Here is a 72,089-nt window from a genome sequence, read left to right on the forward strand (position 1 = left end):
TCATACCCTCCTCTAGTTTTTCTTCTTGATACAAAGCATTTCCCCTACGAAAATAAAGTGTTATAAGCATCTTACTAAGTCCACAATCCAATCATGTTTTTCTTCTTTGTTTAAGAGAAATACATCAAAATTAAGGGATAGTAAAAGGTCTATAAGAGATAACCTACTAGCCTAATGATTAACGAAAATAAATCCAGTACTTTAACTTGCATTGCCAGAGGACTGAATAAGTCACCTAAATTACCTTAGAATTACTAGATAAAACATATAGAAGTTAGTACAAATGTCATGCCAATTCTAGAACTAGCATAAATTACAAAATAAAGTAGCAATATGAATATAAAAGAAATACATATGCACAAGGATTCCACCATTAAGCATCATTCATGTTAGCCATTACGATGGAAGCCAAAACATGTGAAAAGAAAGATATGAATTGAGTTAGAACTATGAAAAGGGAAATATGAAGTGGTCTTCTTCAATGAAAAGAACATGACCAGAACGAAAACGAATTTGAATTGAGTGTAGGAACGAAAACAAATTTGAATTGAATGTAGGAACCAAAACAAAAGCACCCAAAGTAGTAAAACATTGAATTCAAAATTCTCACGAAGAACAATTAACGAAATTAACTAAGATGAGCTTTCGCCATCACCGTCAGAGCCATAGCAGCCTCTGCCGAGCTCCAACGCCTCTTGCGCCACCACTTGTGCGTGGCCGGCAATGCCACTGGAATCTACTCCTCATCTCCTTCGTATCTCACTTCGTCTTCCTCCTCACCTTCTTCGTTTGACTCGAACGACATGTTTTGTTGACTAGTCATTGCAGTAGCTCCCAATGAACCCTAGGTCATTTCAATGAATTGCCTTGCAATGTCAAATTGGCAAACCCTTGCCATGGAATCGATGAGGAGGTGTATGAAATGTGGATTGGTAAGGGTTTTTGCGTAGTGGAAGGAGAGGACTATCTTTGAGTGGTGTGTTAGGTGGATAAGAGTTTGAAAGCGGAAGTCGTGACGGAAATGATAGACCGTTAAAAGATTCTATACCTGTTATGGGTCCAATAGGTGTAGAAATTCTTCTATCATAATAAAAAAATGCAATGGATCTCGTTCTATACCTATTTTTAGTCCCAACACATGTAAAAGAACTTTTATTTTTTACAAAAATGTGATTTTTTCCTCTTTTATACATGGTGGATTTAAACAGATATAATATATAGATATAAAAAGTTAATTTTGCACTAGTGACCCTATCATAGACAATGATAGTCCAGGATCATCTAAGACCATTATTCTACCAGAGACTTGGACCTCATACTACTCTCACCACATGAACCAATCTACTTTATGTGAGTTTGACTAATCCATTAGAGTGTTAGAATGTAACCTTACTTGAATCCTTAAGTCATTACATACAATAATTTATCACCAAAGGAATTTCTCCATGAAATCCTCACATAATCCACATATTATATATGAATAATTACCATTTCAAATTTGAAATATCAAAATAATCACATATTTTACAAAAATATACCAAGTCAAGTCTCATACATTATATCATTAATGTACAATACACATATCCATCGACAAGGTCATCATCATAGTTTAGTACATCATTATATTCCAACAATTCATATCATCCCCACACATTCACATAGTCACCAAATATATTACACAATAGCTTAACAACGCATATGCAAATCAGTTGGGAGTTTAAAAAAAAAAAACTACAACTTGTACAAAAATCCAAAAATAATGTTCTTAGAATCAAGTGAAAGATATATGAATCAAGAACTCGATGCAAAAAGAATCAATCTGATTGGGTACCTATAGAAAACGTTATGCACTAAACAAGTGACAAAGGTCAAAGTTGCCAACAACCTAATCTACGGGAACCTTTAAAAAAAACTGCTATCACTATACATTTGCAAACAAAGATCACAACAGTCAAAACAAATTATCATATGTCTAGGACCTTTTGTAAAAGTTTTAGCTCGATCTAACGGTTAACGAAGCGGGAACTCAAAATTTCGCGAGATAAGTTGTGGATTTCGTCCAGTTAGATATTAGGCTCGCCCAATGAGTCTGCATAACGCAGAAACGTGAATTCTGTAATATGACAACGTCAAAAGAACCTAAAACCCATTTTAAGCCCCATGTAAGTCAGAAACATTTCTAATTTCATGTTACAGTCTCAATTTCCATCAAATTTATCTTAAATCACATGCATTCAACAAAAATCCCAAAATTTTCTAACCTGTACATACCCAAACATAAAATTAGGGATTTTTCATCTCATACCCATGAAGAACAACATGAATCGATCTATTTGAACTACCAAAACTAACATCAACACACAATAAGACATTTAAACATAATTATCACGCAAAAGTAAGGTTTAACTTCTCTCACCTCTAACTGTTACTACTCTTGATGGGAAGAAAGCCCTAGGTGGAAATGAGCATCACACCCAAATCAGGCCAAAGAACAAGAGCATAGTGAGACAAAAATGAGGCTCTTATACAAAACTCCAAACTGGACACAAAGATACGAGACAAGGGTTTGGATTTTTTGACTTTCACAAAGAGGAAAGCGTTAGCTCAACTCTGTGGGGAACTCCGCAATTGCCCTAACTCAGCTTCTGTTTCAAGGAGAGAAGAGAGTAAGAAGGGGAGAAGAATAGTGGCTTGGAAGAGTGAAGAAAGTTGAAAGAAGAATTGATTTGGAAGCTGAAAAGGTTTCTGAAAAAAATAACATGTGGGCTGGCTTTGCCCCTTTTAATTTACTAAGCACCAATAAAATAATAGAAAAAGGAAAATGGGTTTTACAATTTCAGCGGGGATTCTCATGTTTCTCTTGAAGCAGATAGACTCCTCTAGTGCTTTTCGCCTACAAATCCACAACTTATCTTCACTTGTACACTGATACATAACCTTCTGCATATTCGTATCTTCGATAAAGAGACTACCTCAAATGCCCTACTCTGACCCTTGGAAGCCAAACAGGTCAAGTTTGACCTTGAATGTAACGTCCCTAATGAAAATTACTTAATTAAATAAATAAATATAGAAAAATAAATTTAAACGTCGCAATATTATTATTCCCAAACGCGAGAAAATTTAAAACATAGTTTAGCGTGCCATAATTTATATAAAGCTGAATAGTAATGTCAATACAAGTTCCAAAATCCGACAAAAACAATGGAAAACATAATAAAGTCCCTAGTTCTAGTCCCAAGCTAGCCCTCACTCCGTCGTCTGTGCATCCACAACATCACCTGTATCATCATCTGCTCCCGTGTAACGAATCACACGATCATTGCCAATCACAAACAGAAAGGGTGAGCTTATACACCAAATAAAATATATGTCAATAATATAAAAGTAATTCACCCATCTCATTCATTCTAGTTAGTTCTTGGCCAAGACCTTAAAACCCCAAGGCTTTTCAGCCTTAAAACACACAAATGGTTAGCCTCAGATTTAGGGTTTATGATGCTCACACGAACCTGCCCGTTCGTGGTCCTGCCTCCACGAACCTCCTCGTTGGTAGTCCTACTCTATGAACCTCCTCGTTCGTAGTCCTACTCTACGAACCTGCCCGCCCGTTGTCCAACACATGTGATCCACCAGCTACGTGCCTCCTCGCATGCAGCACCTCTCAAGTGTGAGCACAAAACATACAAACCTACCTCGTTCGTATCCCCACATGAGAGTAATTGGATATGAACCTCCCCGCTCATATCATCACATGTTCACCACCATCCATGAACCTACCTACTCATGGCACAGCATCCCCTGATCCAAGTATCACGTCACTGCATAAAAGCAACCCACACAGCCACTATCCGCAGCGTTATCGCCTGGCCCAGCCTAAGCGCCGCTAGGCGAAACCTGCACAGACCGCTTGGCGGTTCAGCCCTTGCCGTTGAGCACCAGCCACTTCTAGACCCCCTGTTACAGGGTCTATCGCCTGGCGGATTACACCTTGTCGCCAGGTGCCACGCGATGCTAGGGCTTCCTTGGAGGTCCAATCGCTTGACGCACACACCCAAGCCGCCAGGCACTATGACAGTAGCGCACCAATGACTCGTTTTTGGCACACAATAGGTCACGTTAACCTTATGCTACAAGAATACCCCCCTTGATTTCGTGTTCTCGCATTCTTCAACCCCTGATTTGTGCAATCTTGCCTTGCTCTACATGGTCCATTACCTATAAACCAATTTCATAGTTTACTTTAGTCCTGGATTAGAATTACCAATCATACTATTACTATCCAAGAATTTTCCCTAATCTGAATGACTTTAACACACACAACCCAGTATATTCAAGTCCACAACTATTTATTCTCCATTGCACAGTACCACAACCAATTCAATTACTTTCCACTTAGGTCCCTATACTATAACCCCTAACTTAGCAACTAATACCTAAACATCACACTTTCCCAACAATACCCCTGCATAACATATCTTTTCCAGTACTTACACTCTCCATCAGATTAATACCTTCTCTATTTCTTAGTGTCATTCCCCCTTTAATTCCAACTATATTCCAGTACCTACACTCATATACCTTTATTCTTCTTAAAAACTCCCTCTCATTTTAAACCTATACATTAATTCTTTTGGTTCCATCCACTAAATTTTCCATTCTCTCTCAATTCCCGAATATCTTGCGCTCTACCATGCACTTAACTACATAAAACTGGGTCTGCACTCTATTATCGCCTGGCAGAAAGCGGGGCGCCGCCAGGCGGTATATTAGTGCTAGGAATTCCTCGTTGAAAACCAACAATTGCAATGATCTATCCCCATCACGATGAAATTTCAAAGATTACCTGAGCTTGTCGGCCATGGCTATAAACTCGTTGAATACATCAGTGTAGCGCGCGTGCGGCCCATAACATCTAAGGACATCACAGACCTGTTATTGCCTCAAACTTCCGTGGTAAGTGGCCATAAAGTACTCTCAACCATTTGAACTAGTACTTTTTCACATCATAGCACTCCGCATTAAATGCCTTAAAGGCTCCTATTACCCGCATTTATTAAATAATTATTTAATTAATTATTTAAATCTCTCAGGTCTTACATTGAATGTGCATTCCTTTGCCACCACAAATAACAAACACATACCACATAAGTGCAAACATAATAGGAAAAGGTATAGGAGACAAACTCAACCTATAACTTCCCTCTCTTTTACCAAAACCTTTAGCATTAAGAAGGAGACTATCTCTACTATAGTCATGAGTGTGCACCCTCATCACTTTACCAAGATATTTTCTATTCTCAATGCTTCCAGTTTCACAACTCTGCGCAGTATGCAAGCAATAGTATGATTGATAGACTACACATTCATTCCTACAAGGTTTCGCAACCGAAACACAACAAGCTCACTCCCCAAGGTCCAAAAATCTTTTTGAAAACCATTGATCTGATACCAAATGTAACATCCTAACTGGATATTACGAATTTAAAATAATAAAATACAAAATAATAGATAAATCGCGTTTAATGAAATACAATTTCCTAAAAACGCAGGAAATTTAAAACTTTATTACGTATTTATGAAATACCTCAATTCATAATTGTAAATATAAACTCAAATACATAACCAAAGTTTGATAAAGTGAAAGTTTACAAATCACTTAAAACCAAAAGCTTAAAATAGCACATGGCCACTACCATGCCAACTATGTTCTTCAAGATGTCTTGCTACCACACCTATCGGCCACAACCAATAGAGCACGTGTGGGAAACCATGCTACGAATCACACACCGTAACGCTAGGTGGAGTTCCTAATACGAACATAGTTCGTAACGTCCCAAGACTACCAAACTCGTCAACTAATTACTAAGGAGGGCAATCTATCTGGACCCATCCGTACGGGCCACAACCAACACACTCACACTAACAACACTCGCCAACTCGAGCCACAACTCAAGAGTTCTTCATGTTCATCCACCATCTTGAGTCACAACTCGAGGGATGCCATTCTGAGCCACAACTCAAGGAACACCAACAAGTCGCCTTTAAGACATTATCAAAGTCTTGTAGACCACACACATACAAAGCAAGCCAAATATCTTTGCCTTAGCAACATCGCTTGGTGCTACTCACGAGCCGCTAGGCGCACCACGCTTCCAGACCGCTTGGTGGGGGACACGTGCCGCCAGGCGCCAAGCGCCTCTGATGCTACTATTTCAGCAAGTATCACCTGGCGGGACAACCCTTACCGCTAAGTGCCACACACTTCAATACTTTACTGGTTTTGTAGCTATCGCCTGGTGGTCAAACACCATCGCCAGGCGCTACACCAGTACTTACGCAGTACTGGTTATTAAGCACCCAGAACAAGGTAAAATTAATCCTATGCGCTAATGCAAATTTTTTATTAACACACATGCATTCATCAATAAACCAATTCTCAACATGTGACTAACCCCAAAGGAACATTCAAATTCATAGAGACTTACAACATAACCCAATCATGCTTGATTAGAAATTACTTGAAATTATCAAGAGGTTATTCATGCATTTTAAAGACTTCAAAACCAACAATCAGTACTGGTTTTTAAGCACCCAGAACAAGGTAAAATCAATCCTATGCGCCAATGCAAATTTTTTATTGACAGACATGCATTCACAAATAAACCAATTCTAAACATGTGACTAAACCAAAGGAACATTCAAATTCATAGAGACTTACAACATAACCCAATCATACTTGATTAGAAATTACTTGAAATTATCAAGAGGTTATTCATGCATTTTAAAGACTTCAAAACCAGCAATCGTGCACAACATATATCTCTAGCTAATGACCACCAAATAAAATCTCCACCGTTCAAAGTGAAAACCTACATGTTATGGACCACCTGTCAAAATTTCACCAAAATCGGATGGTTAACAAATCGGAAAATGCAGTTTTACGAAAACTGCGCAAACGAGAGGTAGTATAAGTATCCCGAAGTAGATGCAACATGAGAAGGCCCCTGTTAGCACTTCAAATTTCATTATTTTTCTTTTCTAAAAGTTTTCTTTTAGTTTAAATAAATATGTTTAAGTCTTTATAATTAATTAGTTTTTGTTGAGTGTTTAAGAAAAATCAATTTTCATAAAAATGTGTTACAAATGTTAATTTTAAGAGTATTTTGTTGCATTTAATTTTGTTCTTTTAGAATTTCCCTTTTTAGAATAAATGTCTTTGCTAGGATACCCTTTTATTGTGTTGTTTTTAGGTTTTGAACCCTTGACTTAACTTTCTCTTTATTGTAGAGCAACCCCTCCTTTGGTCAACTAAAAACAAAACCTTGACTTATTTTCTCCAAATCGTATAGCTCCCCTTACGATGCACGATTGGAAACCTGCTAATTAGGAAATCACGTGAATCTCTCTTCAAGAGAAACGAGCGATGTAGATCCTATGCGAAGAGAGAAAGTTGATGTGGAATCCAATCTAAGGGAGGCCAACGCAGGCTGTAAGACCTGAAAAATTTAAATAATTATTTAATAAATGAGGGTAATGAGAGCCTTTATGACATTTAAATATGGCTCTTTTGATGTGGAAAAGTACTAGCTTAAGTGGTTGTGAGTACTTGGTTATGTTGAAAGGACTTGGGTTCAAGTCTTATGTATGCCATTTATGTGTTACTTTAATTGTTTATTATTTTAATAATTATATGCTTGAACATGATGAATGATAATATAATCCTAGATGTATAGGAATTGTCATGAAAAATGATTTGGTTGAATGGTTATGCATTGGCTTGGAAATTGTGTGATCGTGTGTTCGAACCTTAGCTTACGTAACAGAGGGCAATTGGAAGATCTGTGGAAGAGCAAAGGAGATCGATGTTGATCAGGAAAATTGTTTGAGATGCATGAATGTATTTTGCATGTGTTTTCTTGATTGTGATAGGTTTCTAGAAATTTTCCAGAAACCTCCTAGTAGAGCTTCAAGGCCGCTAGGCGACTCATATGAATTTCCTTGTAATTATGGGTTCTTGCGAGGAATCGCCTGGTGGCCAATTCATGCCGCTAGGCTACACAACCATTATCACCAATTTTCTAAGTTTTTGCATGAAGCGCCTAGGGGCGATAAACACCCGCCAGACGATGCAAGAGGATTTAGGCTCGCTTTGGGTTTTGTTGTGATTTTTAGGTGTTTTGGTCGAGGGAAAAAGAAGACTTACCTGTTGGTTAAGTATTTGATTCCTGTAATTGTTGAAATATGTCTTGGTTGGATGTAATTGGATGAAATCATGATTAAATGTGAATTAGGGTTTGCATTGATTTAGAGAAAGTTAGGGTAGTATGATTTGGATTATAATTTGGTGGTGACTTTCTATGCATTGAACTGGTAATCATTGATATGTGTAATTGGATGTATGAATAAATGATGAAGTGGGAAAGCAGACAAATGGAGACGAAAACTGAGTTACATTGGATTCACACAAGTGCAAGCCAGTTATGGAAATCCCAGAATTCTATGCACCGTCTGGCAGCACTAGAACTATCGCCAGGCACCCTACTAGTACAGGGGACACTTTGTTATTTAACTGGGCTAGCAACAAGGAGTTGGGTCTAAAAGGTTCTTGGGAATTGAGTGGGGACTATATGAAAAATGGACTGCAGAATAGGACCTATGTTTGAATGATTACCTTGAAGTTACCTAAGTTGAAGATATGAGAGAATAGATAGTAAAGTGGGGAAGTAGAGAATGGGATTTCAGGAGGGTGGTTGGAATGGATAATGATAATATGGTGTGATTTGTTTCTGATAAGTATCATGAATTGCTAAAAGTGGGAATTTCTATGGATAAGGTAAGTGGGATTGAAATTGTGAAAGAGATACTACTCCAAATGGTAAAGGGACACTAATTATTGTTGGATGGGGAATAATAGAACTGGGTTGTGTGTACCAACTTGGGATTGTGGGTTAATTAACAAGAGCATGGTAGGTTGTGATTAAGTCTAAGTGATGGAATACTTGGGTTGGTGAAATCACATGGGAATTAGAAATATTGTAAGGAATCTAAAGTGTGGAGTTTAAGACTATGGAACCTGATGAAATTAAATTGGTAGAAAGCATTGTGGATTTTGATGTTGGATGGTGGATAAAGTCTGCACTATTGTGCATAAACTAGTACAACTTGTTGTACTAGTGTAGCGTTTGGCAGTGGGGTTCGAGCCGCCAAGCGATAGTTGCAATTCTAGAGGGCCACAGGGACGCATGGCGCCTGGAGGTGGGGGTCGTCCCGCCAAGCGATACCTACAAAGGCAGTGTGTTCAAGGGTGCTTGGCGCTAGGCGGTAGAGAAATCCTGTCAGGCGGTCTGCAACTAACTTTCGACTGGCGGTACTGAAGCAACACCAGGCGATAATGTAGGGGCAAAATGCTTGTATGCTTTGGATGTGGGTGGTCTACAAGGCTTTGGGTGATACCTTAAAGATCGACTGGCTGGAGTGTTCCTTGAGTTGTGGCTCAGAACGATATCCCTTGAGTTGTGGCTCGGGATAAAGGGTAAACACGTGGCATTCCTTAAGTTATGACTTCAGATGGCAGATGAACACGAGCATTCTTTGAGTTGTGGCTCAGATTGACGAGTGTTGCTGGTGTGAGTGTGAGTATTGTGGCTCGTACGGAGGGTCTCCACTTGATTGAGCAATCACAGGTTGTGGCCAATGATGTGTTAATCTTGTGTTGAGAGTACGAACTTTGGTTCATATTGGGAACTCCACCTAGCATTACAGAGCGTGGTTTTTAGCAATTTTCCCGCATGTGTTCTAGAAGTTGTGGCTTGTAGGTGTGGTAGCAAGAGCATCTTGAGGTATTCATCTAAAGATGTAGAACATTGATAACATGGGGTGGCCATGTGGTATGGAATCAAAGGATAAAGGTTCTTTGATGTGTGTGCATATATTTGAATTATTGATGAAGGATTATCTTGTTCCTTTTTAAGATTATTGAATATGGTGTGAGTTGATTAAGAAAGCTAAGCGAAATCCCCACTGGACATTAAGATAGCAAGCTATCTAGATGTGAAGGTTCCTTTCACAAAGCTCAAGAGAAGAAGATGATGGATTGATTCAAAACAAAAAGGAAATGGAAAGCAAATAAACCATAAAAAATAAAGAACAATTAAAGGAAGAAGAAAACATAAAATGGAAAGGAAAGAAATGGTAAAAATGTGAGAAGCACGCCACTACAAGGCTAGGCTAGAAGCCATGGCAACCTTAAAGATGAGTGGATGTGTGCCGCCACTTGCTATGCAAGATAAGGCTTAAAAGTATTCACTCCCAAGGGAGGAAACTCTCACAAATGGTTGAGACACAAGAGTGTTTTTACTTCAAAATATTCAACCCTTTTACATGTCTAGGAGCACCCCTTATATAGAAGAGTTTAGGGGCCTCTAAGCAAATAAAAGATACCTAAGGATGTCTCTACAAAAACCTAACCTTAGCTTCTAGAAACTAGGTCAAATAAGGTTACACAAAATGAGAGACAAAAGAGCTAACTATGGTGTGTTCAAGGCTAATTTCGTTCTAGCACAAAAGGAGACAAAAAATGTGTCTCATATGTCTCTAAAAAGTGGCCAAAGTGTGCTAAAAACAAAAGAAATCAAAGGTACATAGGTATACTTGCTTCATGCCTTTTACTTTATGCTTTATGCCTTTGTTTTACTCTCTCGTCCACATCATTTATGTTGTTGCAAGTGGTTTTGATGAGACATAAATAGGAGCAGGGCAGCATGTGATTTTATGATTTCCACTTATTTTCACTACTTTTTAATTTTGTTTAAGAACAATTTTGAAATTGTAAGACTTGGAGTTTAAATCACGATTATTATAATGGACGATTAATGCATGATTTTAATTTTTCCCTTGAAAACAGACAATATAATAAATGAGGTTTTATTTCTTTATTCTATTTTATTTATTTAAAATTAGTGTTACACAGGCACTCTAATCGTGATCAAAGAAGGTGATTTGAAGATCAAAATGGAGAGTGAGATGGTTGAGTCATGATGAACGAAGAAGGATAAATCAAACCAATCAAGGGCAAGGAAATTGGGTGCGAGATTTGTGATTATGGTTTGGAGCAAAAGTAGAAAAGGGTTAGGTTGATTTTAGAGTATTCTATCAATTTTCTGATTTTGCTTTTCTTTTGGGGTTTAAAAAGGGCAGATTCTAGGTTTTGCAAAAGGCCTTGGTTATGCGCGAGAGAGAAATTTTTGGGGCTAGGGTTGATGTTCTTGTGTTCCTGTGAGCGAGGGAGAGGAATTGTAATGTAAGGAGTTTTCTCCATATATGATGAAGCGAACAATAGTCTTCGTGAGATCGGATTTTCCGTAGTGTGTTAAGGTGGTTCTACTTAGTTCACCCACTTAGAAATAGACACCGGGATTGGACTAAGAGACCTTCCTTTCACCATTTAAACTTTTAGCACTCTCTTTGTCTCTGCAATGAAATTCACTTACACTTTGCTGTTCAGTTTACATTCAAAGTTCCAGTTCTTATTTTCAGCTTATGCCTTTGTTTGTTTATTGTTCACTCTCAATGTTATGATTTTTGCCTTCAAATTTTGCAGCGTTTTTAATTTTCTTTACTGCTTTCCAGTTTGAAATTCAGTTTAAGTTGTTGAGTCACTGATTGAACATGGGTGGAATTTGTACAGTTGAATGTTTCTTTTTGGAAACCAAGTGACTCCAAAGTGGACACAAAGTTACAAGATATCTTCTCGAGAGGGCAAAAAAAATCCCAATTTGATCATTGAATTAGTTTGCACGTTTATGATTATTCAGCTTTGTGAATTTCTGTTTAGGCACATTTACAATTGACCATTTTACTTTGCTGTCTGCGTTTTATATTCTGGTTTTAGTTGGAGTTTTCTATATCTCAATCTTAATTTCATGCAGTAGTTAGTTTAAGATCATGCTTTCTGTTACTAATTTTGGTAGAAATTTCCTCTTCATGCATGTTTAACTTCTGCACTTGTATCTGCATCTTTTATTTATTGTGATTAATCATTCAACATTCTATATTCCACTACTATAGCTTCTGCATTTAAGTGAGTTAAATAAGTAATTCTGCTGCTGTCATGTGCTTAGTTAATTCTGCAATACACACTCTGCATGTCTTTCATTCATAATCTGTTTTTGAGCATTAAGCACACCAGTTAGTGAATATAGGGATACATTAGACATCTGCATTACATTAGGACACAACTGACTTCATATTTAGTGTCATCTGCATTTGCATATCACATTTTGATCATTGCTGTCATGGTCCAATTTTTACTGCTGTCACGGACCAATTTTTACGGCCATGGTCTAAAATACTAGAGCTCAATTTGTATTTCATGCAGTGCATATTCCATTCCAGCTTGACATTCTACTTGCATCTGAATTTCTTCATCACCATCTCACATCCATTCATTCATCTTTGACTTAACCCAATTTAGAGCATCTTTGCATTCATACTCCACTGCAATGTGTTCTGTTTTTAGAGTTCTGCACTGAATCCATTTAATGTGAATATGATTGAGCATTCTATTGTTGTCACGTGTTGGCTCTCTACTGTTCTTCTGGTTTAGTGCATTGTGACAAGTGTGCTTGCAACTGAGTCCTTATTCATCTCTGAATTTTAGCTTCAAATGGCATGCTGGTTTTGCTATCAATTGTTGTAGGCATATTCTATTCTCTGCTGTAATTTTCTTTGACGTTTATCAGCTTCAAACAGCAGCAACATTTGTGATTAAGTGTAGGGTCTGCATTTTGGGTGTTATCTATCTGTTGCATCAATTAAATGCTCAATCAAGTGCTGCACATGCTCATAAATTAGCAGTCATTCAAGATTCTGCATAACATATCTGGATTTAATTATTTTGTAATGGCAATGTATGATTTTTCTGCTGCCATATGAAATCTATTTTTTGATGCAAATTTTTGGTCTGCAGCAGCACATTTTCATGCCAATTCTGCATCTGCATGCTTCATTCATCTTCTTCATCATTATAATTAACATCATTCCTTAGATACACTGCAGCAGCATTGCCTATCATGGCATAGTGCACTCATGCATATCATATTTAGTTTCAATTAAAATAAAGTCTGCACTTTTCTTATTTTATTTTAAAATTTCTTTTCTCCTCATTTGTTTTCTTTTATTTTCTTTTTAACGAGATTAAATTACGCAAACTAGACTTAACACACACCATTTCCGTGGATTCGATCTTGAGTATTTTTCTTATACTTCATTAGGAGAAATTATTTGGTTTTGTTTAACACTAAAAACCACTGAAAAATACGATTTAACAGTCCCCACAAATCACTAAAAAATAATTGAAGAGGGTGCGTGCAAACAGTAGCGGAAGAAGAAGATGGTAAGTGATGAGATTTACCCATACAACATGAAGAACAAAAAATGAGATTCTTACTATTAAAAGGAACATTACATTTAGTCATAACAAGTTTCAATACATTAATATTAGGATGTCTTAATCTTGAATGCCATAAATTGAGTGATGATTGGGAACACGGAGTAGCAGTAATGGAGAAGATAGCAGCAGACGAACTAGAGTTGGACAGACCAGGCTAAAAGTGAGGAAAGGAATAGAGACCATCAACACCAACAACACCTTGGAGGAGTAGTTCAGAGTTGCTGGAGATTTAACACAACAAGAATGAGGATAAAACTCAAAATAAACATCATTTTCTAGAGCAAACAAACGAACACTAAGAAGATTTCTAGTGATGGATGGTACAAGTAATGAATGTCGAAGATGAAAAATTAAGGAAGGGTGTGTGGAAGGATGAAGGGTAGTAGAACCAAAAGCAAGAACATGCAGACCTTCACCATTACCAACATTGATGTTGTCTGGACCACCAAGGTCTTGAATTGTTGAATATTTTGAGAGTCATTGGTGAGATGGAAAGAAGCACCTGAATCTGGAACCCAAGATATGGTGGTGGCAGGAGACGTAGAGGATGTCAACATAGCACTAGGAAAACCAGGAACTAACTGTGTGGATGCAGCAACACTAGAAGAAGTAGTGGCAGAAGATGCAATGTTGAAGGAAGAAGCAGAATATAGGGGCTGCTGTGTTGTAGGATCATAAAGAACCAGAGATATGTCAGGCTTAAAATTGGGGTCTGCACGAAAATGGCACATATTAGCAGTGTGGCCATACTTGAGACAAATCTGGCACTGGAAATTAGCAAAACGGCCACCACGGGCACGATCACAGCCTCGGGAACATCGTGCCCCACCACGAAAATTAAAGGGAGTAAAATTGGTGGGGAACGAATATGGAGCAGCACCAGAGGTGTAGTTGATAGATGGTGGAGGAAAAAGAAATTTTTGATGGTGTTGAATCCGTGCTTTATGGGCAAAAAGAAGAGCCTCCACCTAAGTTATGGGAAGGGTCTCAAATTTGCTCTTAATGACTAAAATCACAGTAACATAATCAGGAGAAAGACCCTCAAGAATAGCATCAACATAATCATTGAGGGATACAGGAGAACCAATTCCAGCCAACTCATCCACAAAAGATTTGATGCGGTTGAGAAAAGCATGCATAGATTGAGTGCCAAGGGACTGGTTTCGTAAATCAGTGCGAAACCTAAATGGAAAATATTCCTTCTAACAAATCAACATCAGAACAAGTAAGACAAAGATGGAGAATAAATGCTGCAAATAGAAGACGTAGAATGATCCCCCAACAAAGACTTATTGAACAGTCTAAAAGAAGGAAAAGTAATCCTGAAAACACAACCAACATTGTCCAAATGCCAAACAGAGCTTCCCGATTGAGAATGACATCTATTCGACAAATGGCTCGGTTCGTAACTAATGCAGGTAACATCACATTTTTCCTCATCAGTATTGTATGTAAACTATATATTCGATTTAAATAAAATTTAACTTATCTTTTAAATATTAGGTTATGGTTTGGTCCCACAAAGGTTTGCAGGACGTAATGATAATGAAGAAGAACCAAGTAATACACATATTACTGAAACTCTACATGGTTAATCAATTTTATTCATCAATATTTAATCCATGTTATTTACTTACCATTTTATGAAATATTTACATATTTATATTTATTATGCTTCATGCTTTCACATAACAGGTTCTCCTCATGCACCGCAAAGGTTTGAAGAATATAATGTATATGAAGCATTGTCAAGTACTTCACCTGTCAGTAACATAGATTGTGGTCAGTACACTATATTTGTATTATGTACAACAGTAAAAAAACATATATAAACAATAATGTATTCTAACAATCTTAAAAATACTTCATAAATAATTACATTTACTTATGCTTAAATGTAGAATAATATCTAACTCTATACAAACAAGTATAATACAACTTCTTTGTTTCGGTTTAAACCCACCTCATCACTACTGTATGTCATTACCCGAGAAAATCCTTCCGAGTATGCTTACATTCTTTTTAGTTCTTTCCTGTAAAGTATATATTTGATTCAAATACAATTTATCTTATTTTTTAAATATTAGGTTATGGTTTTGCCTCACAAAGGTTTTCAGGACGTAATGATAGTGAAGCAGGACCAAGTAATACGCACATTACTGATAGGTTTCCAGGACGTAATGATAATGAAGCAGGACCAAGTAATATGCACATTACTGACAGGTTTCTAGGTCGTAATGATAATGAAGCAAGGCCAAGTAATACGCACATTAATGGCACTGAACATGGTTAGTCAACTTTATTCATCAATAGTTAATTTATGTTGTAATTATGATTTTGATATAATTTATTACGGTGTTGAATAATAAAACACCTTTAAGTATCGTTAATTTTCGCAATTACTTCCTTTTTTTTCTCTGTGTATCAAGATATGATAATACTTTATTACCAACTATCATGATTTTTAATTTTCTCTTTATTTATTACAGTGATATTGGTTTTTTATTATGAACTTTTTTTTCATTGATTTAATACCACACAGGTTATGATTTTCCTACACAAAGATTGGAAGGATGTAATCATAATGAAGCAGGACAAAGTAATACACACGTCAATGCCCTTCAACATGGTTAGTAAATTATTTCCATTAATAGTTAATACTAATTTTGGTACCATTGAACCTTATTTGTATCTTTTTCCTACCATAATTAATACATGTTGTGCTTTAAGAATACACTTTTCATACTTTTGCAATTTATAATACTACATTATTTACTATTCCTCCAATTTATCACAATAATGTAGATATGCTACATGGATTCCCCCGAACACCTAATAGTGTTAGAAATTTTTCAAATACGGTTCCGATGCTCAAATTTCAATTGTCTACACTAACTACATGTCCACATTGTCATGCACGATTATTTTATCATGAATCGCGCGATATGTGTTGCTCTGGTGGGAAAGTCTTACTTCCACGTGTTCCTCCTCCACATGAGCTTCTTCAAATATTTTCAGATCAAACATCTGAAAGTAGACATTTTAGACAACATATAAGAAGTTACAATCATGTCTTCTCATTCACTTCTCTTGGTGTTCATATGGATGAAACTATAGTAGCAAATGGTCGTGGTATATATAGTTTTCGTGCTCAAGGTGCAATTTATCATAGGATAGGAGGATTTTATCCAAATGATGGGTCCAGACCCCGGGTTTTGCAGTTGTACATTTATGACACTGAACATGAATTACAAAATAGGATGTTGGAAAACCCTCAACTTCATCAAACTATTGTTCATAAATTGCAACAAATATTACACCGGTGCAATCCTTTTGTGCATGTATTTCGACAACTTGCTCAAGAACCAAATATTCAGATATGTTCTTTACTCATTAAAGAGCGTCCTGCGAATCAACCACAGTATCATCTTCCAACTGCATCTCAAGTACCAACTATTATTGTTACTGCAGACACAGAATCAATGGCACGTGGCCGAGATATTAAAGTTGTAGGTCATGATGGAAATTTAATAAACATACAAGAAACAGTAGGATATTATGATCCTTTACAATATCCTTTATTATTTCCATTTGGAACATATGGCTAGGACACCAACACAAAAAATCATAATGGCCAAAGTATCTCTTGCAGAGAATATTATAGTTTCATGCTTCAGGTAACTTCTATCATAATTATCCCAGTTTCATTAAATTATGTAATATTAAGAAGACTAACATATTTTAGAAACACGTGATTATTTAATGTAGATTCGTCCAAATGATCAGTCTGTAATATTACAAGCAGGACGACTTTTACAACAATATGTTGTAGATAACTACGTTAAGAATGAGACCGGAAGGTTACGATGGATTCGTAATCATCAAAACAACATTCGTGCTGAAGTGTACAAAGGTTTGCAGGATGCTTTGCATGAAGGACAAACTCACGCAGGTAAATATATTTAAAACAACATTTATTACATCTAAATATATTATCATTCACTCTTTCATTTCTTTGAAGATACTGTTGGAAAGAGGACAATATTACCATCGTCATTTATTGGTAATCGTCGAGACTTGACACAACGATATCAAGATGGTATAGCAATTGTTGCTCACAATGGAAAACCTGATATTTTCCTTACAATGACATGCAATCCATCTTGGAGTGAAATTTCTTCTGAACTACAAAATCAACAAACTCCACAAGATCGCCCTGACTTGCTCACAAGAATCTTTCGAGCAAAATTTGTGCAATTGAAGGAAGATGTTGTTAATAAAGGAGTCCTCGGAAAAGTTATTAGTTATATGTATGTTACTGAATTTCAAAAACGTGAGTTGCCGCATGTACATATGCTATTGATCTTAGATAATAATGATAAGTTACGTGATCCACAAGATTATGATAGCATTGTGAGGGCAGAAATACCAAATAAGGCAGAAGAACCACAATTGCATGAAGCTGTGTTGAAACACATGATACATGGTCCTTGCGGAACTCTCAATCCTAGATCACCATGTATGAAGCACAATTAATACCAAATCGACAACAAGTGCGATTTTATAAGCACCAAAACATCAATGACGTGTTGAATGATGATAACAACTCCAAAACCATGCTCACACAATTTTTTTCCCTCAATCAAAGAGTTCCCCAATCTAGAACATTTTTGTATCGGGAAATTCCAGAGCATTATTGTTGGAATAATAAACATAAGGAATGGTATCCAAGAAGGTCAAACAAGAAAGTTATTGGCCGAATTTATATTGTATCTCCTTCTGAAGGAGATAAGTTCTTCTTGCGGGTTTTGCTTTCTCATATGAGAGGACCAACCAGTTGGGAATATCTATTATCACCAAATGAAACATATTGTCACACATTCAAAAAGGCGGCTGAGAAATGGGGATTTTTAGAAAGTGACAATAGTATTCATGAATGCTTAGTTGAAGCATCAACTTTACAAATGGCATATGCTTTACGAAGACTATTTGTGACCATATTACCTTTTTGTGAACCAACTGATGTTAGAAGCCTTTGGAATCACTTTCACACCTATATGCTAGAAATAAAAAAAATTGAAATAACAATTGCATGATTTGCTCTTGGTTCAAGTTAGCTTACCCTTCTTGTATGCTGTGTGTTCCTTGTGTCTTCTATTTATGCAATGATCGTCCTTATGGAATGGCGTGAGCAGATATAGGTGCAGGAGAGGATACACCCCTCTGGGACAGGAGATGATTATGTTAGACGCTCCAGTAGTAGTTGTAGCCCCTTTGTTTTGCTTAGCTGACCGGGTGTTTTGTAACCCTTTAGTATTGTATGGGCTGTATATATATCGATTAGTGTATGTATTGTTATTTTGAGGATGACTGTATTATGCTTCATGCTTTCACATAACAGGTTCTCCTCATGCACCGCGAAGGTTTGAAGAGTATAATATATATGAAGCATTGTCAAGTACTTCACCTGTCAATAACATAGATTATGGTCAGTACACTATATTTGTATTATGTACAACAGTAAAAAACATATATAAATAATAATGTATTCTAACAATCTTAAAATACTTCATAAATAATTACATTTACTTACACTTAAATGTAAAATTATATCTAACTCTATACAAAAAAGTATAATACAACTTCTTTGTTTAGGTTTAAACCAACCTCATCACTACTGTATGTCATTACCCGAGAAAATCCTTCCGAGTATGCTTACATTCTTTCTAGTTCTTTCTTGTAAAGTATTGTCAACACCCAATTTGGTCCGGGTAAAAATAAATTTTTGACTTTGATAATAATTAAGAGAAGAGAAAAATAGAAAGAAAAAGTGAACATAGAGTATATACATATATTTTTATTTTTCCTTTCTATCTTATTTCAATTTTTTTATTTCTATACGTATACTTATAGGTGTAGAAGAGCCACCAGCATCCTTCTCTTAGGGGATTTTGTGAAGAGAGACCATGGGAAAGTGGAGATGTTCCCAGATTCATTACCCCTACCAACTGCAGGAACAGAAGGACCTTCCATCCCTGAACCAGTGGTCCATCCTCTACCCACCGCAGCACTCAGTACCAGTCCCATCGCAGCATCCTGACCCAACAAATTCTTATCAGAATTTAACAACTTTCATGACCTAAAAAAAATACACTTTTATGCACATCACTTGACCCTTTTAGATACCGATGCAAATTGAACAACAGATTTTGGAAAAGGAATAGCAAAATTAAATATTTCTATTAAAGTATAATTCAAATTCTAGAAGAATCTAAAAAAATATAAGATAGAGTTATTGAAATGTAAAGAAACTTCTAGAGTATTGGAGAAAAGCCTAGGATAGAAAGAAAAATCAAGAACATTCAACTATGTAGAAAAATCTAGAAGTATTTGCATTAGTTCTAACTAGGAGTTTCTAGAATAATCTATGGGACTATAAATACCCATGTATCCTACCATTTTGTAACATCAAGAACAACTAACACAACATCCAATACAACTACTCTCAACTACAAATACACTTCTCCAACTACTACTTTCACACTCTACTATCTACACATTTTCTCTATCCCTTCAACTATCCCTTTCACAACCTTGAATTACTATCAGTGGTACCCGAGCTACGTTCGGTCATCTACTGGGCGTAGATAAACTTTTCAACTACTTCAAAAGAATTAGAACTCCATTCTATACTACTTCCAAAATATTTTCTCAACCTATGGCCACTACCAATCAAACATCATCAATTCCAGTACCTATTTTCACAGGAGAAAATTATGATTTTTGGAGTGTCAAAATGAAGACATTCTTTCGCTCCTAAGATTTATGGGACATTATAGAAGAGGAATTCACTATTCCAGAAGACATTTCCACTCTTACTGCAGCTCAGAAGAAGGAGTTGAAGGAAAACAAACAGAAGGATTCAAGGGCTTTATTTGCTCTTCAACAAGCAGTTGATGACACAATCTTTCCGAGAATAATAGGTGCCACAAACGCAAAGCAAGCTTGGAACACAATACAAGAAGAGTTTCAAGGAAGTGATGAGGTACGCAATGTTAAACTTCATTCTCTAAGACGAGAGTTTGAATTAATAAGAATGAAAGAATCTGAGACCATTAAAGACTACTATTCTAGAATAAAGGAAATAGTTAGTCAGATGAGAGCCTATGGGGAAACTATTCTTGACAAAAAAATCGTTGAGAAAATTTTAATTTATATTCCCCAAAAATATGATGCAATCGCAACTGCGATTGAACAAACAAAAGATTTGGCCACATTGTCAGTAACACAACTAATGGGCTCTCTTGAAGCTTATGAACAAAGATTGAAAAGGCATGAAGAAGACTCAGTCGAAAATGCCTTTCAATCAAAACTAAAATTACGGTCTCAGAATAAAGAATATGAAGAAAATAAAAGTAGAGGAGAAATTTCTAGAAATAAAGAAAATTCTAGAAGCTTCCCTATGACTCGTCAAGGAAAATATCCCCCATGTGGCATATGTAAAAAGACAAGTCACATGGAAAAAGATTGTTGGCATCATGGAAAACCTCAATGTCAATACTGCAAGAAATTTGGCCACGTAGAGAAGTATTGTCGTAATAAAAATAAGCATCAAGCAAACTTTGCTGAAGAACATAATCAGGAGCAATGCTTATTTTATGCCAATCAAGAATCTCCTAACGGAGGAGAAAGTTGGTACTTGGATAGTGGATGCAACAATCACATGGCCAAAGATCAAAGCATCTTCAAAGACATTGATAAATCTGTCAATGTCAAAGTTCGACTAGGAAACGGTACCATAGTGGAGTCTCAAGGCAAAGGAACTGTCATGGTGGAGACAAAGAAAGGTACGAAATTCATCAAGGATGTTTTATTGGTTCCCAATCTTAAAGAAAATCTTTTAAGTATTGGTCAAATGATGGAGAATGGATATTCTCTCCACTTTGAGAAAGATACATGCAAAATTTATGACAGTAGAAAGACAGAAATTGGCCAAGTAAAAATAAAGAAGAGAAATAGAAGCTTTCCCATAAGCTTCAAACTTGGAACTAATATTGCCATGAAGGCAGAAGTTGATGACTCGTGGCTTTGGCATAGGAGATTTGGCCACTTCAACACATATGCCTTAAAGCTTCTATATAAGAAAAACATGATGAGAGATCTTCCATGCTTAAAAGAGAATAATGAATCATGCGAAGGATGTCTCCTTGGTAAACAACATCGATTACCATTCTCGACCGACAAAGCATGGAGAGCTAAAGACTTACTAGAGTTGATCCATACTGATGTTTGTGGACCAATGAGGACGCCTTCACATCACAACAACAGGTACTTCATCCTCTTCATTGATGACTTCTCTAGAATGACATGGGTTTATTTCTTAAAGGCAAAGTCAGAAGTCTTTGGAATATTCAAGAAATTCAAGGCCCTTGTTGAGAAGCAAAGTGGAAAACAAATAAAAGTACTTAGAAGTGATCGTGGAAAGGAGTATACATCTCGCGAGTTTGACAAATTCTGTAAAGATGAAGGCATAGAGAGACAACTCACAGTCGCATATACTCCACAACAAAACGGTGTATCAGAAAGAAAAAATCGCACAGTCATGGAGATGGCAAGATCAATGCTAAAAGAGAAAGGTATGCCTAACACTTTTTGGGCTGAAGCAGTCTACACTGTAGTTTACATTTTAAACAGATGTCCAACTAAGGCAGTCAAAGACAAGACTCCTATTGAAGCTTGGAGTGGAAGAAAGCCATCAGCCAAACACCTACGAGTATTTGGATCTATCTGCTACATACATGTTCCTGATCAAAGGAGGCACAAGCTTGAAGACAAGACTATACGAGGAATATTCTTGGGATATAGCACACAATCAAAAGGCTATCGAGTTTACAACCTACAAACAAAAAAGCTCGTCATTAGTCGAGATGTTGAAATTGATGAAAATGCTTCTTGGAATTGGGAAGAAGAAAAAGTTGTTAAAAGCACCACTTTAGTTCCAGTGCAACAATATCAAGAAGAGGCAGAAGCTTCAGGTACGCCTTCTCCACCCCCATTAGAAGATTCTTCACTAGAGTCCACTCCAAGACGAGTAAGATCTTTGGTAGACATATACGAAACCTGCAATATGGCCATGATTGAGCCTAACTGCTATGAGGAAGCATCAAAGCAAGAAATATGGGTCAAGGCTATGGAAGAAGAGGTTAAAATGGTTGAGAAAAATAACACTTGGGAGCTCGTAAACTGTCCTCAAGGAAAAGACATCATTGGAGTGAAATGGGTATATAAAACAAAGCTCAATCCTGATGGAACTATACAAAAGCATAAGGCCAGATTGGTCGCAAAAGGATACTCACAACAACCAGGAATCGACTACAATGAGACATTTGCTCCAGTCGCACGACTAGATACAATAAGAGCTCTAATAGCCCTAGCAGCACAAAAAGGATGGAACATCTATCAACTAGATGTCAAATCAGCCTTCCTAAATGGAGTGCTCGAAGAAGAGATTTATGTTGAACAACCTCAAGGCTTCATCAATAAAGGCAATGAAGGCAAAGTACTAAGACTAAAAAAAAGCCTTATACGGCTTGAAGCAAGCTCCTCGAGCATGGTATAGCAAGATTGATCAATACTTCATCGATCAAGGATTCAGGAGGAGCAAAAGTGAGCCAACACTATATATTAAAGCACAAGGTCAGTATCACCTCATTGTCTCCTTATATGTTGATGATCTTATCTATACAGGAAACAATTTGGAGATGATGAAAGAATTTAAAGAAGACATGATGAAGACATTTGAGATGACCGACCTTGGGTTCATGAACTATTTCCTCGGTATAGAGGTGAAACAACAAGAAGACGGCATATTTATCTCTCAAAAGAAATATATTGAAGCCCTATTGAAGAAGTTCAAGATGTATGATTGTAAACCTGTCGCTACTCCATTGGTGGTAAATGAGAAACTACAAAAAGATGATGGAGCACAAGAAACAGATGCATCACGCTACAGAAGTTTGATTGGAAGTCTCTTATATCTCACAGCCACAAGACCAGACATTATGTATGCCACAAGTCTTCTATCAAGATTCATGCAAAAGCCAAGTCAGATTCATTATGGAGTAGGGAAAAGAATTTTAAGATATCTACAAGGCACAAATGAGTTTGGAATATGGTACAAAACCATGACTAACTCAAGGATCATTGGCTACACCGATAGTGATTGGGCAGGATCAAAAGATGACATGAAGAGCACCTCAAGCTATGCTTTCTCGCTTGGATCGGGAATATTCTCTTGGGCATCAAAGAAGCAAGCAACTGTTGCACAATCAACAGCTGAAGCAGAATATGTGGCTGCTGCTGAAGCAACAAGTCAAGCTATATGGCTTCGAAAGATATTCAAAGATATGGGAGAGAAACAAAGTGGACCTACTACAATCAACTGTGATAATAAATCAGCTATCGCAATGACGAAGAACCCAATACATCATAGTAGAACAAAACACATAGCAATTAAATACAACTTCATCAGAGAAGCGGAAACAAATATGAAGATACGACTTGAGTACTGCCCGACAGAAGATCAAATTGCAGATATCTTCACAAAGGCCTTACCAAGACCAAGATTTGAACTACTACGCGCTATGCTTGGAGTTACCGAATTTGCATCAAGGAGGAGTATTAAAGTATAATACAAATTCTAGAAGAATCTAAAAAAATATAAGATAGAGTTATTGAAATGTAAAGAAACTTCTAGAGTATTGGAGAAAAGCCTAGGATAGAAAGAAAAATCAAGAACATTCAACTATGTAGAAAAATCTAGAAGTATTTGCATTAGTTCTAGCTAGGAGTTTCTAGAATAATCTATGAGACTATAAATACCCATGTATCCTACCATTTTGTAACATCAAGAACAACTAACACAACATCCAATACAACTACTCTCAACTACAAATACACTTCTCCAACTACTACTTTCACACTCTACTATCTACACATTTTCTCTATCCCTTCAACTATCCCTTTCACAACCTTGAATTACTATCAATTTCCGTGGCAACAATTTTACTTTTATTCATTGCAACATTTCACAGAAGGTAACCGACCCTTTGAAATTTCACATATGTTAGGCATGGAAATGCATTGAAGCATAAATTTGGGGATATGATTAACACAGTTGATTTATTTTTCTTTTTGATAAAAAAAAACAGTTTTTTATCCATTAAAAATAATGCAACTGACCCTTAAAAATTCAGGATAAGTTATGCACAGAAACTGATTCAAGTTGAACAAAAAGAACGTACTTTGGACAGAGGGGAAAGGGAGAGGCAGCGATCACTGATAATTGGAAGGGTGTTATCCTTGGCGTCTGAATCGCGAGCATCATCACCTGAAACAAAACAGAAAATTGAAGAAAAATGACGCAGAAAACAAAAGGGTAAGCAAAAAGAATATAATAGAATACGCACGCTTGGAGGGTAATCGAAATTGGAGAGTCTTGGGAGGATAAAGAGAGGTTCTTCTCGAAGGGAAAATCGAAAAGGGAGAAAAGGAAGATGGAAGAGCTGCAGAAGAAGATGTGGCCAAGGTTTCCATCATCAATCAGATTGTGTTGTCTTCTCAGACAGAACAAACTAAACTAAACGAAACCAAGAATCCAATTCCTTGTCTAAGCTTCTTATTTCTAATTTCTAAATACCACAAAATATGTTAACACCACAAAATAATAAACTATATATAAAATATCAGAGGACATACGTGGAGTCACATTTCTTTTTAGCCAATTAAATTTTACTTTTATTATTTTTTATATACCACTCATGTTTTTCATTAATAATACTACGAAAACACAGACGCTGTCGTGCATGTGTGTTTGCTTTTTTTTTTATGTATTTATACGTATAATATTAAGAATAATTGACGACAACTTATGATGGGTATACGTAGATTGGTTGAAAAAAAAAACAGTAAATTACTAATTCGTAAAATTGTGTATCAACTAATATTTAATACAATTGATCAAGATTTGGAGTTAATGAGCTATATGTGATGATGGAGTCAATGGTAGTTGTCTATAAATATACAAACTATTTTTTAGTAGGTGTCTATAAATATACATTCATTAAAAAAATAAAATATATATTTCATACATACATGATGTAGAAAAAATTAGTAAATGAAAGTACCATAGATTTACATCCTTAAACATTTCTTTAATTGGGAGGCCAAATAAAGATTGATGTCTAGAATGTGTTTCAACTTCCCTGCATTTTAAAAAAAAGTAAATATTATTGTTAATATATATGCAAATAACAGAAATATTGTGTAGCAATTGAATTATGTATAAATAATAATAATAAAAAATTTATTTACCTTTGAAGCAGTCTTCTTAGTTCTTTGTAGAAGACATGGTCCATAAGTTGTTGAGTTTTAAAGAACTAAAAAATATTATTAAATAATGTTATTTAATTATGAGTCATTAAATGTATATGTAATGGTATACACATATTGAATAGTAATAAACTCATTGATGTATATATTTTGATAAACACAAAGATTGTTGTTGTAGCGAGTATGGATTGGTAATGATTTTTGTTGTTTCCTGGTAATGGAAAGAAGTTAAATAAAAAATAATAAAGATTTTGTGTGGTATGATAGAAGAATAATGGAAGAAAGTAAATAATTTTAAATGTGCATAATACCTGCATGTCTTTTGAGTAAATAATTCTCGTTTGATTAAATTTGAAAGTTGTATTTTATCAGTTATCATAGTGGATCCCAACCAATAGAATAAATTTCCAAATGATGAATCTACAATTGAAGAATATATGTAAACATGATGCATAATATAGTTATATTGATATATGTAAACATGACATATTATAGTTGAAATGAATTAATTTGATTACCTTGTTGTCTATTGGCCTAACTAATGAGAGTGAATATTCATCCTTCCAAGTGTTGTCTGTTGCGCCTGTGTGTTCGCATTTTTTAATTTTCAAGAAATTTAAGTTAAGATCAATAACAAATATATAATTTTTAAAATAGTTGTTAAACATAAAATTAAAAAAATATATATGTAAAAAGAAAATTTAAATAATGATTTAAGACAAAAGAGATTTCTAGAAAAATGATTAAAAATAAATTATTTATAAAGTAATTAATTTTTAAAATAACTAAGGGTAAAACGGGTATTATGAAATATGGACACAAAAAGAGGAATCCTCCTTATTGTCATAGAGTTAAGATCAATAACAAATATATAATTTTTAAAATAGTTGTTAAATATAAAATTAAAAAAAAAGATATGTAAAAAGAAAATTTAAATAATGGTTTAAGACAAAAGAGATTTCTAGAAAAATGATTAAAAGTAAATTATTTATAAAATAATTAATTTTTAAAATAACTAAGAATAAAACGGGTATTATGAAATTTGGACACAAAAGAGGAATCCTGTTTATTGTTATATATATATATATATATATAAACTAAATAATTAAATGTATCAATAATGCCAATTAAAGATTTTTATCTTATGTATTATCGGATTCCTGAAAACCATGGAACCAGTTGATGCTTCACAATCTATTGAGAATTCATTACAAATACTTGGAAGTTGTCTTAAGAAAACAAGGCGGTGCTTGCTACAAGTGTAGCTTCTCTGGCAGACTTTATCAAATCCAAATTTGGTAAACTTGATATTCTGGTAAAATCAGACTTTGATACTCCTGCCTTTGTTTGTTCTACATGAAAGTTTATCATAGAAATTCTCCATGCTTAAGCTTTAGTTAAAAGTGAAGTTTGTTGGTGTGCTCACCTTACTACTACTGTTAGTTCTTCAGTTTTAGAATGTTAGTTGTATGAGTGTGAAGGCACACTTCTTGTTTTTACCATAGTTGTTAAACTTTTAAATATTTCCTTTTATGATAGTTACTATTCCTCTTTCTAAATGTCCATGATAATCTCATCTCCACACCAAAGTCTTATGTTTTTTCTCATTTTTTAATGGAAATGAGATCTTTTACTCTTTAGTAACCATTACTTTTAATGACACTTTTAAGATAGTAGAGCCACCAGAGGTAAAGAGATTGAGTATTTTATATACCTGATTTATTTTTCCTTTCTTTATATGGCATGGGATGATTATGGCAAAAACCGCATTACAGGATTTTAAGAAAAGTACATTACAATTGGATTTAAAAAATAGTTCTTTATGTATCATTAAATTGCCAACTTATAGGATTTATGTATCATTAAATTGCCAACTTATAGGATTTTGAAGTATGTGTTCTTCTTGTAAGACTCGATAAATTTAAATAATTAAATAAATAATTATTTAAAAAATGCGGGTAATGAGAGTCTTTATGGTAATTAACACTGGAAGTAATGACAAGGAATAGTACTAGCTCAAGTAGTTGAGAATACTTGGTTATTTTGAAAGGATGAGTTTGAGTCTTGGATATGCCATTTTTTGTGTAATGTAATTGATTATTCTTTAAATAATAATATGTTTGATCATGATCAGTGATTATATAATTCTAGAATTATAGAGATTATCATGAAACATGAATTGGTTGAATTGGTTATGCATTTGAATTGTAATTGTGTGATAATGAGTTCGAAGCTTGGCTTAAGTGAAATAAGTTCCTTTTTGCCAAATTCTTTTTTCTTAGCATGAATGAGGGGGATTAGAAAACCCTAGCCATCTTGAGGAGCAGATGGATGGGTTGGAAAACCATCTCATAAGGTTGTTGAATGGCAATTAAACCCCATTTCAATGCATTTGGTTTTCTTACAATAAACCAATATTAACGCATAATTAAGGGGAAAATTAAGGGTGATATAATGTGTTTTGGAGGCTGCTTTTAGTGAGTACTCTAAGGAGAGAAATTGTAGAGCAACTATTGTGTTTAGTGAGTGAGAGGGAGAACTGAATTGAGGAAGATGATGTGATCCCAACAAGGCTTATAACTTGGGTCAACGCCTAGGCCCAAATCATGCTTAAGGCCCAATACATGGCCCACATGCACCTTCAAGCCCAAGCCCATCAAGAGGCCCAATAACAAGGAGCATGCTCAGAAAGATCCAATTAGGCTTCATTCAAGATGGCCCAAACCCACATAGGCTTCTCATACTCTTCACATGGGCCAAAGAAGATGTGAAGATTTGAAGAGGTGTCTCAAAGAGCAATAGAATAGCAATAATATTGGCCCATTGTTTAGGCTTTGCTTTCTAGAATAATAAGTCAAACAATGAGTAGTTCAATTGATAAAATTGGGCTTGACTAAGCCCAATAGGAGATTTGGCCATGAGCTATCAAAAGAGCCAAGGTGGACTAAGTGGAAGTCAACACTTCTTCCTACACCTCATGGATCCAAAGCATCCAAGGGTTAGGAATGCTTCCTCCTTTTCCAAGGCATCATCCAATGGCCAAGATCAAGCCTCCTTCTCCAAGCTTGATCTAAGGGCCAAGATCAAGGCCCACTCCATCCAATGGCTCTCCTTTCTCATGTGTTAATGGCTTCATATAAAAGCCAAAATTTCACTCATTTGTAGACACTCTTGAAATTTTATGCAATAGATGCAACTTGAGTTGAGAGCACTCCTCCCTCTATTGCCTTTGAGAGTCACCACTTTCTAGAGATTTCCTCTCTCTACCTCTAGCCACCTTCCTTAGGCTAGCATAGATTAGGAAATCCTATCACCTCTTTCACCTTCCATTGCTTGCAAGTGCCTTCCAACTTGCCTCCATTCCTTCATCCATTTCCGCTGCCCATGGAGCTCTTCATGCACCTTTGGAGCTCCACCATAATGGTATCAAGAGCCATCAAACCATGGTCTCTCAAGGTTTGGTAAGGTTCTTTCCTAGTCTTGTGTTTCCTTCATTTTCCGTCTTGTTCTCATCATCATCTTCTTCTTCTTCTTTGTTTTTCTTTCACATTTACCGTTCATTGTCTATTATATTGTGTTTCTCCATTGATTCCATGCAACTATGAGACTACAAGAGTGTTCTACACTCTATTTGTAGATTTCCTTGCTTGCTATGGTTCACATATTTTACTAGCTTTCCTTTACATTTCAGCACAATTTTTTTGGTTCCATTGTGTTTCTTATTATTTTTATTCGGTGATTCTTTTTTCTTTTCAATTTCCACCATTCAAGTTGTGTTCTATGTCTTGTTCATGCTTTCTTTTACATGTTTCTTCAATTTTCCACCGTTTACAATCATTTTCTGCACTTGCTTGAGTGAAACCGTGCCAAACTCCACTCCAAAACGCAATGAAGCTTCATGCTATGCGTGTGGTTGTTTGAGTCAGCTTTCCTCACTGTTTTAAAGCCATTTCACCGATTGGTTTGTGCCTTAGAGTGTCCTAAGATGTTCATCTTCATCTATGCTTGATTCTAGATCATAATCAAGCTCCAAATCCAATTGATTTGTCTATTGAACATCTTCCCCTTTCACTCTGCTTTTGCTTCTGTTTTCAACTTTTTTCCACTGCACACCTTCTGTTTGAGAAGTGTCACGAGTGACTCAGTGCACCAAATTTTAAGCTAATTGTTGCTTCAAAAAGCTAAGTCATAGACGAAAATTCTCCAACAAGAATCATTCAATTATGTTGAGAATTGAATTCTATACAAATTTTTGAAGTAGAGGCAACTTTCAGCGTTTTTCGGTGCCAGTTTGCTGCTGTTTTCACTTGTGTCCTGACGCACACTTTTCTTGTGTGATTTAACTGTAACGATTCATAGCACCGAATCACCTTCTAAGTTTTGCCTAATTTTCTTCAAATCTGGACGAAAAATTAGCAAAAAGAATCATTCAAATATGTCCAGTACAAAAAATATGAAAAATCTTCAAAGTTAAGGCATCTGTCAGCGTTTTCTGGTGCTGTGTTTTCGGAAAAATCACTGTTTAGTGCGTTTTCGGTGTGTTTTGCTTCAGAATTTCAGTGCTCTTGGTCTATACATTTGCTTGTTTATGTGTGTATTCCATATTGCCATCAATTGCTTTCATTTGGAGTGGATTACTTCCCTCACATTGGCATACATGCAATGAATACCATAAGCATTTTATGAGCACTGCAGTTTCTGTTTTTGGTTTTGACTCTATTCTAGTTCCATTCTAGGATTCCTTTTGTTGTGCTTTCCTTTCTTTCAAGCCTTAATTTCTTGCTTGTCCTTGTTTTTGGCTATTCAATTCAGTCTTGTCAAATCATATTCAATGTGGTTTAGCTTTCTTAATTAGCTTTTATTGTGTTATACATTTCAATTGGCAAGTAATGTTGGCTTCAATGCTCTTGATTGTGAATTAAGTGATTTTATTTTCCAAATTGGTTGCTAGTCTAAGGTAGCATTTTAGGTGGTGGTTGAGAAGTAAAACTCTAGAGAGTGTGCTTGAATTCTTCCTCTCACCTTCACCATATTTTGGAAAATTTTGAGCCATCAATTTCTTGCTTGAGTGAGAGCTAACCAATGCCTTTGGCATAGTTTGTTTGCTGTTTTTGTTCATTATTTTGGCCAGGTTTTGTTGCTGTTTGGTGTTGCATTTTGCATCCACAAGGGGTCCAAATATTCCTCCAATTGGTGTATACTTCAAAGCCATCAACTAAGGCTTCATTTGGCACCAAAGTGCTCTTGGGAGTGCATCACTTTGATGTGCAAAATTGTGGTGTTCAAGTTGGCCTCGGGAGTAGCTTCCAACACCAATTTCAAGCATTTTTGTTGGCCATTGTGGCTTGTAATTGTTGTATCTTTTAGTTTCCTAGTTTTTCTACAATTTGGTCACTTCTTTTGGTCAATTTGGAGCATCCTTTGTGCCTTATTTTCTACTCAAAGTTCTCTAAAAGTTTGGTGCTCTTGGGTTGCTCCTCTTTGCCTAAATTTTGTGTACCAATTTTAACTCTCTTTGAACTTTTATTTTGGCCTACTTAGGTGTCTTGGGGAACCACAAGATGTTCAATCCCATCTCCTACGTAGAACCTTTATCATCCATTAGTAATTCGCTTTTAGTGGTAAGTGTGTTGAAAGTTCTAAGTGCTTTCTCACCTTACATTAGGCCATATAGCTTAGATTCATGTTTTCACGTTGCATAGTGGCTTGATTTATGAGACCAAAGTCTCTAATCTTTTGCCATTTAGGGGTCCGTTTTTAGTGTTAAATTTCTTTGAGTCTTGTTTGCTTGTTTTGTGCTTAGTGACTCAAGTGATTCTATTTACTTAGCACTTAGACAATTGTGTGATCTTTGAAACCTCTTACAAGTGTATCTTGGCAAGGATTGGCCTTGGTATTTAAGAAGTCTTAAAGACTCACCTCGCCTAACCTGGAGGTCCACTTGTGATTGATTTCCTCTACCACACTTTTTTCAAGTTGCATAAGTTCATTCAATCACCATGAGTACATATTCTACATATAGTCCTAGGTTGCATAAGCATGGTAGTCATGAGTTGCATCATACATTTCATAGTGACATTCCATTCTTTGGGGAGGATATAGGACCAATATCATTTAGAGATTGGATGTGGGATACCGAGAAATTGGTGCAACCATTGTTTAGTAAATATAGTCAATTTGACATTCTTAGGCATGTTACTTCTAGGTTTATAGGACGTGCATCCGAGTGGTGGCAAGAGAGGCAGTATCGAGTCAAAAAGGGGAGAACATCATGCATCAATACATTTTATGAATTAAAAACATGCATGTGGAAACATTTCATTCCCCCTTCTTTCAGGATCACTAAAGCCCAGCAAGCTAGGATAGAAGACTTCATTGACATTGGGGATGCATTCATCCAAAACATTGCTAAGTTTTCTAGACTAGAAAAGGATTTTAAGCACAATTTGGAATTGTTCTTAAGTGAACAAAGAAAGAGAGAACAATATAAGAGAGAGCAAGCAAAACTTGGAAAGCTTCGAGAGTATGAAAAGAAGTTGAGAAAAGAAAATGAAAAAATTGAGAAGAAGAAAAGAGATGAAGAAGAAAAGGCAAAAGAGGATAATATTAGAAAAGATAAAGAAGAGAATGAGAGAAAAGACTTTGAAGCAAGAGAGAAATTAAAAAAAGAGAGTGAGTTTGAAAGAAAATCAAAAGTGGTCGAGTTAAAGAGTAATTCAACCTCAAGGGAACTCATTGTTAGGGATTTGGTGTGTAATCCTTCACCAATTCCATTCATGAAGACCCAAGTTCCAAAGGGAGTTTTCCCATCTTTAAACTCTTCTCACTTTTTCATTAAATCTCTTGTTTTGTTTCCTTCTCAAAAAATTTGTTCTTTATCTCATTCCCTTATTTCATCCTCTTCAAAATATAGTGCCAAAATACACTTTGACTTTAAAATTCTTTTCAAAAATCATCCAAGTCAAAGTGTGAAACACTCTTTTTGTGAAGTGGGCCTAATACCAACTTTTTCCAAATTTATAAGCCCACTTTCACACATTCCCCAATCAATTATACTGCATGGTCTTCATGATTTTAATCCAATTCTGTTTGATGACTATTGCAGATATGTTTTTGATCCTGGTGGAACCCAACTTTAGTTGCTGTGAGCCTTAAATTACCTTCTTGATCTGAGGTCAGATCCTCTTCAAGTAGGAGGGGATGATGTGATCCCAACAAGGCTTATAGCTTGGGTCAACGCCTAGGCCCAAATCATGCTTAAGGCCCAATACATGGCCCACATGCACCTTCAAGCCCAAGCCCATCAAGAGGCCCAATAACAATGAGCATGCTCAGAAAGATCCAATTAGGCTTCATTCAAGATGGCCCAAACCCACATGGGCTTCTCATACTCTTCACATGGGCCAAAGAAGATGTGAAGATTTGAAGAGGTGTCTCAAAGAGCAATAGAATAAAAATAATATTGGCCCATTGTTTAGGCTTTGCTTTCTAGAATAATAAGTCAAACAATGAGTAGTTCAATTGATAAAATTGGGCTTGACTAAGCCCAATAGGAGATTTGGCCATGAGATATCAAAAGAGCCAAGGTGGACTAAGTGGAAGTCAACACTTCTTCCTACACCTCATGGATCCAAAGCATCCAAGGGTTAGGAATGCTTCCTCCTTTTCCAAGGCATCATCCAATGGCCAAGATCAAGCCTCCTTCTCCAAGCTTGATCTAAGGGCCAAGATCAAGGCCCACTCCATCCAATGGCTCTCCTTTCTCATGTGTTAATGGCTTCATATAAAAGCCAAAATTTCACTCATTTGTAGACACTCTTGAAATTTTATGCAATAGATGCAACTTGAGTTGAGAGCACTCCTCCCTCTATTGCCTTTGAGAGTCACCACTTTCTAGAGATTTCCTCTCTCTACCTCTAGCCACCTTCCTTAGGCTAGCATAGATTAGGAAATCCTATCACCTTTTTCACCTTCCATTGCTTGCAAGTGCCTTCCAACTTGCCTCCATTCCTTCATCCATTTCCGCTACCCATGGAGCTCTTCATGATTAAACTTTTCTCTGTTTTCGTATTTTTGGAAAATTTCCAGAAACCACCTAACGGTCTTTCAAAGCCATCAGGCGATGCATGAGCGCTGGACCCATTTTTTAGGTTTTTGAGATGAATCGCTTGGTAACAAGGGTGACTCCGCCAGGCGACTTGAACACTGGTGCAGTTCTTGCGATTTTTATAGATTTTATGGTATTATGTGTTTCCCGTGTTATTTTCTATACACATCGTATGCGCAATATTGTATAAATGATGTATTGTATGATAATTGAATGAGTGAATGAGGATATAAACCATGAAAGATCTATGTTAGGGGTGGGACTGGAATCTAAATTTGATTCTTAAAGTCCATTTATTATAAATTTGCAAATGTATGAAATTATTGGTTGAGTCTATAAGCAGAAAACCAAAAATTTTTGTGAATTCATGTGCTGGATTGATGGAAGCGAGATTTGGGGGTTTAGGGTTCATCACGGGTGCAAAACAAATCTGGGGTTTGCCTAGAATATGATGTGTCGCGTGGGGGCAAGGATGTGCTGCTAGGCGATAGACGCTGTAGTAGTGGAAATTGCATTTTGTGACTGTTCTGGCGCATTTTGGGATTTTGTGAGGGTGAGGCTAAATCCTACACGTGATAATTATATAAAATAGACCAATTGTAATGGATGGAGGTCTAACAATGATTGAATGGTCATGGAGATTTGGTAGAAACTTGAGTCGAGTATAGTACATTAGAAGTAAAGGAACTTGAGTAATACTGGTTGGTAATGAGTCATATTTAGTACACTTGAGATATTTGCGATATTGCAGCTTATTGTTAAAGTAAGGATTGGTTAATGTGTTTGAATTTATATATATATATATATATATATATATATATATATATATATATATATATATATATATTTATATTTATAATACAATTCAAAGAATCACAAAAAGCAAAAAAATACACGTGTCATTTTCTCAGAATTTGTTCAATTTTAGAAATTTAAATTTTTTTACCTCTTAAGGTAATTTGGACACGTGTCATCTTCTTAGCCCGTCTCAGCCATCTTTCTCGCTTTTCACCACACTCACGTTAATCCTCTCTCTTGACTTCCTCTCTCTCTTCATTTTCTCTCTCAGTCTGTTTACTCACTCTCCACTACTCTCCTTTCTCAAACCTTTCACTTCCTCTCTCTCTCTTCATTTTCTCTCTCAGGCTGTTTACGCACTCTCCACTACTCTCCTTCCTCAAACCCTTCACTTCCTCTCTCTCTCTCTTCACTTTCTCTCTCAGACCGTTTACGCACTCTCCATTTCTCTCCTTCATCAAACCCTAGCCACACCTCTGCCTTCGCCTCCACCTTAGTCGTTCTGTTTCACTCTTCCTCCACAAACGCGACACCAAATAACGTTCTCCACCTCTCTTCACTTTCCTTTTGTCGAACCCTAACCTGTTTTACGCATTCTTCACTTCTACGCGATCCACCTCCCTTCCTTCTCAACTTCATTCGACCTTTTTGCCGCGTCCAACCATCTCCACGATTCTCTCGATTTGTACTGTTTAGGGTTAACATCAATTTTTTTTGCTTCTAACTAATTTTTTGGTTTGTTTTGTTTGTGTAGATGGTTTTTGTGCTTCAGACGCTCTTCCTGCACAAACGCGATCCACCTCTCTTCTTTCTGAACTTCATTCGACATTTTTGCCGTGTCAAACCATCTCCACGATTCTCTTTACTGAAACCATCTCCACTTTTGTGCCGCATGAAACGCTCTCCATTGGAATCGCACTCTCCCCCTTTCTGCCACATCAAACCCTAGCCAGCTCTCTAACGTCGCCTGAAACGCGATCCTCAAACCCTAATTTTTTGTTCTTAGACTCAGTGAATCCAACTTCGTTAACATCAATTTTTTTGTCTTCTAACTCATTTTTTGGTTTGTTTTGTTTCTGTAGATTGTTTTTTTCCTTCTGGGCGCCCATCTCTCTAACGCCGCCTCAAACGCTCTCCATCGCTCTTGGGTAATAACTTTTATCTCTTCACTTTTAATTTTGAAACCCTAATTTTTCATTTCTTACTCATTTTTTTCTTTGTGTAGATTTTTTTGTGTGGTTCTGTACCTTTTGAAACCCTCTCGATGTCTCTGCTGAATCAGACTCAAACCCTACCATTTCAATCTAATATGTTGTTCTAACTCATTTTTTGTTTTTTTTTGTTTATGTAGGTTGTTTTTGGGTTCATTCCTTCATTAACTCTAATAAGATAACTTCATCCTGACGTGCACTACGTATTCCAGTTGCTGATCAAATTTCTTTTTCTCCACTGCTGATGAGAATATGTTTTAATCAAATTAATTCCTTTAATATGTTGTATTGTTTAATTGTTTAATTCATGTGTTTTGATTAAACATGTCTTTCTTTGTTATTGATTTTTTGATGTCTGATGAAGAACTTTGAGCTTGATCTTATTGTCCCTCAACTTTAAATGCAGAATCTGTTGCCATCTTATTTCATAAGATAATTTGTTGTTGATTCTTTATGAATTATTTATGAATTTGTTGTATTGATTTCTTTTGTTGTTGTATCCTCATTCAAAGATCTTCCATATTACAGTTTTAAAAATCTATTTTTGTCGCCTATTGCATGTTTTATTGATTTCTATTAACTGATAAAGTTGCTTCACTTCTTAATCTTTTTTATTGTTAATGTTTGCTCAAATTTGATGCGATTATACATCAACTTTCAAGAAATCCCACCATTTCAGGTTTGCTTAATTTCGAACCCCAACATTTGAGGTTTATTTCATTTTTATGTTAATTTTTTATTTTATCTTACTTCATCAATCTGATATGATGTTCTAACTCATTTTTTTGTTTTTTTTTTGTTTATGTAGGTTGTTTTTGGGTTCATTCCTTCATTAACTCTAATAAGATAACTTCATCCTGACGTGCACTACGTATTCCAGTTGCTGATCAAATTTCTTTTTCTCCACTGCTGATGAGAATATGTTTTAATCAAATTAATTCCTTTAATATGTTGTATTGTTTAATTGTTTAATTCATGTGTTTTGATTAAACATGTCTTTCTTTGTTATTGATTTTTTGATGTCTGATGAAGAACTTTGAGCTTGATCTTATTGTCCCTCAACTTTAAATGCAGAATCTGTTGCCATCTTATTTCATAAGATAATTTGTTGTTGATTCTTTATGAATTATTTATGAATTTGTTGTATTGATTTCTTTTGTTGTTGTATCCTCATTCAAAGATCTTCCATATTACAGTTTTAAAAATCTATTTTTGTCGCCTATTGCATGTTTTATTGATTTCTATTAACTGATAAAGTTGCTTCACTTCTTAATCTTTTTTATTGTTAATGTTTGCTCAAATTTGATGCGATTATACATCAACTTTCAAGAAATCCCACCATTTCAGGTTTGCTTAATTTCGAACCCCAACATTTGAGGTTTATTTCATTTTTATGTTAATTTTATATTTTATCTTACTTCATCAATCTGATATGATGTTCTAACTCATTTTTTTGTTTTTTTTTTGTTTATGTAGGTTGTTTTTGGGTTCATTCCTTCATTAACTCTAATAAGATAACTTCATCCTGACGTGCACTACGTATTCCAGTTGCTGATCAAATTTCTTTTTCTCCACTGCTGATCAGAATATGTTGTAATCAAATTAATTCCTTTAATATGTTGTATTGTTTAATTGTTTAATTCATGTGTTTTGATTAAACATGTCTTTCTTTGTTATTGATTTTCTGATGTCTGATGAAGAACTTTGAGCTTGATCTTATTGTCCCTCAACTTTAAATGCAGAATCTGTTGCCATCTTATTTCATAAGATAATTTGTTGTTGATTCTTTATGAACTATTTATGAATTTGTTGTATTGATTTCTTTTGTTGTTGTATCGTTCATTCAAAGATCTTCCATATTACAGTTTTAAAAATCTTTTTTTGTCGCCTATTGCATGTTTTATTGGTTTCTATTAACTGATAAAGTTGCTTCAGTTCTTAATCTTTTTTATTGTTAATGTTTGCTCAAATTTGATGCGATTATACATCAACTTTCAAGAAATCCCACCATTTTCGGTTTGCTTAATTCGAACCCCAACATTTGAGGTTTATTTCATTTTTATGTTAATTTTATATTTTATCTTACTTCATCAATCTGATATGTTGTTCTAACTCATTTTTTTGTTTTTTTTTGTTTATGTAGGTTGTTTTTGGGTTCATTCCTTCATTAACTCTAATAAGATAACTTCATCCTGACGTGCACTACGTATTCCAGTTGCTGATCAAATTTCTTTTTCTCCACTGCTGATCAGAATATGTTGTAATCAAATTAATTCCTTTAATATGTTGTATTGTGTAATTGTTTAATTCATGTGTTTTGATTAAACATGTCTTTCTTTGTTATTGATTTTCTGATGTCTGATGAAGAACTTTGAGCTTGATCTTATTGTCCCTCAACTTTAAATGCAGAATCTGTTGCCATCTTATTTCATAAGATAATTTGTTGTTGATTCTTTATGAATTATTTATGAATTTGTTGTATTGATTTCTTTTGTTGTTGTATCGTTCATTCAAAGATCTTCCATATTACAGTTTTAAAAATCTTTTTTTGTCGCCTATTGCATGTTTTATTGGTTTCTATTAACTGATAAAGTTGCTTCAGTTCTTAATCTTTTTTATTGTTAATGTTTGCTCAAATTTGATGCGATTATACATCAACTTTCAAGAAATCCCACCATTTTCGGTTTGCTTAATTCGAACCCCAACATTTGAGGTTTATTTCATTTTTATGTTAATTTTATATTTTATCTTACTTCATCAATCTGATATGTTGTTCTAACTCATTTTTTTTTTGGTTTATGTAGATTGTTTTTGGGTTCATTCCTTCATTAACTCTAATAAGATAACTTCATCTTTGTTTGTTATTGATTTTCTGATGTCTGATGTTCTTTGTTTGATTCTTAATTGTTGTATCTTTGATTCAAAGATCTTCCATACTATAGTTTTAAAAATATATTTTTGTGACCTATTGCATGTTGTTGATTAGTTATGAATATTGCATTCCCCTTACTTTTTTCATTACTTTCAAATGTTCAAACTTGAAACTTGAAATCAGATCTTTATTTCCTATTTTCGTTGATTTGTCAACCTTTTCCAACATCTAAAGTTACTTTTTGTTTTCTTTTTGTACTGCTTTCTGCCATATTTCCTTTTATTGCATAACATTGAGCCATGTGAAAACAACTTTTGTTTTTTTCTGTGATCTTCGTATTTTTGTCAGTCACTTTTCCCAATTTTTACTCCATTTGTTTAACCTAAACCACACTTTGCGTGTTATTTCAGTAAATATCTTTTTTCATGTCAAAATTTGCTTTTGCTTTTGCAGATTGTTTCTAAATTTGTGAAATGAAAACCAGAGCATGCGTATTGTGTTGTTTTGTATTTATGATCTTCCAATCTATTCTTTTTATGTTTTTATGTTTTGTACGAATACATTTCTGCAGACCTTTCTTCATTCCTTACTCTACTCTGATTTCCCTCATTTCCCTCATTCCTTCAACCATGTCTGTTATCCAAAAACACACTCACTCTTTACAAGAACTAAACCTTGAGAAGGAGAGTTGGAATATCCTTGCAAGAGTTGTAAGGTTATGGTTTGTTGAAGATTACACAAAAGGAAAAACTCCATTTTCCATGGAAATTGTTCTTCAAGACCAAGAGGTATCTTCCTTAAACTATAAACGACTTTTATTTTTTGACTTTTCCTAATTTTTTTTTACCTAAAAGTTTAGATATGTTTTTGTAAGTTTAAATCTGCTTCTATTTTTTCATTTATGAATATGTTTTTTCAGGGTGTACTAATCCATGCATCTGTTAGACGCACATTGATATACAAATTTCAGTCTGAAATCAAAGAGGACAAGGTTTACACCATCCAATCTTTCAGTGTTTCATGTAATGGTGGTTGTTATAGAACCACAAAACATGCCTATAAGATTAACTTCCAATTTGGAACCAAGGTCAATATGGTGCAAAGTACCTTAGTTCCGAAAACTACAACTTCATACACCCCTTTTTCAACAATCATAGTTGTTGGTTTTGACACAGATTACTTAGTTAGTAAGTATGTTTTGCTTATTTTTCTTCATTTTTTTGTATAACTTTTTGTTAATTTTTTTTCTTTCTTTTTCCTCTTTCTGTAGATGTGATTGGGATGTTTACTGGTGTTCGAACAGAGAGGGAGCTAGAGAAAGCTGGTAAGAAAACCAAAATGAATGTCATCCTTATTGAAGCTGATGGGTAAGCAGATTTCATTTGTTTTTGTTCTTTATTGTTTTTTATTTTTCTTCATGTATTTCATCTGCTTCTCTTTTTATGTGATTTTTAACATTCAATAGTTTGCAACTGGAGTGTACTTTATTTGGTCAATATGTTGATATGTTAAATGCATTTCTGGCCTCTGGAGAGGATCAACATGTTGTCATTGCTTTGCATTATTGCAAAGTGAAGACCTTCCAAGGTAACTAACATAAACCACATTATTACAGTTGTATTAATGAATAAAAATCTTTTTGACATTTTCTGTTTTGTAGATAAAGTTTCTATTCAAAACTGTATGAACTGTACCAAGATCATTTTTAACTGTGATGGTGAAGATGCAACCAAGTTGAAAAAATGTAAGTCTATATACATAACATATATCTTTGTTCATAGATAGATATATGTATATCTTTGTAATATAACATATTTTTTTAACGTAGGATGTGGGATAATACTGAATCTCCTTCTCAAGCTCTTACCCAACTTTGTGGTTCTTCTAAAGTTAGCTTGGAAGATGATTTCATTAAGCTGCATCCTAGGAGTTCAATTGAAGGTCTAAAAGATTTTAAGCAGGTTCAAATATTTGTCTCTATGTTCCACATAAATTTTTTTATTTAATGACTATTTATTTTTTTGTTCATAATTTGATATTCTTTATTTTACAGGAAAATACTTTTGTAGTAAAAGCTACTATCAAACATGTGCTAGATCATGATGATTGGTGGTATACAACATGTATCTGCAACAAAGCAGTTTATCCTGATTCCAAAATGTTTTTTTGTGAAAAGTGTAACAAGCATGTCATTAAGGTTACACCTAGGTAATATTTTCGATATTCACAACATGATTTTATTAATATAATATTAAGAAAACTTAATAATGTTCATAATGTATTTATTGTTTTTTTTTAGGTTTAAACTGAAACTTCGTGTAATTGATGCTACAGATTCTACAACTTTTGTTGTATTTGATCGTGATGCAAGTGCAATGTTGAAGAAATCATGCTCTGACATTCTTGACTTGTAAGACAAGGTTAAGTTTTTAATCTAATCATTTCTGCTTATATTGTTGACATTTAACTTAAATGTTTTGTAGAATTTTCAAATGAATTCATAATCAATTATTTCCTATTCTATATTGGGTACTTCGTTTCCACTTATTTTACTCATTATTGTTGTACATTAATTGTTTTACATTAATTTACATCATTTATATTAATCCTTTTTTTAATAGAACACTGCTGCTGGAGACTTGCCTAAAGAGTTTGAAGTCCTAATTGATAAGACCTATCTGTTCAAAGTTGAGTGCAAGAATGATTATAATAGCAAATTTGAATCATTCAGAGTTAAAAAAGTTTGCATGGATGAAAAAGTAATTGAAAGCTTTTCTGATGTTGAAATTAAGTCTTTGGTAAGTTTTTTTTTTTTTATTTTTTTTCACGTGTTAGCCTATTTTTTTCTTAAATTTTATTATTATTAATATTGTATACAATTTTTAGGATCTATACTCTGCAAATGAAGAAGAAAGCAAATTAAATGAGCAAACAAATCAAATCTCATCTGATTCCATTGCAGAGGTAGTTGAAGATTACATTTTAACTTATTTTGTAAAGCTTTGTATATGCTAATCTGTTTTTTTTATTAGGATTTGTTGATCAAATTCACAGAAGAATCAAATGATCTTAAGACTCTAAGTGATGATTTGAACAATATAGTATCAAGCCATGTTCCTCCCGAAGAATCCTTGAAAAATAAAAATGTAATTGATGTTCAAATTCATGAGTTAACCCGCAAAGAATCATCTCATCTAGACAATCTTGATTTGGTTACTCAACCACCTGTTCCAGTACTTAAAAGACAAAGTCGATCTATGCTTCAAGAAAACAAGAAGATTCTAGTGAAGATGTTGAAGAAGAATATAAAGATTGAAAAGTGATAGACTTTATTTGGATTTTTATGTTTATTATGTTATTTTTTGAAAAACATTTGCTGCTGTTATGTATTTGTACTCATGACCATTTGGTTGTTATTTTGAAAACAATATTACTTCAACTATGTTTTAATTTAATTATGAATAGATTTCATGCTTGTTTTTAATTCTGTACTCTATCTTTACATTCAAAATTTGCTAGCTGAATCAAAGTGTGTTGATATAATTTGACATTGTCAACACGATAATCATGCTAACTACATTAAATTAATTAATTTCAGCATAGGTTTTTCCTTTTGTTTTGGTTTATAAAAAATCCTTTATTTTCACTATTTGTTTACCTTTTTTAAATAGATTTCTTTAAATTTATATACGTTTTGTTGTATATGCTTATTTTTAAAATTTAGTATATATTGCTAGCATAATGTCGAAGTTTTGATATTATTTTTAATGTCAACTATATTATGATGCTAGCTACATCAAAGTCATTAAATTTTTATCTATGTATATTTTTCAACTACATTATTGTTTTCGTAACATATAAAATTTATTTCATGTTTTCAAAACCATGATTCCTTCATCAAACAGATTGATTAACAAATCAAAAAACATTTGTGACTATGCCTTTAAAGGATAAAAGTTGATTTTTATTTTCTTAATCATAATGGTACAATTTTTGAAATGTTATCTTTTCTTCTTTTATTAATTAGTTATCTTTTATCTTAATATTTTATTATATTATTTTTATGTGCTATTACTCTTTCAACTTCTTATTTGTTTTTATTTATTAAAAAAATGTTCATTTCTTTATAATTTTTTTAAAGTTATTTTTACTTTCTCAAAATTAATTTTAAAATTTTATTAAGTAGCATTGAATTTTGAAAAACCCTTCTTTAATTTCTCTTTAATTACAAGTCTTTTCATATCTATATATTAACTTTTAATATTATATTTTATTCTTTTATTAATTAGTTTTCTTTTTTCAGAAATTTTTATTATATTATTTTTATCTGTTATTACTCTTTCAAATTCTTATTTATTTTTATTTATTTTAAAAATGTATATTATTTTTAAAGTTATTTTTACTTTCTCAAAATTAATTTTAAAATATTATTAAATATGATTCAATTTTCAAAAAGCTTTCTCTTTAATTACAAGTCTTTTCATATCTATATAACCGTCTATTTTCCTTATTTACTATCAAGTTTTATGTTTTTACAAAATCACTGAAAAAGAAAGGTCACTCCCCTACACTTGCTTCCATGGATTCCTCTTTGAGTGTCACTGCCAGAAAAACTTTAGGAAGGTTCACCACGTATCATTTTGTTCATAATTAGGTACGTCTACTTCACAAAAACTTAAAAAAAATATGTGCTTTGATTTTTTTTTTTAAGTTTAGACCGTACCACATTGCTTCGTCATCCATCTTAATCGTTCAAAAACATGTATTTATGTTTTCACTTTTTACACAATATTACTTATTCTCGATTTTCTTTCTAAAACTTCAAACTTTCTGCAATAATCGTTCAAAGGTCGTTTTTTTCTATTTGTTTCCCATGCTTCATGTATGTTAAACTATATTTTCCTTCGTCATCTATTCTCCAAATCTTACTTCATTTCATTTTTTGTTATCAAAATGTCATCTTTCTTCAATAATCGTTGAAATCAGTTAAAACTACTGTTTTTGATGCATTTCTCATCTATGTCCACCTTTTTTGTCTTTCATAAGACAACTTATATTTTTACTTTGTTTGAACTCTGACTTACTATTGGTTTCTTCTAAAGATGTCAACTTTTTTCATTAACCATTCAAATTCACTACTTTTCTGTTCTTTGTTTTTATCAGTTTTACATCACCCATTCATGTTTTTATTCCTGTATTTTAATATTTATGCGTTCATCATCAGTATCATATTTGTCTTATTCATCTTCTTGACCTTTCTATTTGTTTTTTGTCTCATTAGGAGTTTGGACATGTTGATCCAATATTTTTCGCTATTTTTGGTGAGGAATTAGGACCCGTTTGGCACTTGGAAGATATTGAAGGGAATCAACATCAGTTAACCTTTGATATGGATGTGAATCATCCCGTTCTCACGGATGGTTGGTATAGCCTACGAGTTTTTTTATAAACTGCAACATATCCATCAAATTGTATTTAGATATGTTGGCAATTCTACCTTCCACATCACTGTATTCCCCAACATGTCTACAATATCAACTGGTGCCAAATTTCTTTCAAACCTAATTCGGTTGTGAAAAAAACATCTCTTTAGAGTCAAATTGTCAAAATCTCAATGCAAAGGAAGCCATCTGGTGAACTTATAATTTTATTATTTTGGTTTTATATTTTGTTTTCTTTATATATTTTTATTTGTGGTCTTATTTTGTTCTTTTTTCAGGACCTACAATCTGACTTTGCAGATTACGTTCGTAAACGTAGATTGAGGAGGTTGGAATTGCAGGGACGTCACAACACCTTCATTGTTCAATGTAAACTTCTGCTCCGTAATACACCAAAGAAGTCAAGTAAGATTGGGAAGGGATGGAAGGACTTTTGCACATTCAATCGTTTGGAAGAAGGAGATATTCTTGTGTTTCTAGCGGACAAAAAAAATGAAAAAGAAGAAGATCAAAGTATACGTCCACAAAGAATGCAGTTTCTAATATTGCACTTTTCTTTTAGTTTACTATTTATATTATGTATGTTTTTTTGAAGAACTTTGAAAGTACTTTGGTTTTATTTTGTTTGTAATAGTTTTAGCATCCTTTTTTTGTTGCTTCTAATAATTAGAAGCCATATCTAAAAGTATTTGACTTAATTTAATTATCGTCAAGTTTTATATTTTAATTATTTTCGTAATACAAATTTTATTTAAGTACTGATTTTCTAAAATAAATTTTAATTTCCGATACTATAAATACTTTAAATGATTATGATAAGAATTTAAATATGTTAAAATATTTGATTATTTTTCTTTAAAAAAAGGTTAGAAGTAATAATAAAGAAGCCAAGTTGATATTCTGCAGTACTAATAATTGGACATACTAACTGAATATAATTTTCAAAAGATTTTATTAATTTCTTTACAAAAAATATTTTCATATTTCTTGCAAAATTTATTGAAATTGTTTTTAAGTAATAGATTAACCATGAAAACATTAAAACCCATTTCATTTTGAACTCTCTTACAAGTTTTTTAATTTAAATTTTATTTCTTCAAATTTTTTTTTTCATTTCTAAACTTGAAAACAATAAAATAATTTTCTTTTGCCCTTTCTTTAGTAGTTGCATGTTACACTCAATGTAGAAAGAAATGTTTACTTTAATGGTTGACTATTACAAAGCATAGTACTTTTGTACTTGGCAAAAAAGGACATATATCACAGATCCACATTCTGAAATGAGGCTTTGCATTGTCTGCAAATCATCAATTTGGACTTTGCAGATCAAATCTTTTTCAAAAGGTACGCTTTTCCAAATTTTGAGTTATTTGTTCAGTTCTGATATTTCCATATCAATGAAATGTTTGTTGTTTTTTGTCAAAAGTTTGTACTGACAGTACCTGAATCATCAGGAAGAATGTTGGTTGAATACTGAAAATGTGCCTACATATACTAATAGGTTTTTTCTTCCTCTCTGCTTTACTTACTTCACAGTGCATTTGTTAATTGCTTTTGTTATTAGTTTTCTATTTCTAATTTTAAATCTTCCTCCAACATGTAATGAATTTGTAAAACACCATAATACCACAATACAATGCATAACTTCTGCACACTTTGAACATTATCACAACAAAATGGATTCAACAAATGGAAGAAGAAAAAGGAAGAACATTATCCCACAAAATTTTTCCAATACCTTGATGAAGTCCACAGGTTCAATATTTTTATGTTTCTGACATTGCATTTTTAAGTTTCTTCATTTTTTGGAGCTCATTTCATTTGTTTCTCATCCAATTAAATCTACACTCATACGTAAAAACAAAGATGCAAATTCTAATCTTGCTTCATCTATGTTATTTTTTTTTCTTATTTTGATTTCATTAACAAATGAGGACAAATCTAGTCCAACTGAAGCATTTGCTTTTCCAAATACTACATCTCTTTCTCAGTTAAGATATTGTGGTAATAATCTTTTCATTCACTATACATTTCATCCAACAAATTTATTACTGCATTCATTGCTGTCAAACTATTTTTCATTTCATTCACAAATATGAATCCATTGATTGCACTAACACAAATCTTTATTAATGCATTCATTTTACATCTATTCTTTTCTCATTTGACTTTTTAACTATTCTACCAGTATCGAAAGAAAATGTTACGCCAGATTCAACTAGCAAAACCAACTTATCTCTCAATGAAGATACAAACGTGCAGAATAAAAGAATTCAATCTACTATTAGAAAGCCATTTTCCGAGTTGACATATTGTGGTAAGTTTGTTTTTTAATTTAATTTTCATTCAAATTCAGTACAAATGCTAGCACTGCATACTTATTAGTCTTATTATTCATCTTTAATGCATATTATACAATTAACACACATTGATATTAGATGACATCATTTCATAATTAATTGGTTTCATCTTTAAATTCATTTCATAATCCTTTTTTTAACTGCATTTTGCAGAACTTGAACAAAATAATGGGAAAGCTGCACGAAGAAGAAGGAAACTTATTATAAATCAGAAGTTGGCAGATAAAAGTAATTACAAGCGTAATAAAAATGATTAAATACTAATTCTTTATATATCTATTATTATCTTATCTTCAATTGAATTTCTTTCATACTAAATTTTTCTATTACTACCTCTCTTATTAGGATTTCATGGTTCTACATCCATTGGATCTACCAATGCTCCAATTTTGCAAAATAGCAACAGTAACAACACAGGTACAAATGAAAAATATATTAATTTTTTTAATGTTTTTCTCTTAATATATTAGTGCTTTAATATATTTTACTATTTTTTGTTTTAAAATTGAGGTTTGCATACTGAAATTGAAGTTATTTTAGTTATTCAAATGTATACCACTAATATATTTTACTATTTACAATTATATTTCAATGATAAATTAAATTAAGAACAGAATTACAAAATAATATATATCAATAATATTTAGTTCATTAATTTATGGATGTACTTGCAAGTATTGTTCAATTTGATTGTCCTATTGGAAGAAGCAAAATCAATGTGTTTAATACAGAAGAACTGTTACCTAAAGAAATTGTGGGTAGCAGCTTCAGTCATGCTTCACTAAATTCTTGTGCTTTTTCTGAAGTTGTTAATCCTTTTTATGTTCAACAACACCAAAGTGATGGTAATTTATAATATAAACAAACTTCATTTCATTACTTTAATTTCTTTAATTGTTACAAATTCAGCTTGCTAATATTAATTTCAATCTATGTTAAAGGTTTACAATTTTGTCAGCCTTCTCGGAAGCAGGCTATTAGATCTATTTCGAAGATATTGGATTTTGACAATAATTCTGAAGAAGATGAAAATGATGGTAATCAATAATGGTTCATTTTAAATAATAAATACTTTCTATTTCTTTATGTAAAATTGTTTTTTAAATAATAAATACTTTCTGTTTCTTTCAGATAACATAATTGGACATTTCAAATTTGATTTGTATTCAAAAGCTGAAATTCAAGGTGAAACAATACTTTTTAGTGTTTTTATATTTAAGTATAAATGTTATTTAATTACTGACATATATGTTTTTTATGTACTTAGGAAATGTTGATGTTGGGGAGTGTTCACTTGAGTGTCCCTATTGTCAAGCTCAACTGTGGTACGAAGAAAGATATGATAAATGTGAAAGATTAAAACAAGTTGATTTCTCTCTTTGTTGTCAAAAGGGAAAAGTACAACTTCCATTGTTGAAGAAACCTCCACAATTGCTTCAAAAGTTGTTAAAAGGAGAAGACAGTACAAGCCAGAATTTCTTACATAACATAAGAAGTTACAACAACATGTTCTCATTTACATCCATTGGAGCTAAAATCCATTCCTCAATCAATGATGGATCAGGTCCTCCTCAATTTATTCTTAGTGGTCAAAATTACTATCGCATTGCAAGTTTATTGCCTGAAAAAGGATCAAATCCCAAATTTGCACAACTATATATTTATGACACAGAAAATGAAACAAGCAACAGAGTTAGTCACTTTGGGTATGTTTAAATAGTTTCTTTATGTTTTAGCCATCATTGCGCATATAATTGACTAATTTTTTATTTTTCAGGTCTGATAGTCAGCAATCCATATTTGATAAATCATTGATCGAAGAATTGAAGAAAATGATTGACAAACACAATGTACTTGCTCAAACATTCAGAAGAGTAAGAGATTTTATACATGATCATGAACAATCAGATTTTGGATTGAGGTTATTTAGACATCGCTTTAAGGATCCTAGAGTATATAATACACCAGTAGCAGATGAAGTGGCAGCATTGATTGTTGGTGATTTGAGTACCTTAGATGTAGGAAGGGACATCATTGTCAAGAAAGTTTATGGTCAATTAACAAGACTACATGAAACACACACATGTTTCATTCCTCTTCAATATCCTTTGATTTTCCCATATGGACAGGATGGTTATCAAGAGGATATTCTAATTAGAGATTGTCAAAAATATGGACAAAGTAGAAAGAGAATTCGCATTTCTTTACGAGAATTCATTGCTTTCAGAATACAAGATAGAAAGGTTGAATTTGGTAATGTTGTAAATTCACGTAGATTGTTTCAACAGTTTTGAGTGGATACATACACCATGATTGAAGCCCAAAGGTTGTCTTTTATACGAAATAATCAAAAACTCATTCGTTCAGATATTCTGAATGGGTTACAAGAAGCTGTTAACAAAGGTGAAACTGATCCTTCTTCCATTGGTAAGCGTATTGTTCTTCCAGCTTCATTTACAGGTGGTATGAGATATATGTTCAATAATTGCCAAGATGCTATAGCAATTTGCAAGAGGTATGGCTATCCAGATTTGTTTATAACAATCACATGTAATGTAAATTGGCCTGAAATTGTTGATTTTGTCAAATCAAGAGGATTAACTGCTTTAGATAGGCCGGACATAGTTTGTAGAGTTTTTAAAATGAAATTAGACCAAATGATGACCGATTTCAAGAAGAATAATTTCTTTGGCAAAGTCAATGCAGGTATAAAATTTTAATTTTCTTAATTTATTTTTCTTACTGCCTATTGTTTTCTCTAATAATTATTTTACAAATATAGGTATGTATACAGTTGAATTTCAGAAGAGAGGTCTGCCACATGCTCATATATTACTATGGTTGAGTGACTCTAACAAGTTAGAAAATGCAAAGCATATAGATCAAGTTATCTCTGCTGAACTTCCTCATCCAGATCTCTATCCTAAACTTTCAAAGGCTGTTCAAACATATATGATACATGGTCCTTGCGGAGCTGCTAGATTCAACTCGCCATGTATGAAAGAAGGTCGGTGTTCTAAATTTTTTCCTAAAAAATTTAGACATTCAACTACAATTGATGAAGATGAATATCCTGTATATAGACATAGAGATGATGGTTTATGTGTTGAAAAATGGACATAAATTAGGTAATGCAAATGTGGTGCCGTATAGTCCTATTCTCTTAATGCGTTATCAAGCTCATGTTAATATAGAATATTGCAACAAATTCAACTCAATCAAGTATTTGTTCAAATATGTAAACAAAGGTCCTAATAGAGCAACAATTAAAATTACAGACAAGGAGAATGAATCTACAGAGATGCGTATTGTTGATGAGATAAAAAGATACTATGATTGTAGATATTTATCTGCATGTGAAGTAGTTTGGCGAATTTTTGGTTTTGATATCCATCATCGATGGCCAGCTGTTCAACGATTAAATTTTCACTTACAAGATCAACAACCAGTTTTGTTTAAAGATGATGATCGAATTGATGATGTATTGCATAAGAATGAGAATATGAACACCATGTTCCTAGCTTGGTTTGAAGCTAACAAAAAATTTGAGGAAGGTAGAAACTTGACCTATGCTGAATTTCCAACAAAGTTTGTTTGGATGTCTCAACAAAAACAATGGAAACCAAGAAAGCAAGGTTATAGTATTGGTCGACTAACATATGTTCCTCCAGGATCAGGTGAATGCTACTACATGAGAATCTTACTAACAAAACAAAAAGGTTGTATTGATCATGATAGTATAAAGACAATTAATGGTAAAACATTCTCCACATACCAAGAGGCTTGCCAAGAATTAGGATTATTGGCAGATGACAAAGAATTCATTGATGCCATTAAAGAGGCTAGCCATCTTGCATCTGGAAATCAACTTAGAAGGTTATTTGTTGCTTTGTTAATCATGAATACAATGTCTAAGCCAAATGTTGTTTGGGATGCAACTTGGACTTTACTTGCAGATGATATCCTATATCAAAAAAGAAAAGACTTGAACATACCAGGTACTAAATTGAATTATTCTACACTGTTTTTTCCATAATTAGGTATTAATTACATATTCTATTTTGTAGATTTTCAAATTGAAGAGCATGATTTACACAATCTTTGCTTACTAGAAGTACAAGAACTTCTAAATTCAAATGGGCGAGCTTTATTAGATTATAGTTGCCTTCCTCAACCTGATCTTTCAAATTCATTCAAATTTCAGAACAGGATCATTGTTGATGAAATGAATTATGATAAAGAACAAATGGAGAAGCTACATCAATCTCTATTGCAGTCTGTCACTAATGAGCAACTACATGTTTATAACAGAATTATGACAGCAGTGAACTTAGAGGTAGGGAATTTCTTTTTCTTATATGGTTATGGTGGTACTAGAAAAATATATCTTTGGAAACTTTTGTCAGCTGCTATTAGAGCAAAGGGAATGATTGCCCTTAATGTAGCTTCAAGTGGTATTGCATCTTTATTGCTTCCTGGAGGTAAAACTGCTCATTCTACTTTTTGCATACCATTAGCAATCAATGATGAATCAACATGTAACATCAATCAAGGAAGTCTTCGTGCTAAACTATTGATGGAAGCAAAACTTATAATATGGGATGAAGCTCCTATGATGAATAAGTTATGGTTTCAAGCTTTTGATAGAACATTGAGAGACATTATGAGAGCTACGAATCAACATAATGCTGACAAACCATTTGGTGGAAAGGTGGTGGTCTTGGGCGGTGATTTTAGACAAATCTTGCCAGTAGTAAGAAAGGGATCAAGGTATGATATTGTGAACTCATCAATTAACTATTCTGATTTGTGGCAATATTGCACAGTTCTTAAGCTATCACAAAACATGAGGTTAAAGACTGCTACTTCAAATGAAAGTGCAAAAGATATAAAAGAATTTGCTGATTGGATTCTTAAAATTGGAGATGGAAATATGAATTTGAATGAAAGTGGTGAAGCCAACCTTTCAATACCAACAGATCTTCTAATTCAGGAAAGTGAAACACCTTTACTTTCTTTAGTCAAATTTGTTTATGGTGGTCTAATTGAAAATATCATGACTCCTGGATTCTTTGATGATGGTGCAATACTTTGCCCTACAATTGATAGTGTTAAACAAGTAAATGACTTCATTTTATCTTTGATTCCTGGTGAAGAACAAGTTTATTTAAGTTCAGACACTCCTTGCCAATCTGATGATGATCAAGAAATTCAAGGTGAGTGATTTACTCAAGAGTTTCTAAATGATATTAAATGTTCAGGAATTCCAAATCATAGGATTAAATTGAAAGTTGGCATACCAATTATGCTTTTAAGAAACATTGATCAAGCAAATGGTCTGTGCAATGGTACAAGGTTGCAAGTTAATGATTTGGGAAAGAATGTTATCTCTGCTACAGTAATAACTGGCAAAAATGTTGGTGACAAAATATTCATACCAAGAATGAACTTGACACCTTCTGATTCCAGCATCCCGTTCAAATTTCAAAGGAGGCAATTTCCAATATCCTTATGCTTTGCGATGACAATAAACAAAAGCCAAGGTCAAACTCTTTCTAAAGTTGGACTTTATCTTCCTCACCCAGTTTTTACTCATGGACAATTGTACGTAGCAGTTTCTAGAGTCACATCAAAGAAAGGACTAAAAATCTTAATTTTGGATGAAGATGGAAAAGTAACCACTACAACTACAAATGTGGTTTACAAAGAAATCTTTGAAAATCTTTGATAAAGGTATACAAATTACTTTTATATAATTCTTACAATTTTTCAATTATTTTACATTTAACTGTATTTATTTTTTACCTTGCAGATTACAGTTAGTGCAGATTACTTTATTTTTTGGGTCCATATACAAATTTTGGTGCACATTACAGTTCATGCAGATTAGAACTGTATAATATATAGTGATTGATAAATGTTTTCATACTTTCATTGTTTATCATTTTTTTCCACAAGCTACTTCTTTGAATTCCAGTAATGCTTCTTATATATTAATACACTATTGTTTCTTTTATTAGTTATATATATGTTGGTTTTCAATTGTTATTTGTTGCTTTACTTTATTATCAACAATAAATATCTACATACATGTGCTTGGGTGTTATTGAATCCGAATTGACATAATTGCATTTCATTTGTTTAATTTTCTAAATGTTAAAGAATCTGAATTATATATTTTTGCTGTTACTTTACCTGTAACTTCTATACTTTATTTTATCTGTTACTTTTTCTGACAGTGAACAATAACAATTTTAAATTTGTTGTCACTGTTTGCACGTGACAATGTTCTCTATTCTGACTTAAAATTTCTCATTCCTTCACAACTTTCACTTTACCATTTCATACACATCCTTCACTCAACACTACATTTGAACCTCCATTTCTCTGCAATTACAAAATTGGAAATGGACCAAACCCAAGATCAGAGAACAATACTTTGGAAGTTCAAGACCATCTACATATTCTCTAAGGTATGTCTTCAATTTTAACACAATTACAAATTTAGATCTATTACCTTGCATTGAGATTTTCTGTTCTATGTGGTTCGCAGTGTTCTATATTCATAACGTATGTATTGCGCCTTTCACTTGAGTTTGTTTATTATTTCAATGTTCAGAAAATTTTCAATTTTTTTTTTCTTTCTATTTATTTTTTAAAAGAATTATTAATTCTGAATTCAATTTTTATCAACGTCTGTTATAAATAAATGTATTTTTTGTTGATATATAAGTCTGTTCACAACTTATATATGTTTTGTTTTTCATTATGTTATTGCAGAAAAAATATTCATAATGTCTTTATTGTTTGAAAATAATTTAGTGTCCTCATTATTTTGTAGCCATTTTTGTTTGTTGATCGACACTTTGTTGTTGGTTATGCACATGAATTAGGCCCACAGTGGCACTTGGTAGATGTAAATGGTATGAGCACAACAATTACCTATAACATGGATTCAGATAACCCAAGGATCACTGAAGGTTGGTTTAATATGAGAAATTTGTATCAAATTCAAAGTGATTCTCACATCCAGTTTCAGTATTTGGGAAATTGTTTATTTCACCTAACAGTGTTTAAAGGTGGATGTACACGAACAAGTTGGACAACATTTATGAACCGTATTAATCATCAAAATACAAGATCTATATTTTCAGTGAAATTGTCAAAGTATCAAAGCAAAGCAAGTCACTTGGTATATTCCTTCTTATTTATTATTATGCTTATTACTATAATTAAATTCAAATACTTATACTAACAATAAACGTTTTAATGATGTAGGATTTGCCATCAAAGTTTGCCAACTTTATTCGGGAGGTCAAGGTAGAAGACGTCTTTCTTATAGGGCCTAAAACTATAATGAATTGCAAAATACTAATATCCAACAAACAACGAAGTTCAACAAAGATTGGTCAAGGTTGGAGGTTATTTTGTTCTGAAAATGAATTAAAAGAAGGAGATATTATTGTCTTTCAAGTAGACAATGATTTCATCGAATCAAATGTTGAAGTATTCGTGAATGGTTGTTGTTGTGATTAGATTAACGATAATTTTTTAATGTTGATGAATTATGGTCATTGAACTTTGTTATATGACAATATAGTTGTGTACTTCATCAATTATGGATATTGAACTTTGTTATATTACAATATAATTGTTTATAATAAATGGTTATTGAAACTTTGTTTACAATATATAATTGATGATAATTATTATAAATAATCTCGTGCATTGCACGGGTCAAAAAACTAGTATATATATATATATATATATATATATATAATTGACCGTACTTAACTGAAGCCATGTGTAAAATTATGAATGCAAATATGTAAGCTTATATAACTTTGACTGTGTGTAACGGTAATGGTGTTGTTTGATGAAAGTTATACACATAAACATGTAATTTTAATGTGAATTTGAATTGTGCGGAGTGCTAAAACATGTTTTTGGAGTGCTAAACCAGTAGCTGGCATGCTACTAGTATAGCGCCTGACGACGTGGGAGAGGTCGCCATGTAATTGGGATACCAAGGGCATCCTTAGAGCGCGAGGCGCCTGACAATGAGGAATAAACCACCAGGCGATAAACACTAGAATAGTAGGTCTGGTTTGACCTTGGCGCTTGGTGGTGGAAGATTTCCACCAGGCGGTCTATGCTGGAATGTTGCCTGGGGGTGCTTAGGCAGCGTTAGGCGATAGCGCAAAGAGTAGTGTGTTTTGTTGGCTTGCATTTTGCGTGTTTTTGATGTTGGACTTAGACCAGGAGATTCTTGACTATGTCATGAGCAGGTAGGTTCATGGTTAGTGGTGAACATGTGATAATATGAGCAGGGAGGTTCATATTATGATGCTCTCGGTGAGGATACGAGTGGGAAGGTTCGTATGTTCCATGCTCACACTTGAGGGTTGTTGCGAGCGGGGAGGTTTGTAGTTGTTGGATCACGTGTGTTGGACTACGGGCAGGGAGGTCCGTAGAGGACAGAGCACGAGTGGAGAGGTTCGTGGAAGCATGCATATCCTAGGTCCATGGTCAAGTATTTGTATGGTATGCTTGGAATAGTGGTTTCATGTGCAAAAGGAGATTTACAGTTTCACAAGACTTGTGGCTTGTTCCTTTGGATGTGCGTGGTCTATGAGGCTTTGGGTGATGCCTTAAGGATGGACTTTGCTGTGGCATTCCTTGAGTTGTGGCTTAGAATGATATCCTTAGAGTTGTGGCTCAAGATAGAGGGTAAACACGAGACATTCCTTGAGTTGTGGCTCAAAATGACATCCCTTAAGTTGTGGCTCGGGACGGCGAATGGACACGCACATTCCTTGAGTTGTGGCTCGGGTTGGCGACGGTTGCCGGTGTGAGTGTACGAGTTGTGGCTTGTACATATAGGTCCAGGAAAATTGTCCTCTTCGGCGTTAGCCGACGAGTTTGGTAGTCTTGGGACAAATACGAACTATAGTTCATATTGAAAATTCCACCTAGCGTTACAGAGTGTGGTTCATGGCAGGTTTCTCGCACGTGTTCTACAAGTTGTGGCTTGTAGGTGGAGGCAGCAAAGGGTATCTTGAGGTTATCATCTAAAGATGTAGAACATGGATAACATGGTGGCGGCCGTGTGGTATGGAATCAAAGGATATAGTTCCTTTGATTAGTGTATGCATATATATTTGAATTGTATATTTAATTTGATATTGTTAGCTCACCCTATCTGCTTTTGTTTGGTGATGATCGTGTAATGTGTTACACGGGAGCAAATGATGTTGCAGGTGGTGCTTGTAAGACATAGAGCCGGAGCAGGGATGTTTAGAGATTTGATTTTATTATTTACTTTGATTACTTTGTAACTCGAATTTTGATTTTCCAGCATTGTAAATGTATTGAATTATATTTATTATGAATGACGATTAATAAGGATTTTAATTTCCCACATTTTGGGAAAGATATTTAATTAAACGTGACTTTATTATTTCTTTTATTTTTATTATTTAAAATTAGTAATATCTGACTAGGATGTTACACTTCTTACTAGTTAACATCACATTTTGATGTTGAGCAAGGTCTCATAAAATTGAGCTTAAAATGTTTTGGCAAGACTTTTTGTCTTGTTTGCTATAATGAATGTAGAGGTTTCCTTCAGAGTTTCCACATCTTAAAAGAAGTATAAAATTAAACATGAATTTCTTTGTGGTTCTAATTTGTATGCTTTACAAGTTAAAAGGGATTGAAGGATTTATTGTTAGTCACATTTGATTCAAATCTATATTATTTTTAGATGCTCTTGTTGACATTAAATTGTTTGTTCATGGGATAATGAACCATTCAAGTGTCGATATAAAGTATAAATATGTTCTTGTAGCATCCAGGCGCGCCCGAGCCATGTTCGATCATAGAGCCCATGGAGGACGGCCCAACCCATGCACGACTCTAAATGGCCCATCACTATTAGCTAACAGAGGAGTTAATACAACGGTAGGATCCCCCACAAAGCGGGGGAGGCGGAGGAAATATCGCAACGATAGGTGATCCCCCATAAAGCGGAACCATCTCGCCACATAGTCGGGTTTTTAGGCTGATGAATCTGCGATTAGCATACAAAAGGATGGGAAAAACACTAAGGAAAGGACAAATTGTTTTCTTGATCTTACTGGACATCAACTCGGTTTCAAATCAGAAGAACTCCAGCAAGAACAGTTCTCTTTAGCATGCCAAATGAGATACTTTGTATTGAATTCATTTCTAACATACTTGATACTTTTAAATATAGTTGCACAACTTAAACCTACCCAAAACAACATAAATAGTTAAGAAAAACTCTAGAGATAAGGGACTTATGAGGGGTACTAAAATGTTCATGTATTTTCTTCATGTAGATGTTATCAAGTGGTTCTGGCCATCCTCTTCCTCGTCAACTTATGCCAATAAAGGGAAGGGGAAAACAAATCTTATACAGTAAAGTTGTTATCTCATATGAACAACCTAAATCCTCCATGCACTCAGCCAATACCTACTTCAACCTCCACTGCTAGGTCCACCCCACCTGCATTGGATGTTACTCGGTTGACATTGACAACACCCACAATTATTGGATTGAGTGGACAAGCAGCCTATGCTGGCCATCTTCGATATTGCCGGTTGACCACCCCATCCCCTTCCCCCTAAGTTACTTCTAATTCATCAACTCGTACCACAGATGTTGAACCATCATCTTCTACACATATTTCAGGGACACATTGAAGTTCAACAATTAAAGACATTGATGTGGAAGAGGACTCCAATCATTGTCATATGATTTGATCTGTTGGAGGAGGGTAAGAATATAATGGATTTTTTTTATATATAATTTAATGTTGTCTAGATCAATTTATTGAATTCTAATGTTTGAATATATTTTAGTTTAGGTTTTATCCATCAAAATATGCATCAAAAGTCATCACAACCACCATTAAGCAACAATTTGATCAACCATGACTAACATGGGGAGCAATCCCTCAAAGAGAGAGGTCTTTACTTCCAGTGTTTTAAGGTACTCACAGAGTTAGTTTAGGACAATCAATGCATTGTTACTTTCCAAACTAACATAGATTCATTTTTTGGGGGTTATTTTATGATATGTATGCTATGTATGCTTAGGAATTGTACTTAATCCATTTGGACAATGATAACCTATTCATTATAATCTCAGAGAAAGGTATCATGGAGGATTGACGATGAGGATAAAGTTATTAAAATTTTTCACTCCAAAGCTTGTCAAAGACTCTTAGAGATATTTAAAGAAGCTTGAAGGGAAGGTAATAAGCTTGATTGGATTGGAGATTCTATTTGAAACAGTTTGTTGGAGAAGTGGAACATGCCTACATTCAGAGGAAAATGCGACACAACTAAGAAAAACCGTGCATATGAAAATGGTGGGACTTTGCACACCGAGGGATTTATCAGCGTGCAAGGCCATGCTATCTGTTTGGTATGAAATCTTTATATATTTTCTATTCATTTATGACTTAATAACAATGATTTACTTTATAACTTTTTTTTGTTTCTAGATATAAGAGCATGGTCGTTTAATCTATGTTGATGAAATATTTCAACAAGACACATATACGAAGGGCTACATGGGATTTTATTGATGAATGATCTAAGGAGGCACATTTTAGTTTCTACGAAGTTTATTACATTTTTACACCTCAATTATTAACTATTTTAGCACAAACATTTCTTATTTGAACAAAAAGAATTACAAACTAGATTTTCTCAAGCATTATTTGAGTGTGCATCTGTCTCACAATGTAGTCCCATGGACCTTGTTGAGGAGGAAAGACTAACAAACAGATGTTGGTTAGAGGTTGCTGGTGGAAGGTACAAGGGATGAGAATATGAGGTTAGACATGGTGATTCTCATGATGATTGTGTTGACAATTACTTACAACAGACATAAGCATCTTTTAGCAAGTAAATCCAAATGAGATAACTCAATGAAGAATATGTCTTGCAGCTAGTGAGGAGAAAATTTGTCAAATGGATTCTCAATTTCAAACAAAATGTGACACAATACAAAGTTTCATTGGTGCAATCAGTTTCTCCCAGCTCCAGCAGTTGTGGCAGCATAAAATATTTTTCACCAACCAAATACTACTGAACAAGGGAATCATATGCAGGATAATCAACCATTGGAACAAAATGATGTAGAACCCCTTAATCCACCTCGTTCTAATCGTGATTAATGTGTTAGGAATATTATCACATGACTATATGCTTTTTGTTTTCATATACTTCAATTTGGATTTTTTATGTTGTTAAACCTGGACAATTGTTTTTGTATTCAGATACTTGTATGTTTAAATTATTTGCTTTAGTGACTACTTCTTAATATTATAATTCCCTACAATGATGAATTTCAATCTCCATATTTGTATAAGTGTCCCCAAAAAGCAACCATTAAAGTTGAGAAGAATTCACATTAGGTAATACCTACAAATTTTTCCATAACTAATTACATACGAATAGCTACGACTATATTTGTATCTAATTACCTAAAGATATATCTGTAGACACATCAGTTATGACTATTTGACCCATAGATTTTTGTCCGTAAATAATCCGTAATTAAAGTTGCATTACCTACAGATTTTGTGACTCACTTTTAGATTTTTGTCATAAATAATATGATTTTTTTAATGTAGTTGTTGAAAATTTTCCTTATATGAAAAGATATCACATTAGATGTAACACCCCATTTAAATAATAACTTTAATTTAAATGAAATGCCACACAAATAGAAATTTAGTGACAAGTCCTGGAGTATAAACGCTACTCCTGAAAATATCCAAAGGATGCTAGGAGAAACCAAGGCACACCACGATGCCGAATACAAACGAAATCCAAGGACCTCACAATAGTTAATAGAGTACTAAAGGGCAAAGTAGTACATGAGCCATAGCCCTAAAGAAAAGCCCAAAGAAACATGAGGTCCAGCCCAGGTAGATTATGCAGCGAAACGATCCCTTCCCAGTTGACCTCGAGTACCTCTCGCATATGCTCCCATCAATAAATTGATGATCATCGCAAAAGTAGAAGAGCAACATACAAAACAATCAAAAAAAGCAAGGGTAAGCTAGAGCCAAAATTAGTTTTATCATGGAATCAGATATACTTTCATAGTCCAATATATATACATCATCCAAGCATGTTATGACCTTCCAATCAATACACTAAGACTCGACTCGACTCATCCGGATATATATAACCTGGTCGGATTCAGCGGATGCTTGCACTTGTGGTGGATACCTCTGCTCACCCCGAGCTATGTGTTACAAGTGTTACAATGAATCAATCCCCCACACACAAGGTTAGCCCTTAATGAGTTTTAGGCCTCCTGCTACTCTCACCACAAGAGTAAGTCCGCTCTAAGTGAGACTAACTGACTCCTTAGAGTGTCAGGATACAATCCTTACCTTGAATCCTTACCAAATTATATAGATGGGGCACCACTAGGGACACCCACTAACAGGGGCCATGGAATTACATCCCGACCACTGAAGCACGACCTTGAAATCCCACCTAGAGATTTCAAGGAATTATGCACTGACCATGGACCAATCATAATCAAACAAGTAAGTAATATATTCATCACGCATATATATATATATATATATATATATATATATATATATATATCCCATGTCAACCTTTATAATCAACCTCTTTTATATTACCCTTACCCTGTCAAGCCCATATCTTGAATTCTCTTTTACAAATAAACACCTACCCTTGCTTCCTTACTTCAAGGTTGGTACCCTAACTTGAAAACATAATTCAACTACCTCTCATTTCCTTGGTCCAACTTCCTCTGTGCAACCTTACACTTCCAACTCTGAATGATCATTGCACACTTTTACCTGATACTCACAAGAATTGATGAAGGATTAACTTGTTTCCTTTTAGAGTTATTGAATATGGTGTGAGTTGATTAAGAAAGCTAAGTGAAATCCCCACTGGACATTAAGATAGCAAGGTATTTAGATGTGAAGGTTCCTTTCACAAAGCTCAAGAGAAGAAGATGATGGATTGATTCAAACAAAAAGGAAATGGAAAGCACATAAACCATAGAAAACCAAGAACAATTATAGGAAGAAGAAAACATAAAATGGAAAGGAAAGAAATGGTAAAAATGTGAGAAGCACGCCACTACAAGGCTAGGCTATAAGCCATGGCAACCTTGAAGATAAGTGGATGTGTGCCGCCACTTGCTATGCAAGATAAGGCTTAAAAGTATTCACTCCCTAGAGAGGAAACTCTCACAAATGGTTGAGACAAAAGAGTGTTTTTACTTCAAAATGTTCAACCCTTTTACATGTCTAGGAGCACCCCTTATATAGAATAGTTTAGGGGCCTCTAAGCAAATAAAAGATACCTAAGGATGTCTCTACAAAAACCTAACCCTAGCTTCTAGAAACTAGGTCAAATAAGGTTATAAAAATGAGAGACAAAAGACCTAACTATGGTGTGTGCAAGGCTAATTTCGTTCTAGCACAAAAGGAGACAAAGAATGTGACTCATATGTCTCCAAAAAGTGGCCAAAGTGTGCTAAAAACAAAGGAGACCAAAGGTACATAGGTACACTTGCTTCATGCCTTTTACTTTATGCTTTATGCCTTTGCTTTACTCTCTACTCCACATCATTTATGCTCCCCAATCACCATGCACCACCTAGCATTGCTTTCTTACTCCTAATTAACCTACAAAGCAAATAAACATAGATTAGCATGTTGGCTTAAGTCAAGTCAACTATAGTCAACAAGTCAAACCTAGTCAAAGGTCAACAAGTCAACTAAAGTTGATTCAACTAAGTTAACTTTGGGAATCAAAAATAACAAATACAAATGAAAGGGATGAAGGATTAGTGAACTTCCTTTCTAAACATGCTTAGTCTTCTTAAGCATGTGCCTCCATCCTTGGTTAGGGTCAATCCTTCATCAAGAACGAAACCTTTGATGTTTTTAAAGAACCGGTCTTCGTAGAAATCGCTAGGTCAGGAGTAAGATAGTTCTTCTCGCACACCTCTTACCATTTCTAAGCATCATCTGCCACCATCCCGTTGCGCTTCTCTGATCCATACACAAGCTCACTTGTTTGCCTGCTCAAAATAATGATCCTTTCATGTCCGCCATGACAAGGAAGCAATCGTCGTTGAGAAACCTTCCTCGAGACCCCTATAAAACTTGCATAACCCTTTAAACTCCTCTTTTGATAGCCTTAGCATGCCATTTTCTCAACCATGTACCTATCCTTTTTAAAACCATATTTCTTATTAGCCACTCCAACCTTAGTCAATACTCTTCTTGAACGACTTGACACACCACAACTTCTTTTTAAAGATTCACCAAACTTGTCGTCATCCTAGTGATTATACTAAGTTTATACCATTATGTCTCCAACAACTCTTTCACCTGTTCCTCTTACCTCACAATCTTAGCATAAAGCTTCCAATTAGAAACTATCAGCACAAGTTCGACTTCAGACCCAAATGCAAAAGGGAACTTCACCACTCCAAAGCAAAAATTCAAATATTTACTTCAGAGCAAATCTATAACTCTTCTACCACTGAGATTCCTTGCGTCTATTTTTCACTTGCCTTTGTCGTATAACTCTAATTCACATGACATCCTACCCTCACCTTTCAGCTTGATCCATACTTGTTACACCACTATTGACATATCTCTTTAAATCAAAGGATACCACTTCGTTGGAGATCATATCTCCTAAGAATGAGATTAAGAAAACAACCAATTCACCTTTGAGATTATGTCCCAACCTTGTAAAGGAAACAATTCAAATTGGTTTTGAATTTAAATACTTTGATCATCGTGAAGGCACCACACACCCGAGCGAGTCTCCACTTGGTTGCAATTGTAGCAAAACCATCATCTCAACCTCAGCCCCTTCTTAAAGGCAACCATGACTCCCTTACCATACTGGCAACATCAAGGAGTACACGATCCTAAGAAAACCGGCTCTTAGTCCAAGCATCACTTCGTAAGGTGTATCTCTGGATGAGATTTATTCGTGCTAACCACTTTAGCATCAACCATCGTAGACACCATGTTAACCACTCAAAACTTTTCTTTTCATTCTCTCCATCATTGTGCTCCAACATTAGTTGGGTCGTCCTTCCATATGAGAATAACCTTTAAAGGTGTGCTCCTCCGTCTGGTACGTGAAACCTTCCACTTTATACTCAAGGTCAGATGTTCTGCTCATGGAAACTATTTTTCCTTGAAACATCCCGCTAACAAATTTGAAAAGACACATCATTACCTGTTGACTATTAATCCTAGTAGGAATCCCTTATGCCACTTCTTTTCCTATCCATAAATTGTTCTTTCCTCTACTTAGGAACATCATCTTTCCTAACTGGTTAGTAAAACCTTATCCAATTCAGTCTCTCACTAGAGGTTTTCCATCTTTTCGCACTTCACGATCTCCTCTTTTTTTTTTTTGCTCTCTCGTTGCCAAGCAATCTCTCCACTTTCTGCAACTTAGAATTTGCCAATTGTCCCTCTTCCACCATTCCAATAAGCACTAGATGTGACCATATGACTATATTCAATGACACTTCGTCTAACATTGTATGCATTCAGATAACTCTGAACTTCAACATTGACGGGATGTAGAATCAGGTTGATATTCCTCAAACGTTGTTACACTTGCATGCACTGATATCTCCCATATGTTCTAACCTCTAGATTCAACTCATTTTGGAAAACTTGCGGTATTTGATCCCAAACTTGTCCTTGAAGCTCCCTTAGTCCAATCGTTGTTAAACTCCAACATCTTTTCTCAAACTATTAACCCAAACTTAGCTTCCCTGGCTCAACCGTATACAACACACATCCACTTCCTATCTCTAAGGCAAGAAGTTGTTTTAGAGACCTCATCCAACACTTGTAAAGGAAAGCAGGCCAAGTTGACATTGAATCTGCATTCCCTTATTTCTATAGACACCAAACACAGAGTACAAAGGCATAACAAGACAAACTAGAACATACGAAGCAACACTCCATCATTTACGGACAACCAAACCCTTTTGTCTGTCATCCTTCTTTCCACAGCTAGTAGAATTAAGAAAGAAAAAACAACCTTTAATCTAGTCATGAGTGTGCACCCTCATTAGGGCAGATAAAAAGTGGGCCTTACATTAAATGGACGTTGTTAAGGATACTTATATTTTATATATTTTGATACTCAAATTTTAAAAATAAATATAATTCTCTTGTCGATACAAGTTATATAAAATTTTAGATAGTCTAGATTGATTTTTATGAACATCGTATGCTAATGATATCATGTAATAACATTCAACGCTCATTCATACGTCTTAACATTGCAAAGCTTTATTAGTTTTAGACAGAAATAGATCACCAAGTATTATCACTGCAAAGCTTTAGCAGGTGTTTAAAATAAGAAAGTTTAATTGATACATTTTTTTAGTTTATAACCACAATAGTAGACATGATCTTCTCTGTGACAGAATAAAACATTCTACTTGCTCCTCAGCTTGAAGTTTTACAATAAACCTTTATTATACTATGTGATATCAGCTCTACTAAAGACCATGAACTGAACTTTATTCTCTAATAAAGACAATGAACTAAGTTTTATTTTATTCTCAATAACACTACATTTTCTTAGATTCATTCTGATTCATACTTCCATGGATCTTTCTCCGTTATCCGGACATAAAAGCCATCAGGAAATCGTAGCCCAAGATTTCGAACAATATTGCCTCCTTTGATGGGTCGCCACCTAGGTTTGAAGATGTTGAATTAATGTTTTATTTTAAATTCACGTGAAGAAATATACACAATCATTCATGGCGTTGGCAATTGGTAATCTTACTTGTACTTTGTCACCAAGTTATGAAGAAAAACAGCCATCTGAACCTTCGCAAAGTCTGCCCCAACACAAAATCTCATGCCTCCGCCAAAAGCCATGAAATGTTTGCTGGCGCCACTCATTTCCATTCCCTTATAGGTTTTTTTTTGTCACAATTGTAGAGGATACAATAATACCAAATGTCATTGGAAAATTTTGCATAATTATATGAATCATAGAAAAATAAATATAATAAAATAAATAATGTATGAATGAATTTATTCATTTCTACCAGTTTTTGTTTTTCAAAATCTTTTCTTTAACTCGTGTATGATGTAATTTTAATTTAAAAAAGGGTTAATTCTTTTAATTATAGAAGTTTTTGTGGGAAAGTTTTGTCAAAGATAGAACCTTATTGAATTAATAGGTAGCTAATAGGGTACATGAAAATAAAACAAATGAAGAAGGTTTAAAAAGGAAATATTAGTTAGACTTACCTCCCATCTCCATGGATTGAAGGAAAGGGGATCTTCGTATAAGGTTGGGTTCAAGTGTACAGCTGGAGGACAAATCATTATTGCCCACCCTTCTGGTATGGTGTATCCTATGCATTGTTTATCAGCAGTGTTAGTTTGACTATAGTTTTAAACTACATGCCCCCAAAAGTTATATATAAAGGTGTTTATTATTTTAAATTTTTTTAATATCTATTATTTCATTTATAGTTAACATTTTTATGATTTATAAAAATTATGTACAAAGTACACTTATTTATAAAGAAAAGGTTGAATAATTATACTACCATTAATATATATTTCTTTGTAAACAAGATATTTAATGCCATTACAAGAAAATCATGTATTACCGACGATAAGTTTTGTTAGTAAGAGAAAATATCCGTCAGTAGTTGTTAATTTTTAACAGATTTTTGATGGTAAAAATTTCGTCGATAACAAACTTGTCAGCAAACATTATCGACGAATATATCCGTTTGTAATTATTTCTAATTAATGACTACAAGAAAACTCCTAAATAATGACTAATTTTAGTGACCAAAATTATGTTTAGAGATCAATCTAAATATCAACTTTCTAATATGAAACAAATTTAGAAACCAATTTATTTGGTAGTCAAAACTTTTATAGTTAATGTTTGTGATCAATTTAGATATCAATTCACATAGAAACTATTTTAATGTTACCAATTTCAAAGTCAATCAAATTTTTTTATTCATAATAAAAATTATTTTGATTACAAATAAATTTTAATTTATAAATTAATATTTAAATTGTTTATTATAGTAACTAATTATTTTTAGTCACTAAATCTAAAAATTTTATTGTAGAATGTGATCCCTTCATGTTTGTTTGATTTTTTTTTAATAAATTTTTCATGTAATGGTAACAATGTATGAGTCTATTTTGAAAAATACTTTTATTTTTTTTTATTATATATCGTCCTATTTTTCCTCTAAAGAAAATAAAAAAGATATTACAAAAATATAAATTGTTTTACTTTTATATTCCTCATATAAAAGAATATTTTTAATGGTAATTGATTTTTACACGGTTCATTACATAAGACTGAAATTAAAATCTGTGTTTACAAGAAATATATATGTGACAGAGTAAAAGTTACAAAATTTATAAAATAAAAATCTAAAATAGTAAATATAAAACAATTTCTTAGATTGCTCTCATTCAGTAAGGCTTCAGATTTTTGGATGTATTTGATATATAATGAGGAAATGACATACCTCCATATTTAACTTCCTGGATTGTCTTCCGAAATATTCCTGGAACTATGTTTGCGAGCCTTATCGTTTCATTTATGACCTGTAGATATTCATCAATTAAACATTAGATATATGCATTATATATGCACACACAGAATTAAACGAAAACCTCGTTAGAAAAAATGAAAATGTCTTATTGATGATTCAACCACCTGAAGTGTGAATTTCATTGATTTGTACTCTTGCCATGTAAGTCCAGAGTTTGGATCTTCACGACCTTTCAGGATGGCTTCATGTTCTTCCTACAAAAGTATATTAAATCATTACAAAATTTTTAAACTTTATTATAAAATCTAATTAAGGTTAAGAAATTCTTTGAACTTGTCAATAACTTATAAGAACAAAACATATATATTTGACATACTTCTAATCGCTTGAGGACTGAGGGATGGTCAGAGAGTGCTTTAATGGCATAAGTGAGAGCCAAAGAAGTGGTTTCAAAGCTTGCAAAGAGCAGTGAAAACATGAGGTCCAAAGCGATCTCTTCATTCAGTAGTGTTCCCTCTTTTGAAAGTTCTTCCACAACAAAATCAAAAAAGTCGCTTTCTTCTTTCCTAGGCTCTTCTCTTCTTTCATGCAGCATCTTCTTCAGTTTCTTCATCGCCCTTTTCCTACCCTGCCAAAAATGACGCCTTCACTTCTCTTTAATGCTCTTAGGCAAATTTGGCTATCAATATTTTTTAGTATCAAATTCCGGTTGAATTACTTTTTTATCTATTATTTCTTTTTAAAATCTCAAATTGATCATCTAATTTTTTTTAGTCTCAATTTAGTCTTGAATTTTTGAAAATTGATGTAATTTAGTTCTTTTGTTAAATTTGTTGAAGCAAAATAATGATTTTTCATCAAAATTGATATTAATACTTTGTAAATTACACCAACAAAAACAAACCATCTTTAATTTTGATGATGAAAAAACCTTCATTTGATTTATGAAATTTAAGGAAAAAAGAATCAAATTGTAACAACTTGATATGTTTGAATGATAATATGAACCAAAAAATAATTCCAAAATTTTTATATAAAGTTTTAAAAACATTATAATAAAAAATAATAAAATTATATTTTTTGTTTTTATTATAACTATAAAATTAAATAGAAATATTTTTATAATTTACTATAATTAATTTTTATTTATAATGATTAAGTTTAAAAGAATAGTCAAATCCAAAAAATGATTATTGAACAAATGATCACTTAAAAGATAATATGAATAAAATAATTATTTTTATTTTAAAAAGTTTTTAAAAGGCAAAATTGAAAAGTAAAATGTGTAAAAAAAAATTTCCTTAATATATATGTATAAAAATATTTTAATATATCAAATTATATAAAATATATATATATATATATATATATTAAAAATATTAAATTCTTAAAAAATATATTTAAAATTACATATTAAATTATTTAATTCAAAAAAAATTGGAGAATCATGACTCTCCTTTCTCATATCAAAGATCCGCCGATGCAAACCACCAAAATAAACTAACCTACAAATTAAGTATATAAGCACCGCAAAAATTCTTTGTATCTACTTACAAAATTTTACTAAAAACTAAAAATTTTCGTGAGTAGATTTTATCGATTAATTTTAAAATTTTATTAGTCACAAATACTTTCCTTAATAACAAATATACTGGTATATAGACAAACTTCATTGATAATTGATAATTTTTATTATTGACATATATTTTCTGCCAAAAGATATACTAGTAAAATTTAGGTTAAAATATCTTTGTATTTAAATAGGTTCTCATTTTCGTCAATTTTGTTCTATTTAGTCACTTTTTGCTAACACCGTTTAAAGCATTAATGGTCATGAACAGTGACTGTCACGTGTCACTTCGTGTTTTTTTTTTTACTTTTTAATTTTTTCTTAAATGTTTACATGTCAACACAACATAGTATCACGTGTCAGAATCAATATTTTATATCCAATTTAGTTCTTATATTTTGTATTGTTGTTCAATTTAATCCATTTTTTTACATGAACCAATTTTGTCCCTTTCTAAATTGAGACCAAATTTAATTTTTATATTAAAATTCATATTTTTTATTAAATATATAAAATTCATATCATTATAAATTTTATATAAAAATTTAATTTGATCCCAATTTGAAAAGGGACAAAATTGTTCGATTTTAAAGAAAATTGGGATTAAATTGAACAAAAGTAACAAATATATGAACTAAATTGAATATAAAACGTTGACTCCTAAAAAGTAACACATGCTGGGTTGACACACGGAAATTTAAACAAAAAAAAATAAAAATTTAAAAGTATATAAAAAATTTTAAAAACCGTGAAGTGACACGTAGTCACTGTTCATTACTGTCAATGATTTAAATGGTTTTAACAAAAAATGATCAAATTGAACAAAATTGACGAAAATTATTTGAGAAAAAAAAACAAAATTAAAACTGATTTAACAAAACTATTAAAAAAAAAGATTTACCTGTCCATATTCTTTAGTTTGTGTTTTGAACATTTAATGATAATATCTTTGTGGTTAATTATTTGTTTTTTTTGAAAGTCTACAATTAAAATGGACGTGAAATCTTTCTCCAACTGATAAAATGTTGTTAAATACATTCGAGGGTGAGAATGAGGAGTAAGAACTACAACTGGAAATCGAAGACGTGGAGTTGGAGAGGAGGAGACGGTGTTGGAAGAGTCTGTGATTTCAACTTCTCCATTATTAACAAAATACTAATTTCTCCATTAACAAAATACTAATGACTAATAATTTGTCAATAAAATTTGTTCCAAGAGTTGAATGTTCAACTCCTGTACTAACAAATACTAATAACTTACCATTGTCAATAAAAACATTTACCTGCAAACATTTGTAATAAGCTGTTCCGGGAATGTAGAGAGGGAGTGAGATAAGTCCTTCCATAAATGAAACAAAGTTGGCCATTAGACTCTCCAAAGTCTCTTTTGAATCACAGCTGAGAAGTTTTTTGGCAGTCAAATCAAATATCATCTGTAAATGAAGGACGGATCAGGAAACCAAAGGAAAGAGCTTTTAAATGAAAACAATAAAAAAAGTTAATAATGAGTGCTGTCATTTGACCCTTTTTGTTGCATCCATCAACTCAACAGCATCCTGACATGACCACTGCTGCAATGTTGTGCACGCTTTCTGGTCAACCTCTGAGAGCATCCTTTTGAGGCCTTCAGGACCAAACATTTTGAACACCATGTTCTTAACGTACTTGAACACAACACCATGCAGGGAACCTAAATTTTGTTTCCCAAGAATCTCGTTTAGTGTGTCTGGGTACCAGCTCTTGAACATTTCTCCTTCTTGTTGGAATATTAAGTGATTAAACTTTGGGTCAGTGGACACCACAGTTGGTCGTCCAGCAAAGCCGGTCTTGAAGATTGGTCCATACCTTAAAAGAAACGAAACCAACGAGCGTAATCTTTGTTCTATTAGTGTTTTATTGCAGATCCCATATGAAAATTTATGTCATTTAAATTTATCACAGTTGATGTACTTGTAATGGAATCACAGTGAAAGAGATATTTCATGGTTACTTATTGAGAAAATATTATACTCTAATATTAATATTATGGATAGTCTGAAAGGGATATTTCATGGTTACTTATTGATAATTGTACCATGCGTAATGGTAAAACTATTATATTTTAGTTTCAGAGCACACATAAAATAATGTCAAGATGCAATTGGCATGAGCAGTTATGGTTTTAAGTTACAATTTCTCATGAGAAAGGAAAAGCTTGCATATATATACCTGTTCATTCTCTGCTTTATGAATGGATTAATATCAGAAGAAGTGTACGGGGTGAAGAACTGAAGGGATTCACCAAGAAGGGGAAAACCCAATGAACCAGGTGGGAGTTTTCCATTGCAACTGGGGTTTCTCCATCTATAAACCCAATGTGTAATGCTTATAACAATCAATGTTGCAAGACATAGAACCCACATTTTTTCCCCCTTTGTAAACGGACCAATCAAGTCTTTAGAAAGTTAAGAGAATATAATAGACTAAAGAGTTTGAATTAAGAAAGAACTAAAGAAGAAATTGCTGAGACTCATGGCTACTTAAGAGTAACGAACAGTTCCAGAATAAAGTAAAATGTTGGCATTATGTTGTCGCAGAAGTTGCTTTATATAGGCCAGCCACTTCTTCAATTCGATGCTGTTCATCTATCACCACTAACGACAATCATTTTCAATTTTAATAAAAGGACTGTTGTACGAGAAGAAAATTAGGTAGAACTAACCGTTGAAAAATTGACATCTTCATCAATGCCCATTAAAGACCATAAATGTTCTTTTCAATTGAATAAAACATGGTGTAATGCGAATGACTGTATGACGCCGTGCAATTATTTTATATTTCTTGCAAATAGAGAATATAAAAAATTATAATTATTCTATCTTCAATTAGTATTGTACCTCTTCATGACAAGTACGTCGAGGTTTTGCCGAGGTGATTTCCTAGGGACTGATGTTGTTAGGGGTTGTTAAGAGTAGTGATGAGCAAATATGCAGATTAATGTCGCCATAAAGTCAACACCAGAGTAATGATGAGTAGAGATGTAGAGTAATGTCGCCATAAAATCGACACCAGAATAATGATGAACAGAGATATAGAGTGATGTCACCATAAAGTCGATACTAGAGTAATGATAAGTAAAGATATAGATGAATGTCTCCATAGGACTGATGCCATTGAGGTAGTTTGTTGATGGTTCAAACATTTGTGAAAATATCATTCCAAAAACGACCTCTTTGTAGGAGGTTAAAATTGAGAGGAGGATATTGGAGAATATAAAAGAGAATCTTGGAGTAAATCTCATTTATATTGGATGAATATAAACCAAATTAGGAGATATTATTGTTGTTATTTACTAATTATCTTTTGACTACATTATTTGAAAATATTTGATTATGTGTATCTATAAATATTGTACCTGACTTACCTATATATAAGAATGTTACTCCCACGATTAAGGGACAAAATTATTTTAGCCTAAGTGAATCATTAGCTAGGGTGAAAATACTTCTTTCTTTTTTGTCTTCGGTCTAAGGTTATTCTACACCTTTCTTGATCGGAACAAGTATATATTTATAGATACAAAAGACAACTCAGATGACACATAACCCAAAGGTTACAACTGTTAATGTAAATAATTTAAATAACATCAATAGTAATTAATCATGAGTAATTGTTAGCAAGTCAATGAGCATCCATTGATTTCATCAGACTCCCCTTGGATGTGCATTGATCAGATAATGTATCTCGTTAAAACCTTATAAAGAAAAATCCTAAATCCTTTGGAATTAGAACCTAGTGAAGGAAAAAAAGTACATCATTCTTTATTCTTCAATATAATATTATTCATCACGTCTTTTATTTCTCCTCCTCATGTAAACTTACATCATTAAGATGACGAAGTCCAATCTTGTGAACCAATATGGGAAACATGTGCCTTGTTCATGAAAAACCCTATTTTTCGTGTTTTTCTGCAAAATGGGACATTAGGCACTAGGGCACTATCGCTAGATGGTAAGTCTTGGGATGTTAGGCACTAGGCACCAAATTCAGGGTGTTGGGCACCACTAGATTTTTCTGGCTTGCATAGTTTATGAAAAAGTTTAGTTTTCTAATTCATTAATTATTGGATTTAATTGAAACTCTAACAGTTGTTTGGTAACATGTTCTTCAGTTTAACTGGTGTGATATGCATTTGGAGGTTTATAGTTGGAGATATATGTCACGCGAGATGGTTCTTTTATCTAGAGGGCTTTTTCGAGTCAGG

The 72,089-nt window shown here is 33.6% G+C and overlaps 4 protein-coding genes, 2 long non-coding RNA genes and 1 pseudogene across 6 annotated transcripts; 5 read left to right on the forward strand and 2 right to left on the reverse strand.

Moving 5' to 3' along the window:
- Positions 1-12,923: 12,923 nt before the first annotated feature.
- LOC114176123 lies at positions 12,924-15,741 on the forward strand. Its single transcript, XR_003602968.1, has 3 exons — positions 12,924-14,871; positions 14,957-15,235; positions 15,541-15,741. It is a non-coding gene; the product is annotated as an uncharacterized LOC114176123 (long non-coding RNA).
- A 657-nt stretch (positions 15,742-16,398) lies between these two features.
- On the forward strand, positions 16,399-17,989 carry LOC114187768. Its single transcript, XM_028076141.1, has 4 exons — positions 16,399-16,962; positions 17,062-17,130; positions 17,222-17,405; positions 17,475-17,989. The coding sequence occupies exons 1-4, from the start codon at positions 16,399-16,401 to the stop codon at positions 17,987-17,989; spliced, it is 1,332 nt and encodes a 443-aa protein (XP_027931942.1).
- A 375-nt stretch (positions 17,990-18,364) lies between these two features.
- LOC114176116 lies at positions 18,365-25,148 on the reverse strand. The gene is made up of 4 exons (XM_028061054.1): positions 24,922-25,148; positions 24,757-24,842; positions 19,382-19,549; positions 18,365-18,920 (listed from the first exon to the last, which is right to left on the reverse strand). Exons 1-4 carry the CDS (start codon positions 25,049-25,051, stop codon positions 18,693-18,695), a joined length of 612 nt encoding a protein of 203 aa, XP_027916855.1. The 5' UTR covers positions 25,052-25,148; the 3' UTR covers positions 18,365-18,692.
- A 14,983-nt stretch (positions 25,149-40,131) lies between these two features.
- Positions 40,132-40,531, forward strand: LOC114176321. The gene is made up of 3 exons (XR_003602988.1): positions 40,132-40,198; positions 40,297-40,418; positions 40,492-40,531. It is a non-coding gene; the product is annotated as an uncharacterized LOC114176321 (long non-coding RNA).
- A 3,173-nt stretch (positions 40,532-43,704) lies between these two features.
- Positions 43,705-51,048, forward strand: LOC114187778. Its single transcript, XM_028076147.1, has 14 exons — positions 43,705-43,713; positions 44,113-44,251; positions 46,461-46,589; positions 46,786-46,860; positions 46,978-47,049; positions 47,574-47,669; positions 47,764-47,817; positions 47,900-47,957; positions 48,410-48,677; positions 48,762-48,885; positions 48,928-49,328; positions 49,724-50,630; positions 50,700-50,968; positions 51,010-51,048. Exons 1-14 carry the CDS (start codon positions 43,705-43,707, stop codon positions 51,046-51,048), a joined length of 2,640 nt encoding a protein of 879 aa, XP_027931948.1.
- Positions 51,049-51,058: 10 nt separating this feature from the next.
- On the forward strand, positions 51,059-52,360 carry LOC114187786 (annotated as a pseudogene).
- An 11,685-nt stretch (positions 52,361-64,045) lies between these two features.
- On the reverse strand, positions 64,046-70,382 carry LOC114182072 (cytochrome P450 87A3-like). The gene is made up of 9 exons (XM_028068823.1): positions 70,055-70,382; positions 69,370-69,691; positions 69,130-69,279; positions 66,654-66,905; positions 66,442-66,531; positions 66,251-66,329; positions 64,992-65,098; positions 64,519-64,646; positions 64,046-64,425 (listed from the first exon to the last, which is right to left on the reverse strand). Exons 1-9 carry the CDS (start codon positions 70,246-70,248, stop codon positions 64,314-64,316), a joined length of 1,434 nt encoding a protein of 477 aa, XP_027924624.1. The 5' UTR covers positions 70,249-70,382; the 3' UTR covers positions 64,046-64,313.
- Positions 70,383-72,089: the final 1,707 nt, after the last annotated feature.

The sequence above is a fragment of the Vigna unguiculata genome, chromosome 1, assembly GCF_004118075.2.
Source record: "Vigna unguiculata cultivar IT97K-499-35 chromosome 1, ASM411807v1, whole genome shotgun sequence".
NCBI lineage: Eukaryota > Viridiplantae > Streptophyta > Magnoliopsida > Fabales > Fabaceae > Vigna > Vigna unguiculata.

Excerpts from the sequence above, each read along its gene's own strand:
- LOC114187768 (XM_028076141.1), top strand. The coding sequence starts at position 16,399 with ATGTGTTGCTCTGGTGGGAAAGTCTTACTTCCACGTGTTCCTCCTCCA. Across the intron at positions 16,963-17,061 it reads GTGGCCGAGATATTAAAGTT|GACACCAACACAAAAAATCA; the intron begins GTAGGTCATGAT and ends ACATATGGCTAG. Across the intron at positions 17,406-17,474 it reads TGAAGGACAAACTCACGCAG|ATACTGTTGGAAAGAGGACA; the intron begins GTAAATATATTT and ends ATTTCTTTGAAG.
- LOC114176116 (XM_028061054.1), bottom strand. The coding sequence starts at position 25,051 with ATGATGGAAACCTTGGCCACATCTTCTTCTGCAGCTCTTCCATCTTCC. Across the intron at positions 24,843-24,921 it reads ATTTCGATTACCCTCCAAGC|GTGATGATGCTCGCGATTCA; the intron begins GTGCGTATTCTA and ends GTTTTGTTTCAG. Across the intron at positions 18,921-19,381 it reads CCCCTAAGAGAAGGATGCTG|GTGAAGTACTTGACAATGCT; the intron begins GTGGCTCTTCTA and ends TGTTATTGACAG.
- LOC114187778 (XM_028076147.1), top strand. Across the intron at positions 44,252-46,460 it reads TCATCCCGTTCTCACGGATG|TATCGAAAGAAAATGTTACG; the intron begins GTTGGTATAGCC and ends CTATTCTACCAG. Across the intron at positions 50,631-50,699 it reads AAAAGACTTGAACATACCAG|ATTTTCAAATTGAAGAGCAT; the intron begins GTACTAAATTGA and ends TCTATTTTGTAG.
- LOC114182072 (XM_028068823.1), bottom strand. The coding sequence starts at position 70,248 with ATGTGGGTTCTATGTCTTGCAACATTGATTGTTATAAGCATTACACAT. Across the intron at positions 69,692-70,054 it reads ATAAAGCAGAGAATGAACAG|GTATGGACCAATCTTCAAGA; the intron begins GTATATATATGC and ends GTTTCTTTTAAG. Across the intron at positions 66,532-66,653 it reads CAGTCCTCAAGCGATTAGAA|GAAGAACATGAAGCCATCCT; the intron begins GTATGTCAAATA and ends ATACTTTTGTAG.